General features: G+C 44.1%; 1 protein-coding gene across 1 annotated transcript; it reads right to left on the reverse strand.

Annotated features, from left to right (window-relative positions):
- Positions 1-10,492: 10,492 nt before the first annotated feature.
- Positions 10,493-38,006, reverse strand: DCTN6 (dynactin subunit 6). Its single transcript, XM_075352315.1, has 7 exons — positions 37,916-38,006; positions 37,127-37,191; positions 27,514-27,619; positions 18,064-18,152; positions 17,431-17,478; positions 13,641-13,783; positions 10,493-10,776 (listed from the first exon to the last, which is right to left on the reverse strand). Exons 1-7 carry the CDS (start codon positions 37,933-37,935, stop codon positions 10,678-10,680), a joined length of 570 nt encoding a protein of 189 aa, XP_075208430.1. The 5' UTR covers positions 37,936-38,006; the 3' UTR covers positions 10,493-10,677.
- Positions 38,007-72,089: the final 34,083 nt, after the last annotated feature.

Genomic DNA, 72,089 nt, shown 5'->3' on the forward strand with positions numbered 1-72,089 from the left:
CTTTGTCGCTCCATTGGGAGACCCAGACAATTGGGACGTCCAAAAGCAGTCCCTGGGTGGGTAAATAATACCTCATAATAGAGCCGTAACGGCTCCGTCCTACAGGTGGGCAACCGCCGCCTGAAGGACTTGCCTACCTAGGCTGGCATCTGCCGAAGCATAGGTATGCACCTGATAGTGTTTCGTGAAAGTGTGCAGGCTCGACCAGGTAGCTGCCTGACACACCTGCTGAGCCGTAGCCTGGTGTCGCAAGGCCCAGGACGCTCCCACGGCCCTGGTAGAATGGGCCTTCAGCCCTGAGGGAACCGGAAGCCCCGAGGAACGATAAGCTTCGAGAATTGGTTCCTTGATCCACCGAGCCAGGGTTGATTTGGAAGCTTGTGTCCCCTTTACGCTGGCCAGCGACAAGGACAAAGAGTGCATCCGAGCGGCGCAGGGGCGCCGTACGAGAAATGTAGACTCTGAGAGCTCTCACCAGATCTAACAAGTGCAAATCCTTTTCACACTGCTGAACTGGATGAGGGCAAAAAGAAGGTAAGGAGATATCCTGATTGAGATGAAAGGGGGATACCACCTTAGGGAGGAATTCCGGAACCGGACGCAGAACCACCTTGTCCTGGTGAAACACCAGGAAAGGAGCTTTGCAAGACAACGCCGCTAGCTCAGACACTCTCCGAAGTGAAGTGACTGCTACTAGGAAAACCACTTTCTGCGAAAGGCGTGCGAGAGAAATATCCCTCATTGGCTCGAACGGTGGTTTCTGAAGAACCATCAGCACCCTGTTCAGATCCCAGGGTTCTAACGGACGCTTGTAAGGAGGGACGATGTGACAAACCCCTTGCAGGAATGTGCGTACCTGTGGAAGTCTGGCCAGGCGCTTCTGAAAAAACACAGAGAGCGCAGAGACTTGTCCCTTAAGGGAGCCGAGCGACAAACCCTTTTCCAATCCGGATTGAAGAAAGGACAGAAAAGTGGGCAAGGCAAATGGCCAGGGAGAAAAACCCTGAGCAGAGCACCACGACAGGAATATTTTCCACGTCCTGTGGTAGATCTTGGCGGACGTTGGTTTCCTAGCCTGTCTCATAGTGGCAATGACCTCTTGAGATAATCCTGAAGACGCTAAGATCCAGGACTCAATGGCCACACAGTCAGGTTGAGGGCCGCAGAATTCAGATGGAAAAACGGCCCTTGAGACAGCAAGTCTGGTCGGTCTGGTAGTGCCCACGGTTGGCCGACCGTGAGATGCCACAGATCCGGGTACCACGACCTCCTCGGCCAGTCTGGAGCGACGAGGATGGCGCGGCGGCAGTCGGCCCTGATCTTGCGTAACACTCTGGGCAACAGTGCCAGAGGAGGAAACACATAAGGGAGTTGAAACTGCGACCAATCCTGAACTAAGGTGTCTGCCGCCAGAGCTCTGTGATCGTGAGATCGTGCCATGAATGCCGTGACCTTGTTGTTGTGCCGGGACGCCATTAGGTCGACGTCCGGCATCCCCCAGCGGCAACAGATCTCCTGAAACACATCCGGGTGAAGGGACCATTCCCCTGCGTCCATGCCCTGGCGACTGAGAAAGTCTGCTTCCCAGTTTTCCACGCCCGGGATGTGAACTGCGGAGATGGTGGAGGCCGTGGCTTCCACCCACATCAAAATCCGCCGGACTTCCTGGAAGGCTTGCCGACTGCGTGTTCCACCTTGGTGGTTGATGTAAGCCACCGCTGTGGAGTTGTCCGACTGAATTCGGATCTGCTTGCCTTCCAGCCACTGCTGGAACGCTTTTAGGGCAAGATACACTGCCCTGATCTCCAGAACATTGATCTGAAGTGAGGACTCTTGCTGAGTCCACGTACCCTGAGCTCTGTGGTGGAGGAAAACTGCTCCCCACCCTGACAGACTCGCGTCCGTCGTGACCACCACCCAGGATGGGGGTAGGAAGGATTTCCCCTTCGATAATGAAGTGGGAAGAAGCCACCACCGAAGGGAAGCTTTGGTTGCCTGAGAGAGGGAGACGTTCCTGTCTAGGGACGTCGGCTTCCTGTCCCATTTGCGTAGGATGTCCCATTGAAGAGGACGCAGGTGAAACTGCGCGAAAGGGACTGCCTCCATTGCTGCCACCATCTTCCCCAGGAAGTGCATGAGGCGCCTCAAGGGGTGTGACTGACCTTGAAGGAGAGATTGCAACCCTGTCTGCAGTGACCGCTGTTTGTTCAGCGGAAGCTTCACTATCGCTGAGAGAGTATGAAACTCCATGCCAAGATATGTCAGCGATTGGACCGGTGTCAGATTTGACTTTTGGAAAATTGATGATCCACCCGAAACTCTGGAGAGTCTCCAGAGTAACGTTGAGGCTGTGTTGGCATGCCTCTTGAGAGGGTGCCTTGACCAGCAGATCGTCTAAGTAAGGTATCACCGAGTGACCCTGAGAGTGGAGGACCGCAACTACTGTAGCCATGACCTTGGTGAAAACCCTTGGGGCTGTCGCCAGGCCGAACGGCAGTGCCGCGAACTGAAGGTGTTCGTCTCCCATGGTGAAGCGCAGGAAGCGCTGATGCTCTGGAGCAATCGGTACGTGGAGATAAGCATCTTTGATATCGATCGATGCAAGGAAATCTCCTTGGGACATTGAGGCGATGACGGAGCGGAGGGATTCCATCCGGAACTGCCTGGTCTTTACGTGTTTGTTGAGCAGTTTTAGGTCCAGAACAGGACGGAAAGATCCGTCCTTCTTTGGAACCACAAACAGGTTGGAGTAAAAACCGTGACCCTGTTGCTGATGAGGAACCGGGACCACCACTCCTTCTGCCTTCAGAGTGCCCACCGCCTGCAGAAGAGCATCGGCTCGCTCGGGAGGCGGAGATGTTCTGAAGAATCGAGTCGGAGGACGAGAGCTGAACTCTATCCTGTAACCGTGAGACAAAATGTCTCTCACCCAACGGTCTTTTACCTGTGGCAGCCAGGTGTCGCAAAAGCGGGAGAGCCTGCCACCGACCGAGGATGCGGTGTGAGGAGGCCGTAAGTCATGAGGAAGCCGCCTTGGTAGCGGCACCTCCGGCGGTCTTTTTAGGGCGTGACTTAGACCGCCATGAATCGGAGTTCCTCTGATCCTTCTGGGGCCTTTTGGACGAGGAGAATTGGGACCTGCCCGCACCCCGAAAGGACCGAAACCTCGACTGTCCCCTCCTCTGTTGGGATGTGTTTGGTTTGGCCTGGGGTAAGGATGTTTCCTTTCCCTTGGATTGTTTGATGATTTCATCCAATCTCTCACCAAACAAACGGTCGCCAGAAAATGGCAAACTGGTTAAGCACTTTTTGGAAGCAGAATCTGCCTTCCATTCCCGTAGCCACAAGGCCCTGCGTATTGCCACCGAATTGGCGGATGCTACCGCCGTACGGCTCGCAGAGTCCAAGACAGCATTAATAGCGTAGGACGCAAATGCCGACGTTTGAGAGGTTATGGACGCCACCTGCGGCGCAGACGTACGTGTGAGTGCGTCAATTTGCGCTTGACCCGCAGAGATAGCTTGGAGTGCCCATACGGCTGCGAATGCTGGAGCAAAAGACGCGCCGATAGCTTCATAGATGGATTTCAACCAGAGCTCCATCTGTCTGTCAGTGGCATCCTTGAGTGAAGCCCCATCTTCAACTGCAACTATGGATCTAGCCGCCAGTCTGGAGATTGGAGGATCCACCTTGGGACACTGAGTCCAGCCCTTGACCACGTCAGGGGGGAAGGGATAACGTGTATCCTTAAGGCGCTTGGAAAAACGCTTATCTGGACAAGCTCGGTGTTTCTGGACTGCCTCTCTGAAGTCAGAGTGGTCCAGAAACATACTCGTTGTACGCTTGGGAAACCTGAAACGGAATTTCTCCTGCTGAGAAGCTGACTCCTCTACTGGAGGAGCTGAGGGAGAAATATCCAACATTTGATTGATGGACGCGATAAGATCATTCACTATGGCGTCCCCATCAGGAGTATCAAGGTTGAGAGCGGCCTCAGGATCAGAATCCTGATCAGCTACCTCCGCTTCATCATACAGAGAGTCCTCCCGCTGAGACCCTGAACAATGTGATGATGTCGAGGGAAATTCCCAGCGAGCTCGCTTAGGCGGTCTGGGGCTGCGGTCCGTGTCAGAGACCTCACCCTGGGATCTATGAGACACCCCGGAAGAACATTGTTGTTCCGAATGAGGGGGACCAGGGAGCAATGATTCCACAGTGCCCATGGCCTGAGGTACTGGTCTGGACTGCAAAGCTTCTAATATCTTAGCCATAGTCTCAGAAAGTCTTTCAGTAAAAACTGCAAACTCTGTCCCTGTCACCTGGACAGTGTTAGCAGGTGGTTCCTCTTGGGCCACCCTTAGCAGAGGCTCCGGCTGAGTAAGTGCCACAGGGGCCGAGCATTGCACACAATGAGGGTCAGTTGAACCTGCCGGCAGTATAGCCGTACATGCGGCGCAGGCAGCATAGTAAGCCTGTGCTTTGGCACCCTTGCTTCTTGTGGACGACATGCTGTTGTCTCCTCTGAGCAATCCAGGAGGGTATATAGCCAAAAATCAACCGTGCACCATACAGTGTAAAGTATAGCCTATAATCATATAATCTATAAGTACACTTCTGCACTAGTGGGGCCAGCACCTCAGGTGCTGCTTACCGCCCGCTCAAAGCGGTTGTGTGGTCACCAGAATCCCTGCCTGGGTCTCCCTGAGCTTGTCTCCCCTCTCCAGCGTCAGAAGAGCTGACAGGAATGGCTGCCGGCGTCCTGAGGAGAGGAGGGGGCCGTGGGCGTGCCCTAGAAAGTGCGGGAATCTGGTGCCCCACTGTGCACAGTGAGGGGGGTGGAGTATGCTAAGCATGTTCCAGCCCCAGTGCTGACGTCCTGTACAGCGTCCCGCCCTTCCCCTGACTGGCAGGCCTGGGGGCGGGAAAAAAGTGAGACTAGGCCGCAAAAGCCGGGGACTAAAGTTATAAGCGCGGCCGGCGTATGAGCGCGGCCGGCGCGGTAGTCCCCGGCGTACTAACATTCACAGTCGCGCTGCAGTGTGAAATGGCAGCGCGCGGTCAGCGCGGTAGTCCCCAGTAACACTAACACACCCAGCCACGCTGCAGTGTGTGATGGCACAAGCGCGGTCAGCGCTGCGGTCCCCGGCGCACTAACACACCCAGCAATGCTGGAGTGTTTCTGTGCGCTGTCCCTACGGGGACACAGAGTACCTCAAAGTAGCAGGGCCTTGTCCCTGACGATACTCGGCTCCTCATCCAGCAGAGTCCCCAGGAGCTGTGGATGGAGCACGGCCTCAGTGCCTGGAGACCGATTAGGATCCCACTTCACCCAGAGCCCTAAGGGGATGGGGAAGGAAAACAGCATGTGGGCTCCAGCCTCCGTACCCGCAATGGGTACCTCAACCTTAACAACACCGCCGACAAGAGTGGGGTGAGAAGGGAGCATGCTGGGGGCCCTGTTATGGGCCCTCTTTTCTTCCATCCGACATAGTCAGCAGCTGCTGCTGACTAAGCTGTGGAGCTATGCGTGGATGTCTGCCTCCTTCGCACAAAGCATGAAAACTGAGGAGCCCGTGGGAGCACGGGGGGTGTATAGGCAGAAGGGGAGGGGCTTTACACTTTTAGTGTAATACTTTGTGTGGCCTCCGGAGGCATAGCTATACACCCCAATTGTCTGGGTCTCCCAATGGAGCGACAAAGAAAGATAATGTTTCCACCTCCATGCTTTACAGTGGGGACGGTGTTCTTTGGGTCATAGGCATAATTTCTCTTCCTCCAAACACGGCGAGTTAAAGCCAAAGAGCTCAATTTTTGTCTCAGCTGACCACAGCAACTTCTCCCATTCACTCTCAGAAGCATCCACTTGTTCACTGGCAAACTTCAGATGGGCCTGCACATGTGCCTTCTTAAGAAGTGGGAGTTTGAAGGCACTGCATGATTATAAGCCATTACGACGTAATGTGTTACCAATGGTTTTCTTTGTGAAAGTGGTCTGAGCTGCCTTGAGATCATTAACAAGTTTCCCCCGTGTAGTTTTAGGGCAATCTCTCATCTATCTCATGATCCTGGATATCTCACGAGGTGAGGTTTTGCATGGAGCCCCAGATCGATGTCGATTGACACTCATTTTGTATTTCTTCCATTTTCTTACTATTGCACCAACAGTTGTCTCCTTCTCATCCAGTGTCTTACTTATGGTTTTGTAACCCATTCCAGCCTTGTGCAGGTCTCTGATCTTGTCCCTGACCTCCTTAGAAAGCTCTTTGGTCTTGCTCATGTTGTAGAGGTTAGAGTTTGAGTCTCTGGCCAGAAGTCTTTTATATAGGTGACAATTTAAGACAGCTGTCTAATGCAGGTAACCAGTTGATTAGGAGTGTCTAAATGTTCTGTAGGAGCCAGAACTCTTAATCCCTTCACGCCCAGCCACTAAACACACTTATGACCGGGCTATTATTTGCAATTCTGACCAGTGTCACTTTGATAGGTTATAACTCTGGAACACTTCAACGGATCCTGGCGATTCTGACATTGTTTTTTCGTGACATATTGTACTTCATGTTAGTGGTAAATTTAGGCTGATATTTTTTGCGTTTGTGTGAAAATTTCAGAAATGTTGCGAAAATTGAGCAATTTTCAAACCTTGAAAATATATGGCTATAAATCCGAGAAATAGGTCATACATAATAGTTAGTAAATAACATTTCCCACTTGTCTACTTTACCTCTGTGCAATTTTTGAAACATTTTTTTTTTCGTTAAGAAGTTAGAAGGGGTCAAAGTTCATCAGCAATTTCTTATTTTTCCAACAAAATTTACAGTCATTTTTTAGGGACAACATCACATTTGAGGTGATTTTGAGAGGCCTAGGTGACAGAAAATACCCAAAAGTGACCCCATTCTAAAAACTGCACCCCTCACACTGCTCAAAACCACATCCAAGAAGTTTATTAACCCTTCAGGTGTTTCACAGGAACCAAAGCAATGTGGAAGGAAAAAATTGAAAATTTTACTCTTTAACACAATGTTTAAAAGAACTGAAGTCCTCAGTGGTTGATACCTTTTAATGGCTAACTGAAAAGATGGGAATAATAGCAAGCTTTCCAGACTACTCAGGTCTCTTCATCAGGCATGGTATAACACAAAATCTGAAGAGTCACATATTTATACACAACAGGACATAGAATAGTGCAGTAAAAAAAACCCAAAAAAAAACAAATAAAAACCAAACAGGTTATATGAAACGTTTCATATAACCTGTTTTTTTTTTTTTCCTTACTGCACTATTCTATGTCCTGTTGTGTATAAATATGCGACTCTTCAGATTTTGTGTTATACCATGCCTGATGAAGAGACCTGAGTAGTCTCGAAAGCTTGCTATTATTACCATCTTTTCAGTTAGCCATTAAAAGGTATCAACCACTGAGGACTTCAGTTCTTTTAAACATTTTTTTATCTCTACTGGCTAACACGGTACAAAGATATATTTTACCTGTACTCTTTAACACAAAAATGTTACTTTAACCATAAAATTTTGCATTTTCACAAAGGAGAAAAGAGAAAATGCACCATACAATTTATTCTGCAATTTCTCCTGAGTACGCCGATACCCCATATGTGGTAAAAATCAATTGTTTGGGTGCACGGCGGAGCTTGGAAGGGAACGCGCGACATTTGAATTTTTTAACGCAAAATTAGCTGCACTCATTAGCGGACGCTATGTCGGGTTTGGAGACCCCTTGAGGTGCCTAAACAATGGAGCTCCCCCACAAGTGACCCCATTTTGTAAACTAGAGCCCTCAAATCATTTTTCTAAATGTTTGGTGAGCACTTTGAACCCCTGGGGGCTTCACAGAAGTTTATAACATTGAGCAGTGAAAAGAAAAAAAAAAAATGTTTTACCACAAAACTGTTGCTTCAACTAGGTAAGCTTTTTTTCACAAGGGTATCCTGACAAAAAAATGCACCATAAAACGTATTGTGCAATTTCTCCTGAATACGCAGATACCTCATAATGTGGTGGAAAGTAAATTGTTTGGGCGCACAGCAGGGCTCAGAAGGGAAGGAGCACCATTTCACAGCAAAATTGGTTGGAATCATTAGCTGACGTGATGTTGCATCACCACAAAACTGTTACTTGAACCAAGTAGCTTTTTTTTTTTTCCACAAGGGTATCAGGAAAAAAATGCACCATAAAACGTATTGTGCAAATTTTCCTGAGTACGCAGATACCTCATATGTGGTGGAAAGTGATTGTTAGGGTGCACGGTGGGGCTCAGAAGAGTAAGAGCGCCATTTCACAGCAAAATTGGTTGGAATCATTAGCGGACGCCATGTCACGTTTGGAGACCCCCTATGGTGCCTAAACAGTAGAGCTCCCCTCAAGTGACGCCATTATGGAACTCGACCCCTCAAGGACTTTATCTTGATGTTTGGTGAGCCCCTTCTATCCCCAAGGGCTCCACAGACGTTGATACCGTTGAAAATTATTTTTGTTACCACAAATTTGCTTCAACCAGGTAGCTTTACTTTATTACAACGGTATCAGGAAAAACTGCACCATAAAACATATTGTGCAATTTTTCTTGAGTACGCAGATACCTCATATGTGGTGGAAATCAATTTTTTGGGTGCACAGCAGGGCTTGGAAGAAAAGGCTCGCAATTTAACTTTTCAAATGCACAGACGCCGTGTTTCACGGATCAGCCGCTGCAGGACGCACGGTCGGGTGACATACAAAAAGCGTCGGGGATACGGAAAAAAAAAAAATAAAAAAAAGCTACTCCGAAAACTGAACAAGGATGCCGATCAGTTACGCGCATCCCTGATCAGCGCTCAGCCACTGCAGGACGTACACACGGATGAGATGCAAAAAAATGACGCAAGATACGGACAAAAAAAAAGTCCAGCCGAAAATTGACCACGGATGCAGATACGTTATCTGCATCACTGATCAGCGCTTGGCGGGACGCACGGACGGATGAGGTGTAAAAACGGACAGGGGATTAAAAAAAATATATACTCACAGTACCCAGACGATTTGCAGGAGGATCACTGACCAGAGGAACTGCAGGAGGAATAGAAGGCAGAAAGTGCACAGCTTCTTACAGGAGCAGCAGGCATGAAGTTGGACAGCTCATCAGAAGACCCAGGAAGGACCCAGCGATGGAGGTAGATGTGATCGGGCCAGTGAAGACCTAGGATGACCCGGTGGAGGCAGGTAGGGGACATCGGAGAGGGAGAGCAGATGGAGAGGGGGAGACCGGAGAAGCAGAGGCAGGAGAATGGGAGCAGGGTAGAGATCGGGGCGGGGCAGATCGCGGCTGGGGTGCACATCAGCACAGGTAGGGGCCATTGCGGGAGCATGCAGAGGCTACAAGGCGAGCACGCAATACTTAGTGGGAGCAGGAGCGGTGGCATCAGCAGCGACGTCGGCGTGGTACTTCAAGTACCAGCCGGTGCACGCTGTAGACATGCTGGGGGAGGGCTTCCCAGACCAACACAGGCCTGGGGAAGGCGGTCACCTGCAGATCAGACAGCCCCACTGCACGCTGATTGGAGCGATTGCGCGTCATAGCACGATCGCTCCAGTCAGTGCTGCAGGGGCTGGGGAGCGCCATCCTTGCAGCACATCATAGCATGATTTCACAGGATCGTACTGGTTCAGGCATTGTTTCAGCCGAAACCAGTGCGAACGATGTGGTTGGCGATTCAGATTTGAACAGCCAATCACAACGATTGTCGATGGGGGGTTGCGATGCCACCCCCCTGGGGTCAAGCAAAGGTCCCATGCTGTAAGAAACAGCAGGGGACATCATTTGAAAGCTGTTGCTATAGCCACGATAATCAAATGAACTTTAGGCAGTAAAGTTACGTCCCTGGTCGTTAAGTCACGTAAAAATAGAACGTAACTATACTGCCCGTGGTCGTGAAGGGGTTAATGCTTGGTAGGGGATAAAATACTTATTTCTCTAGGCAAAATGCAAATAAATTTATATAATTTATACAATGTGATTTTCTGGATTTTATTTTGGATATTTTATATCTCACTGTTAAAATTAACCTGCCCTTAAAATTATAGACTGTTCATGTCTTTGTCAATGGGAAAACTTACAAAATCAGCAAATGATCAAATAATTATTTCCTTCACTGTATATGTTGTGTAGATTTCTAATTATGTACCTCCATATCCTTCATATTTCATATCATCGTATGTACACCTGACATGGTACAAAGTTATTCTGCTAGAGAAGAACCACTTCTAGGAAAGAAAAGTAAATGATGCCAAACCCACTGTGTTTGATAATGACTTCACCATCTCATGTTCTGTCGGTGTTTTGGAAATCATATGGCATAGATGTCACTGATCACCAGAATATCTCACTAAGAGCAGAAGACGTTTGATCAAGCTTGTAGAGGCGATCGGAGATCGTGGAGCTTTTCCTGCTCTTAGTATAAGCAGTGCATTATATGCAAATATAACTCACAACAAGTGATACGCCACAGATAAAGCAGGATTTTATTCAGAATGGAGAAAGTGATGTCCTAGAAAACATCCCTGTGCTATTATCCATCATTACAATTAAGCTTATATTACACCAGACTATAAATAGCATGGAAAATAATGGTACATATACAGTATAGGGTAAAAGAAACACTGGAGAATGGCTGAATGGAGGCACTAGTTTATCATTGGAGGATTGCTGATTTTTGTGGTCTTCTTGAGGTGGTGATAATTTGGAAGAATCTTCATCAGGAAGTCCAACTGCAAGGTCTGTGGCTGTAATTACGAGAAAACAACAATCAATTATCAATTCCTCAAGTCGTAAATCATGCGTCTTAAAACAATACAGCTAGATAGCTAAGACAGGTCTTTGGATAACAGGACTATCAACTTCTGAAATGATCAGGCCACGTCTCACTAAAGCCCCCGTCACATTTAGCGACTTACCAGCGATCCCGAAAACGATGCGACCTGATAAGGATCGCTGGTGAGTCGCTGGGAGGTCGCTGGTGAGATGCCACACAGTCAGACCTTACCAACAACTCAGTAACGATACAGGTCGCAGTAGCGACCTGTATAACGATCTCTGCTATCATTCGAACCCTGTCACACAGTGTCAAACATAGCGATGTGTCCTGCCCAGCAGGACATCGCCTTTGATGAAAATGGTCCAGGACATTCAGCAACGACCGGCGACCTCACAGCAGGGGGCCAGGTCGTTGCTGGATGTCACACACAACGAGATCGCTGTTGCGGCACGAAAACCATGACTTAGCAGTGATGTCGCTTAAGGCCACGTCTCACTGAGTCACGGTTTTTGTGATGCAACAGCGATCTTGCTAGTGTGACATCCAGCAACGACCTGGCCCCTGCTGTGAGGTCGCTGGTCGTTGCTGAATGTCCTGGACCATTTTTTGGTTGTTGCTCTCCCGCTGTGAAGCACACATCGCTGTGTTTGACAGCGAGAGAGCAACGATCTGAATGTGCAGGGAGACTGCTTCTGCGGACGCTGGTAACCAAGGTACACATCGGGTAAACAAGCAAAGGCTTTGCTTGGTATTTACCTTGGTTACCAGAGTCTGCAGCTTCTAAAAGCCGGCTCCCTGCACACGTAGCCAATGTACACATCGGGTAACTATAAGCAAAGCGCTTTGCTTAGTGACTCGATGTGTACTATGGTTACCAAGCACAGCGTCGTTACCTAGGTCACTGGTGGCTGATCTCTGATCGTTGTGGAGATCTGCCTGTTTGACAGCTCACCAGCGACCATGTAGCGACGCTCCAGCGATCCCTGCCAGATCAGATCGCTGGTGGATCGCTAAGTGTGACGGTACCTTTATACAGCCTGCCGCTTTGGAGCATTTCTTGTTAGAGTACAGCATTTAAAAGTCTATAAAGGCAGAGGCAATTTACTAACAGAAGGGGCAGAGTAAAAAAAAGGGTAATAGTTACATGAATCTTACTAGGATAAAATCATATACATTGTGCACAAAATCCAGTCGTAATAAAGATACATGAAAAATAGTGTGAAGAGTTAAAAATTGTATCCTCAAGAGGTGAGATGTATCAGTTTCACTTGGAAGTAACTGGCCTGGGCTATGGATTAACACATTACATATTCATAAATGTTCCATATGCTGAAAACAGGTATAACACAACCATCACATCAATAGAGGTGTCAAACAAGGAAAACAGATACGGTACCACACCACCAGGTCACCTGATTCAATACTGCAAGGGACAGGAAGAGAGACAATAACCACCAAGGCTCTGTACAGCAGTGCTCACCAGAAGGGAACCAGTCCAGCAAAGATCATCATAAGAGAAGGTAGAATCATGGCACACAATGTTGTATAAAAGTTCTTGCTCTATTATAAATGCATAAAAAATGAGCAGGTCCGAGACCAGATGCTGGCAACTCCAGAGGACGATGGCTATTTTGCGCATCTGCGCTTCTATGGGTTCCCAGGAGCCGTAGAAGCGCAGCAGCCCAACACGGCCGTCGTCCTCCAGAGTGCCAGCATCTGGTCTCTGACCCGCTCACCTTTTATGCATTTATAATAAAGCAAGGTCTTTTATACAACATTGTGTGCCACGACTCTACCTTCGCTTATGATAAATTACGGTTAGGTGTGCCTAGCAAACCCTGGACAGATATAGCCATAGATTTCATTAAGGATCTTCCCCCCATCTTCTGGCAAAATGGTTATTTTAGTGGTGGTAGATAGGTTCTCTAAAATGACCCACTTTGTTGCCCTACCGTCTCTGCCTAATGCTAAAATATTAGTCCAGGTTTTCACTCATGAGATAATCAGACTCCATGGAGTTTCATGTGACATCGTATCTGATAGGGGTACTCAGTTGATCGCAAACCTGCATTCTACTCTCTGTTGGGAATCAAATTGCCGCACACATCAGCTTTCCATCCACAGTCAGACTGAGTGCATGAATCAAAACCTAGAACAGTATTTGTGCCGTTTTGTATCCGATAATCAGGAGTGGTCAGCGTTCCTTCCCCTTCGCCCGCCTTTTTTCTGTGTCTATCATCTACAGCCTCAGTTTTCTTTTTTTCTAAATTCCTTATTCACTAGATCTAGTTCCCTCCGACTATCATCTGTTTCGAAACCTGAAAAAACACCAAGTGTACCAAATTTCACGCCATTTCTGATGCCATGGCTGCTACGGATGCCTGGTTTGAGGCACAACAGAAACCCTTCTTTTTACTAGGCTGACAAAACTTAGAATACTGATGTAAGAAGTGTGTTGACATTAGTGGAGAGTATGTGGAATAAATGTAAATTTCTTCATCCTATCTCGTTTCTTTTTGGCAAAAGCCAAAGACTTATCAGCAGCCCCTTGTATATCTATGCTATTTAAGGGAAAAGAAAAATAATAAAAAAAGTGACTGAAAAGTATCTGATGTGCCTGATTGTCTTTTTGTGGATTATATGGATGTGAACCGAGCGGGCACAGAATAGAGAAGATCCGAATTGCAAGTGAACCTTATACTGAAGTAATGGCATGACTCTACGCAGCACGTCCGAGCACGCTAGCAACTGACCAACATGTATAGATTGTATACCCACTGTATGCCCTCTCTAATCCAGTTACTAAATAAACAACATCTGCATTGTACCTACCTGTGGTCGCTCGGTCTGCACTCTGCGTAGACAATCAGAGCCATATATGACTGTATTCTCAGGAATAAGCTCACATGTGTCCACCTGGCAGCAAGCCCCGATGATGCAGCCACTGGTTAGGATGACATTTCTTCCTACATAAGCTAAGAAGAAACAGGGGCTTAAAAACCAACCAGGTCACAAAAGTATTGTTATAATTTCTATACAAAACATTGTGACTTTGCCTTTCCAGTGAAATGCCAGGTTTACATGTGGGAAAGAAAAGGCTTAGGCTTTTATGTTTAGGATGAAAAATTCAATCACTTCAATCATACCCATCATAAACAGAGATTCAAAGGGTTGTACCAAGTGTAAAAGTTATCCCATCTCTGTAGGATACAGGATAACTTTCCAACTGATAAGGGTCCAATTGTTGGGACACCATGAATCAGGACAACTGGGGCTCTGAAGATCCCCATGGTGGTCGATCATCAACTTATTCTCTATTGCAGACCTACTGTCTGTGACCGGCCCGCCCGTCTTAGCGCACAGTTGGAGGCGTGGCCTGATCTATGCCTCAGCCCCGCTCTCACTGCCGGGAGCTATGTATCCCGCAGTGCAGTGAGCCAACTGCCACACCTCCACACTCTGCCGGCCATGCCCCCTCTTGCTGCCAATCACGCCTCCTCTGGACCCTGGCCACACTCTCTGGATGCCTTCCATGGCATCTATGCTGCTGGCCACACCCCCTCTCAATGCTGGACACACACACTCCTTGATGCCTTCCTTGTCCCCTCCTGCTGCTCTCCCGATGCTGGCCATGCCCCCTCTGCCTGCCCCTTCTACCCAGGATCCTCACATGTGACCATCTCATCTCTAAAGCGGCTGCTTCAAAAAAGTTTGTTCTGCAACTGAGGTAATGTGAGGCGAGCCAGTAGCAGCTGGGAGAGTGCAGTGTGCCTGAACAGGGAGAGCAGTGTGTCTGCAGGAGGGGAGAGTCCAGCACTTGTCTTCTCAGGTCCCCTATGCCTGCAATAGAATAAGCAGATGATACAGGGGACTCAGAGAAGGCAGCCAGAGGAGCACTCAGGCTCTGCTGCTGCAATGCTGTCAGCCAGTGCCCCCAGCCTCTGCCACCAGCGTGCCGCCAGCCTGTGCCCTCGGCGTGTCGCCAGCCTGTGCCCACAGCATGCTGCCAGCCTGTGGCCCCAGCGTCCTGCCAGCCTATGCCCCTAGTGTGCTGCCAGCCTGTGCCCCCAGCGTCCTGCCAGCCTGTGCCCCCAGCGTCCTGCCAGCCTGTGCCCTCAGCATCCTGCCGTGCTGCCAGCCTGTGCCCTCAGCATCCTGCCATGCTGCCAGCCTGTGCCCTCAGCGTCTTGCCATGCTGCCAGCCTGTACCCTCAGCGTCCTGCCATGCTGCCAGCCTGTGCCCTCAGCGTCCTGCCATGCTGCCAGCCTGTGCCCTCAGCGTCCTGCCATGCTGCCAGCCTGTGCCCTCAGCATCTCCAGGGCCAGTATGTATGCCCCACAGGCCACCACTGTCAGTATGTTTGTCCGGAGGCCCCAGTAATGTGTATGCCCCCCACTGACCCCAGTAATGTCTATGCCACTTAGGCTATTTTCACACCTGGTTTTTGCTGTCGGGCACAATCCGGTTTGTTTCTGATGCAACGGATCCGTCGCAGATTGTGGTAAAACTGATGCGACGGATCTGGTAAAAAAAAACAAAAAACGGATCCGTTGTAGCAGTTTGTACAGAGAATCCAGCTGTGGTTGCGGGTAACCTGAGTGACATCACCGCTGACAGCACGACTCACTTCAGTTGCTCTTTGTAGCTCACAGCAAGCAGCGGTATTCTACGGCCGTTCCTATCAGCTTCCGATGTAGCAGAGTTGAATGCGTCGGGGAACCTAGTGTGGATTACGTCGGACCTGGAGGGGTATTTGGGGATTAATAAAGTGGTGAAAGAGGGTGTTTTTTATCTTTTATTTCAAATAAAGGTTTATTTACTTTCACTACAGTTTAGTTACGGGGGGCTGTGTCAGACGCCTGCCATCACTAAGCTAGGACTTAGTGTCAGCTATGGGCTGCCATTAACTCCTTATTACCCCGATTGCCACCGCACCAGGGCAATTCGGGATGAGCCGGGTAGAGTCCCGGGACTGTTGCATCTAATGGATATGGCATTTGCGGGCGGCTGCTGGCTATTTTTAGCCTGGGGGGCTCCCCATAACGTGGGGCTCCCCATGCTAAGAATACCAGCCTTCAGCCATGTGGCTTTACCTTGGCTGGTATGAAAAATGGGGAGGACCGCACACTTTTTTTTTTTTTTTTTAATTATTTATTTTACTGCAAGATTTAGACCCCCCCACCGGCGGCTGTGATTGGTTGAAGTGAGACAGCTGTCACTCAGTGTGGGGGCGCGTCTGACTGCAACCAATCATGGGCGCCGGTGGGCGGGGGAAGCAGTGAATACAAAATGGAATAATGAGCGGTTGGCATTTTCAAAAGCTGGAGAAGCCGCGGGAGCTTTGTGACAGCTGTGCAGCACCACGCTGGTGATCGGTGAGTATGAGAGAGGGGTGAGACTGACCAACCGATATCGACAGAGAGATTTTTTTCTAACCAGAAAGGAAGTTACATATCTGAGCATGCTCAGTTAAAAAAAAAACTGGATCCGTCGGTGGAATGCGTTTTTTGCCCTATTAAGAGAGATCTGGCGCCCATAGGCTTTCATTTTACAACACGCCGGTGACAAAAATCGTTTCCTTGTGTGTCCTGTGCAGCCGGACACAGAAATTTTGCCGGATCCGACACACGCCGGATGAAACGCAACGTCATCAGGCACAATCCGGCACTAATACAATTCAATGAGGATAAAAACGTATGTGTGAAAGCAGCCTTACTGACCCCAGTAATGTCTATGCCACTTACTGACCTCAGTAATGTGTATGCCCCCCCACTGACCCCAGTAATGTTTATGCCCATATTAACCACAGTAATGTCTATGCCACTTACTGACCTCCATATTTTCATTGAATCTTTGTATTGTTTAACTTACTGTTTGTGTATGAAGGGATAGTATATATACAGTATTGGGTAGAACTGAGTTAATTATATTAGTCCGGCCCTCTAAAACCATCCCAATTTCTCATGCGGCCCCATGGGAAAATTAATTGCCCACCCCTGCTCTATATGATTGCTGGAAATTGCCAAGCACAGAGCATGGCTGGTCTTTGGCACCCCCATTAAGAATGAATGGACTGGAGGACTGTATGATTAACTACCACTTCACTCATAAAGGGGTCTTCAGAACCATGGTTCTTGGGATTGGTGGGGGCTAAGGGGTTAAGAAGTTATTATTTATCGTATAAATAACTTCCAAATATAGTACGACCCCTTTAAATCAATATCTGATGGGCGAGATTCCAAAAGCAGAAATCCACAACAATAAACCACACATAATGAAAAATGTGAACATCAGATTTCAGAATTTCCAATCAGTAGAAAATATTAGCGATACACAGAGTGTGATAGTATTAAATGTACAATATGTCAGGGTATGCTATACTTACTGTACTATGAAAATGATGGAGGGAAATACCTGTTAGACATCACAAGATATTCAGGAGCAGCTTGTGGCATCATACACGGGTGGCAGTCTACTGATCCCCCCTATACACATACAAGGGTGGCCCAGATTTCTTTCCCCCACCCCCTGCTGTCAGGGGGGAGTGGGGACACCACCACATATATTTCAAGGTCAGTCTGTACCACCAGTGTGTTAGGATGACACTTGTGTACATCTTACCTTTGGATTCAATAACATTGTTATCTCCTATTTTCATTGCTTGAGAATCTAGATATTGGCATTAAGGTCTTTTACATGAGATATCATTGTTAAAAAAGCTATAAGGACTGCCTATATGGTAAAAATAAAGTTCAGTTCTCCATTGAAGCCCAGACAGAGGCTTGGATTTACTAGAGCCGTCATGGTAGACACAGCAGACCTCAAGCTATAATGGCAACTCATTGGCACATTGCAGGTGAAGGCTGATGGCACGTGGAATGGCAAGCCACAAGGGCCGCGTGTTGTGAATGTTGCTGTCAGAAATTAACGGCAGCATTTAACAGACTAACAGCTGTAGGCAGCGCTTCGCTCCACCTGCGGGTCTTACAAGCAGATCCTTCCGGTGCATCACAGCCGTTACCTGCAGACTATTAGGCAGGCCCGGCCTCTGAGCCCACACCATTCACCAGCTCCCGACTTACACCGTTCAATTATGGTGGATGTAGAGAAGGGGTTTAAGCTTAAAACCAAGAGACAATATTTTCTGGTTGAAATAAAGGCAGAGCGCTGATTGGTTTCTATGAACAACAAAAACCTTTAAAACAGGTGTTTTTTTTCAAAGTGTTACCACCTATTTACATAAGGGAAGGATACAGCATCCCACTTCAAAGACATTATTGGTGCCGATGATCATCGCCTTTGGCTCCACGTCTTCTGCGTCAGGTGCAATGTTTTCTGGAAAACTGTAAAAGCAATTCAGAAGACAGTTTAGAATTAAACCTCATTTGTGCATTTTGTTTGTTATTTTTATTCTTTGGTTGGTTATTTTTTTAGTGGTTCTGACTATCCACACTTCTCTAAAGATTGCTCTTATTTGGATTATTTCCCTATTAAATAAGTAGGAGATGGGCTCCTTCTGGGTAGGAGTCATTACTGTCATGTGATAGGGGCATGATAGAAATGCAGCCCATACAGTCTAACATCTGCAGAGGCCAGGGAAGCAGACAGGGGTGGGAATACATAGCAAAACACCACTCACGTATTAGCTCTTCGGCAGCTGCTGCCAATGAAAAAGCAGTGCAATTCTGTAATTTTACTTGCTTGTATTTCAGAAACCATATATCCAATCTGACACCTAAAGGTATGTACAGAATCAGCATGATAGTGCCAGTACAGCACTGGATTTAGTTTATATAGAAAACTCACGGTGATTTGTTCACTTTAAAGGATACTACATTAAAGTAGTCCTATGGCAGAGTCTGAGTTTCGTCTTCCGGCTTCTTCTTTGGGCCTTGCCTCCCTCCATTACCCGCTTCATCAATTAGGCCATTAATTTAACTCTTGTTATATTTACTATGGAAAAGCCACTTTTTATAAAATAAAAATATTCATGTTATTACACATATATACAAAGTAATCGAACATGAGCGGGGTTCGGGCACCACAGCGCCCAGCCAACATCTGGCACCACAGCGCCCAGCCAGCATCTGGCACCTTTAGTTTGGCTGCGGCTGGCTTGTACTTTTCTAAGAGGTTCTTGAAGGCATTACAGCATTGTTCTATTCACTTCAATGGTATAACACTGTTATACTGCAGGCACCGCTATATAGTCGGCCAATAGATGGATCTCCATGGATGTGATAATGGCCTCTCGTACGTATAAGGTGACAATGTAACGGTTGGTTAGCCCCTCTAAATGTATTACATGATTTGTGAGCACAGAGTGGAGGACACTGGTTTTGGGGGCTTCTGTGTGTGGCATATTTCTGGAGGGCTTTGTGTACATGGCACAGCAGGTATTGTATTAGGGACCCCACAACATTTTGCTTGCAATGTTAATCTCTATATTAATAGTGGTATTAGTATTAAAGGGGCTGATAAACATCATTTATCACCTATCTACAGGTACAGCTGTGGAGACCTATGATAAATATACTACCACTGGGGGTCTGGCTGCAGGGATCTCTCCACTGATCCCTAAAGGTTCCCTTGAAGTCCCCTAATGGACTCCCGCTGTTCAATGGGACTGTACCTCTGTCTCCTACTGATCTTCCCCATTCCTCTTCTGGTTAGAATTTCACAAGATCAGGGATCTAAAGACCCTCATGTGAGTAGAGTGGAGGTCGAGCATACGCATCCCAACAGATCTCACCTTCAGGGATTGAGGAGTTATCTCCTATCCCAGAGATAAGCTTAGCACAACCCATTTAAAGGGAACCTGTCAGGTGCAATATGCACCCAGAACCACGAGCAGTTCTGGGTGCATATTGCTAATCCCTGCCTAACCGTCCCTGTATACACTAACATAGATAAAGAGAGCTTTAGAAAAAGTATTTCTAAAGCTCTTTACCGTATGCTAATGAGCGAGGGGACTATCTCCCAGGGCGTTAGTTCCCCTTGCCAGTCGGCTCCATTAGCATGTTAGTGACGCCCCTGCTCATGGTTCTGGGTGCATATTGGACCTGACAAGTTCCCTTTAAAGGGAAAATGCACTTTGCAGCAGACTAGTCCAAAACTAAATTTTATTTTACTCCCAATTCTATATTTGAGGTCATAATCTAATCATTTTTCTAATATACTCCTTTTGCTTTTCCTTCCCTCACTACTGTAAATGCTTTATTTTTTTTATACTACTTCCTCTGTGATGACACTTTGTTTGAGAACCCCAGTGGATGCTGAGATAATAAAAGGTGTCATAATCATAGGGGCAGAAACTGTGGCCCCTGCTGCAACTTCTCTTCCTCCCTGAAAGAAGCATTATCAGTGTCCTTTCGTGTCAGGGAAAGTGCTAGTCTCTGCTCTTCTAAGTATATGCCAGTTGTTAATTCCAATGGGAGCGGCGCTGGTCTCTGTTCATTCTTTACTTACAATGTGCATTGACAGTGTGGTCTGCTGCCAGCTTGTCACTTTCTAATCAGAGCTGGTGAGGCAGTGCACTGTCATTGTGCACTGAGACAAGACTCTACTGAGCATCATTCGGAATTGACAATCGGCAGAGACTAGAGCAGCCACTGAAACGACAGTCACTGATGACGCTTCTTTCAGACTGGGAGAGAAGCTGCAGTAGTGACTGCAGCCTCTGCCCCTGATGGTGTTTGAGTATCCGAGCATGCACTGAAGATTTTCAAAGGATCATCAAAAAGGAAGGTAGTAGAGAAAAAAATTAAGCAGTTAGAGTAGTGAAAGAAGGAAAGGGAATTTTTAATTAGAGTTTATTAGAAAAAAGGTGAAATTACCATATTAGATAGATGGAGATTTAGGAATAAAATAAAATGTTGTTTTGGATCACCTCTTTAATGAATTAGAGCCAATAATTGTAGGCCGTCAGAGCCAATAAGTATATACTGCTAGTCACAGGCCACTGCTTTGTTTGCCCCCTCCCGGCCAAAATTTGCCAGCCAGCCCCTAGCCTTCACAAAGTTCTGAACTCAACATCATTGACTATGTCCGGTATTAAATGAAGAGTCAGAAGGATTTATTTAAGCCTAAATCCACAGATGATGTCTGGTTAGTTCTCCAAGATGTTTGACAACCTCCTCACCAAGAGTGCTCACATCAAATATTGATTTCATTTATATTTTTATTTTATTCATTTACTTTTCATTTTGTTAATGGACAAAAATAAACTATTAACACTTCTATGTTAGAACGCATTCTTAATGTTAAGTATTTTTTCCAAATCTTCCAAAAACGTTTGCACGGTACTGTATATATTTTTAAAAAAACAAACAAACATGGTAACCTATGGGCAACATACGGCATTGTATTCCTATCAAGTGGGACAGGTAGGGGCCATCTTTGGAGGAATATGTCAGGAATTCCTCCTTACAGCATACAGTAATGCCGCCCTGGGTTCACAAAAGTCTAATCAAACTCAGCAAACTGGCAATTCTCCAAGAAAAGTGGGATTAAAATAAGATTTTCCATCTCAATCCATAAGGGTGCTTTACATGCTGCGACATCGCTAGCGATGTCGAGCGTGACAGCACCCGCCCCTGTCGTTCGTGCGACATTTGGTGCTTACTGCCGTAGCCAACATTATGTCTACGGCAGCGTCACACGCACATACCTTGTCAGCGACGTTGCTGTGACCGCCGAACAATCCCTCTATCAAAGGGGAGGTGCGTTCGGCGTCATAGCGACGTCACTAAGCGGCCGGCCAATAGAAGCGGAGGGGCGGAGATGAGCAGGACGTAACATCCCGCCCACCTCCTTCCTTCCTCATTGCCGGTGGACGCAGGTCAGGAGATGTTCGTCGTTCCTGCAGTGTCACACATAGCAATGTGTGATGCCGCAGGAACGACGAACAACATCGTACCTGCAGCAGCAACGATATTAAGGAAAGGAGCGACGTGTCACCGATCAATGATTTTTGAACGATTTTGCCATCGTTAATCGTCGCTCCTTGGTGTCACACGCTGCGATGTCTTTACCGGCGCCGGATGTGCGTCACTAACGATGTGACCCCGACGATATAGTCTGTGCTTACTATTGTGAATAAAAAAAAAATCACAACCTCAATAGGAATTTCCTGCAATACCATCCCAATGACCACAGTGGTGCTCTATATGGAAAAATGCTCTGCTGCAGATTTTTATATCCTCAGATTTTCCTATTGTTTCAATAGAAATAAAGTAAAAAAAAACCTCTATGGAGGCTAAAATCAAACATATAATTCTATCTAAAAAGAGCAATCAATTTTCAGCACCTCCACTGACATATACAGTCATAGCTGAGAGTGTTGAAACCCATGAAATTAATCCAGAAAATGAAGAGTTTCTCCCAGAAAATTATACATGTTTTCTTATACACGTTTATTTCCTTTGTGTGTATTGAAACAACACGAAAAATCATTGCAATCATGCTAGCAGGTGACTCTAAAGTGCGTTTCGCGTATAATCCTTTTTCAAGGGAGTCCCTTGAGAAAGCTCTCTAAGCGAAACGAACATCGGGTTCATATGCTGACAAGCTACTCTGACTGAGAATGGGTAAATACTTAGATTAGCCCCTTATATGATATCAGTAGACAACGATATTGCTGCTTGTGCTCATACATTTAATGACGAATGTTCACAGACACATGTGAAAAACTCACTAAATATAGAAGCATAATCTCAATACTAATTGGATTTGCTGGTAAACTTTAAAAATCCACGTTCGCGTTATATGGATCATGCACTTTCTGTAGTAAATTTTATATATATTTTATATAATTAATACCTACACTGCCATCTGGTGGACACTTGTATAATTGTTTATGAAGTATTTACTAGTAGCTTATATAGGCATGTATAATTGAGATAAGAATCTATTATAGATAAAATATTTATTTAACCAGTTACGACCGACTGCTAATCTTAACGGCATATCAGCTTTTCTTGTGCTGGGATTATCTATGTAATATTTTTATGTATGCTTCAATAAAAGTTATTTTATTATAGCAATTATGACTCTTTATTCTCCATAATATAATTTATGGATTTGAGTCGCTATGTACTGATATTTTCAGAAAATACTGATAAAATGAATATCTGGAACTATTTAGCAATATGAAAATTAAACCTGAAACCAGATAAAATAGGAAGATGACTCAATCTGTGCATTGTGTGTGCCACACTAAGCATGGAGAACAGAAAGAGAAGGAAACTGAGGATTTGAGAACCAAAATTGTTGAAAAATATCAATATCTCAAGGTTATAAGTCCATCTCCAGAGATCTTGATGTTTCTTTGTCCACAATGTGCAACACAATCAAGTACAGTGGAACCTTGGATTAAGAGTAACTTGGTTTGAGAGCATTTTGCAAGACAAGCAAAACTTTATAAATATTTGTAACTTGGTTTAAGAGCAATGATTTGCAATAAGAGCAAATACTTTCCGTGCATGCTCCGGTTCTGTCCTTTCACCAATCTCTAATCCGCTCTGGAGGTAACTTCTGTATACAATATACCATTGTACAGTACAATATATACTATATAGCATATCTATCACTTTGCATTTGTGGATACAATATTGTGCTTTCTTATTGGTAACCAGTACAGCACATTGCTTATACTGTACCTCCCGCACAAAAAATTCTATTATAAGCTAATGTGCAGTTTGATTTGTTTTAAATGTTTTTTACTGTACAGTATTTTGTATTAGTGTACTGTAATAATTTTATATGAATACAGTACATTATTTTTTATTACTATAATAAGTTTGTATAAATACAGTAAATATTTTTGGGTTGTGGAACGACTTGTCTGCATTTCAATTATTTCCTATGGGAAAATTCGCTTTGATATAAGGCTAAGTTCACACACTGCGCCTTTTTGACGCTGCGTTTGTGTGCGTTTTTTGCTGTGTTTTTGCTCACTGCTTTTTTATGCGTTTTTTATCAGTTAACATTGCCATTAAAGATTGTTGAAAATAAAAAAAAAAAAAGTCTGATGTCATTTCCTTCTTCAATATGTTCCTCATTCTCCACTAGTGTATGCAGGAGAGCAGACAGCTGCAGAACTACAAGGCTCAGCATGCTCCATCCAGGACTGTATGTTGGAGGGAGAGTCAGGGGAAGCAGACATACAAGGCTCAGCATACTCCATCCACTAGTGTATGCAGGAGAGCAGACAGCAGCTGCAGAACTACAAAGCTCAGCATCCTCCATCCAATAGTGTATGCAGGAGAGCAGACAGCAGCTGCCGAACTACAAGGCTCAGCATCCTCCTTCCAGGACTGTATGCAGGATTTCTTTGCTCCTAAAACAAAACAAATGACGTGGGCTTTGCCATATTTCTGTATGCTAGCCAGGTACAGCAGGCAGGTACGGGCTGCCCCCAACCCCCAGCTGTCTATTTGTATCTGGCTGGGAACCAAAAATATAGGGAAGCCCTTTTTTTTAATTATTTCATGAATTTCATGAAGTAATTTAAAAAAAACACGTGGGCTTCGCCCAATTTTTGTGTCCAGCCAGGTACAACTAGGCAGCTGGGGATTGGAATCCGCAATGTAGGGTGCCCAAGCTTTCTGGGCACCCCCGCTGCGAATTGCAGTCCGCAGCCACCCCAGAAAATGGCGCTTTCATAGAAGCGCCATCTTCTGGCGCTGTATCCAACTCTTCCAGCTGCTCTGATGCCGGGTGGCTCGCTGGGTAATAATGGGGTTAGGGCTAGCTGTGTATTATCAGCTGGCCCTAAGCCCGAAATTCATGGTGTCACGCAAAGATTAGATATGGCCAGCATGAATTTCTAATAAAGATAAAAAAAAAAAAAAAACACAACACACAGAAAAATATTTTTATTAGAAATAACAACACAATACAATTAGTGACTCCATCTTTATTGAAATAAAGAACCCCCCTCAGCAGTAATCCTGGGTCAAGGGTCCCACGCCGTCCAATCCGGATCCAATATCATTTGATCGGTTTGCTGGAAGGCAAAGCGATCAGATGATGTGTCAGGTTCAAGGACTGAATCACATGACAGAGCAGCTGATTGTATAAACGGCTTTTATACAATCAGCTGATGCATCAGTGCAAAAAAAAAATAAAAAAACAAACAACCACACACTTCTGTGCAGCGTCGGACTGGCTACTGGAGGAATCTCCAGTAATGCCAGGCACTGCACTCCGGAGTTCTCACCTGAGCTCCGGCGTGCAGCCTGGACTTTACAGCGAGCACCGAGTGACTGATTCCCCGACACTTGCGATTCAGTTCATGACAGCTGCAGACATCCCGGGCTAATCTCCGGTGCTGTCACCTGAACACCGGAGATCACCCCTGCCTGTCTGCAGCTGTCATTAACTGACTGCAAGCGCCGGAGAATCTGTCACTCAGCGCTCGCTCGCTGTACAGTCTAGGCTGATGCATCAGTGCAAAAACAACCAACAAAAAAACAACTACACACATCCGTGCTGACTCCTGTCCCAGCTGCCGGTAATCAGCTGATAAAGTCTCCTGATGGCATCAGGTGATAGCCAGCCGGGCGATAAAATCCAGCGTCACCGCGAGACTTACAATCAGCTGATGCGTCAGGTGACCGCATCAGGTGATCACCGCCAGGTTCTCACCGCCAGGTCCTGCAGCTATTGTACGTGCCTGGAAGCCGGCACACAGCCGGAGCGGGGGTGGCGGTACCGGGAGAGGAGCTGGGAGCGGACATGGCACCGGGAGTCTGCAGACAGGTGAATGAGATTTTTCTACTGTTCACTTTTGATTTAACAGCCGCTTCACCTCCAGCACGGGAGCGGATATGGCACCGGGCGGGAGATTGAAGCAGTGGTGGCGGTACAGGGAGGATTCACGCTTCTGTGTTTACTGACAGAAGGAATCCTCTTCCTGTACATGTCACTTTTCTACCCACCCCTTGCGCTTATAGCTGCATTTTTAGTCATTAAAACGCAGCTATATTTGCAATTTGCGGTTTTCATTGCGTTTTTGAACATCTCATTGAACTCAATGGGTGGAAATGGCAGTGAAAAACACAAATAATTAACATGCTGCGTTTTTGTGGGCACCACAAAAATGCAGCTAAAAAAAATGCTGTGTGCAGACAGCAAAAATGAAAACTCATAGACTTTGCTGGGGAAGCAAAGTCATGCAGTTTTCTGAGCAAAAACGCACCCGAAAAATGCACTGTGTGAACTTACCCTAAGAGTAACTTTGCTTAAGAGCAGACTCCCAGAACCAATTATGCTCGTAATCCAAGGTTCCACTGTAGTTTCCAACTAGTGATGAGGGAAGCGTGGTTGACAAAGCTTGTTAATTGATCGAACATCCAAGTTTCAAAATGCTTGTGTCTCCCATTGACTTCCATTATACTCAGTACTTGAGTCACACTTGAAGACCTTGATGCTCAATCGAGTACCGAGCAGTGCAAGCACGCTCGCCCATCACCATTTACAACCAAATGGCACTGTAGCTAAGCTCCGTGGATGTGGACGGCAGAGAAAAATTGCTGAAAGGTTGTAACGCAGGATAGTGTGGATGGTGGATAAGCGGCACAATCAAGTTCCAAATAATCTCAAGCTATCCTGCAGGCTCAGGGTGTATCAGTGTCAGCGTGAACTATACATCAACATTTGAATGAAATGCTATTGCAGGCGACCCAGGAGGACCCCACTGCTAACACAGAGGCAGAAAAATGCTAGACAAAATGTACATGAGTAAGCCAAAATCCTTCTAGGAAAGTGTCTTGTGGACAGATGAGACCAAGATGGAGCTTTTTGATAAAGCACATCACTCCATTGTATAATAAAAACAGATATGAGGCCTACAAAGAATAGAACACAGTACCTACAGTTAAATATGGTGGAGATCAAAGATGTTTTGGGTGGTTTTGCTACCTATCGTACTTGGTGCTTTGTCGGTGTACAAGGCATCATGAAATCTGAAGATTACCAAAGGATTTTGGGTTGCAATATAGTGCCCAGTGTCAGGATTCAAACCCAGCTTTCTAAGTCATGAGTCTTGCAGCAGGACAATGACTCTAAACATACTAGAAGAAGCCCCCAGAAATGGATAGAAATAAAGCGCTGGAGAGTTCTGAAGTGGCCAATAAGAAGTATGGATCTAAATCCCATTGAACACCTGCGGAGAGATCTTAAAATGGCTGTTGGGAGCAGTCACCCTTCAAATATGATAGGCCTGGAGCAGTTTGTGAAAGAAGAGTGACCCAAAATTCCAGTTGAGAGGTGTAAGAAGCTCGTTGCTGGTTATAGGAAGTGAATGATTTCAAAGAGTGTGCAGCCAAATACTAAGTTGAGGGTGCCAATTGTTTTGTCTGGGTCATTTTTGGATGTTTTGTGTGAAAATTATGTCCAATTTGTCTTTTTTTCTGGGTTTTTTTTGTGTGTTTTTCCAATAGACATAAAGAAAATAAATGTGTATCACAAAACATGTGTAGCTGTAATAATTTTATGGGAGAAATACTTCATTTTCTAAAACAATTTCAAGGCTGCCAACACTTTCGGACATAACGGAATGTCATTATGTCCCAGGGTTTCCATATACAAAAATGCCGGCACAAGTATTGGACTGTATAATGGAACACATTTCTGTAATACTCCGTTCACTACAGTAGCATTACACAGTATGATGAACCTATACTGATCTCGAGGCATCACCTGTTTCTTATAAAAGCCTGCTCCTCAATCAAGTTGCCTTCGCCAATGACGATGGGACCTGCTTCAGCAAATATACGAGCTTTGGGATGAACAACTGTCCTCGGCCCTGAAAAGAAAAAAAATAATTCAATATACTGTACAAACACCAACAAAATTCCAACGGAGAGGGCAACAATATAGTAAAGGAGGTGCTAACCAAAAAAAAAAAAAAGAGGAAAGCACATAAAAGATTGTTCTCCATCTACACCTTCGGCCTGGGACAGCTCATAGAGTCCCACGGCTTTCAGTATCATCTCTATGCCGATGACACACAGATCTACCTCTCTGGGCCTGACATTACCTCTCTACTAACCAAAATTCCACAACGTCTGTCTGTTATTTCATCCTTCTTCTCTGTGCGATTCCTAAAGCTTAACATGGACAAAACAGAGTTCATTGTCTTTCCTCCTCACTCATCTCCTCCAACAAGCCTTTCCATCAAACTTGATGGTTGCTCACTTTCTCCAGTCTCACAAGCTCATTGCCTTGGAGTAACCCTCGACTCTGCTCTATCCTTCAAGCCACACATCCAAGCCCTCTTCACCTCATGCAGACTACAACTCAAAATATCTCCCGGATCCGTGCTTTCCTTAACCAAGAATCAGCAAAAACATTAGTGCATGCCCTCATCATCTCCCGCCTCGACTACTGCAACCTCCTGCTCTCTGGCCTCCCTTCCAACACTCTTGCACCCCTCCAATCTATCCTAAACTCTGCGGCTCGCTTAATCCACCTCTCCCCCCGCTATTCCCCAGCCTCGCCACTCTGCCAATCCCTTCACTGGCTTCCCATCGCCCAACGACTCCAGTTCAAAACATTAACCATACAAAGCCATCCACAACATGTCTCCTCACTACATCTGTGACTTATTCTCCCGGTACTTACCTGCACGCAACCTCAGATCCTCACAAGATCTCCTTCTCTGCTCCTCTCTTATCTCCTCTTCCATCGCGTACAAGATTTCTCCCGTGCCTCCCCCAGCATATCAGACTCTCCCCTACCGTGGAAAGCTTCAAGAGGAACCTGAAGACTCACCTCTTTCAACAAGCCTACAACCTACAATAGCCCTCAGTCCAGTACACCACTGCGAAACCAGCTCTGTCCTTACCTATTGTACCATCACCTATTCCCTGTAGACTGTGAGCCCTTGAGGGCAGAATCCTCTCTCCTCCTATACCAGTCTGTTTTGTACTGTTAATGATTGTTGTACGTATACCCTTTATCACTTGTAAAGCGCCATGGAATAAATGGCGCTATAATAATATTAATAATAATAATAATAATAATAATAAAAGATCGGTGGAACTTCCTAAATTTTAACAATATAAATCTTTAAATATGTAGCTATGATTCTCCAGGTCAGTACAATTATAGCTACACCAAACATAAGGTGTTTTTTGTTCAAACCTTCATGACATCCGCTCTACATGTACTGCCCAAGTCGGAAGCACATGTACGGAGCAGAGTCAAGGGGTGAGCCTGCCCCATACTCGGCAGGTGATGGCTGTGTGATACAGCCAGGACCTGACTAACAATTGAGGGTGGAACACCACATGCAATTGTTAACCTGTTAAATCCAGGTGTCAAACACTGACAGCGGGAGTTAACAAGCCAATTTGCACGCCCGTGAATTGATTGCGGGTCACTGATGGGTTGCGATGACAGCAAGGGATCTATGAGGACTTCTGTCCTTGTCATAACAGCGCTCCTTTGATACCTTCCTCTGGCTGGGCGTCAAAGGAGTCTATGATTTTTACTATATGTGTATAGCATAAGCGATCAGATGATCAAGTTCCCCTTGGGGGCTACTAAGAACAGTGAAATGTGTATATATAAAAAAAAAACCCTCATATACAAATTTTTAAAAATATGGAAAAAAAAAATAAACAAAAGATAACCACAAAAAGTTAAAATCACCCCCCTTTTGCCACGTTCAGAATAGTCTGATCTATCAAAATATAAAAATAATTAACATGATCGGGGCAAAAAAAAAATTTAAAGACGACAAAATTAAGTTGGTTGTTGCAATACCACGAAAAAAGTCCGGATCTAGCCCAGAATCCGGCCCCAATATATGTCTATGGGGATCAGAATCTGGAGATTAAAAATGGTGCTAGAAAGGAAAGAGGAATGGGAGCGCAAACGGTGGACTTACCAAGGATCCAGCATGGCTGTACGCTGCTCCCAGGCCTCGCATTCAGTTCCTGGGCTGCTAATTACAGTCAGAGGCGCCCCCACCCTGAGTGTAAGCTGACTGCATCCAATCACAGGCTAAAGGACAGCCGGTGGGCATCCACCGTGAGCCTAGAATATACGGGCTCCTTCCAGGTTAGTGGGCGTGACTGGCTTGGTTAGTGGGCGTAGTGATGTTTCCTCTCGTCTACCATAATCTTGCTACGCTTCCAGCTCTACTACATCTGAATATCACAGCGAGCGGCCATAGAGCAGCATAACTGCCCGCTGTGACTGCAGAATGAATGAGCTGCGCAATGAACGGTAATGTCACTCAGGTCATTTGCGGTCACAGCTGGAGGTTACCATGGTCCTTCACCTATGATTGCAGGTAACCTGACCTCAGGTGAGGTCACTGAGTTCACAGACCTGCATCTCCTGGCAGAAAACCATAGTTTTTTTGCCAAGAGAAGCAGATTTGGTGATGAAATTGTTACACCATATCCCTGCACCCAATCTATACCTCCTGGCAAAAAAAAAAAACGTGTCTTTTAAGCATTTTTTTTGCCACGGTATTCTGCCAGGAGGTGCACATTTGATGCTGAAATAGTCTGCACCAAATTTGTGCCTCCTGGCAGAATAAAAAAGTTTTTTAGCATTTGTTGGCCAAGAGATGCAAATTTCATGCTGAAATCTTTACACCATATTCCTGCACACAATCTACACCTCCTGGCAAAAAACACATCATTACCACATGCGGTATGATGCGTTTTGCCAGGAGGTGTAGATTGGGTGCATGAATATGGAATCTCTTGGCAAAAAGCCCCCAGTTGGTTTTCTGCCAGTAGGTTCAGGTCTCACACGGGGGAGGTCACCGACTTTACTAAGGTCACCTGAAGTCAGGTTACCTGCTGTTACAGGTGGAGGACTGTGGGAATCTCCAGCTGTGACCACAAATAACCTCATCGCAGTTCAGTCATTGTCTGCACTCACAGCAGGCAGTCATGTTCTATGGCACTCACCCTGAAATTCAGATGTAGCAGAGCTGAATTGCCATGGGATCTTGTGTGGATTACTTCGCACCTGCAGGTGTGTTTGGGGGTCAATAAAGGGGTGACAGAGGGTGTTTTTTGTCTTTTATTCGTAATAAAGGATTTTTTCAGTGTCTGTGTTTATTTACTTTCACTTACAGATTAGTGATGTGGGTGTCAGACGCCTGCCATCACTAATCTAGGGTTTAGTAGCAGCTATGGGCTGTTATTAACTCCTGCTATTACCCCGATACGAGGGCAACGGGAAGAGCCGGTAAAATACTGGGCTTGTCACTTCTAATTGATGTGACAATTCCGGGCGACTGGAGGCCGATATTTTTAGGCTGGGTCTCCCCATCCTGAAAATACCAGCCCCCAGCTGGCTTTATCATGGCTAAATATAAAAATTGGGGGACCGCACATCGTTTTGTTAGTTGTTTATTTAAATAATTGAAAAAAAAACCCCAAACCATAAAAAACGCATGCGGTACCTCTTTTGATACACAGACAAGCTAAGCACAGGACTCGGTTGGCAGCCTGTAGCCATGGACTTTATCTATGCTGGGTATCAGAATACTGGAGGGACCCTGCACCAATTGTTTTATTTATTTATTTTTATACCTCAATACTGACCCGCATACAGCATCTGTCAGTGATTGCAGTCAGACACTGTCACATGGACTGGTAAACAGGCTGGGGGCGCGTCTGACCGCAACCAAGCACAGAAGACTGAATGGCCATGGGCGGGGAAATCCGTGTGTATGCGATGAGCCTAATGCACCGCACAGGAAGTGAATGCGTGAACTGGAAGCAGTGTGCCATCGTGACACAGAGCCTTGATACTTAAGCAAGCATTGTTGACCTTAGGGAGATCAACATTTCCACTGCGGAGACACCATCACGTGTTTCTCAACGCAGTGATTCTAGAGCAAAGCCCCCTGGGAAGTATGCAAATGAGATAGGTGGTCTCCTTGACTGGAGACTGCCCTTCCCGTGGTTGTTCCTTCCCGGTGAAAGACCTGGCTAGTTTCCTGCCAGCGTTGAGAAACATGTGATGGTGTCTCCGCGGCTTTCTCATTTGCATACTTCCCAGGGGGCTTTGCTCTAGAATCACTGCGTTGAGAAACACGTGATGGTGTCTCCGCAGTGGAAATGTTGATCTCCCTAAGGTCAACAATGCTTGCTTAAGTAGTCTTTTACTAGGCATTGCCCCCACTAGCCAGATTCCTACTCCACACTGATGAGGGGCAAATACCCCGAAACGGCTGTCTGTGGATGGATACCATGTTTGGTATAGGTGGTCTCCTTGACTGGAGACTGCCCTTCCCGTGGTTGTTCCTTCCCAGTGAAAGACCTGGCTAGTTTCCTGCCAGCGTTGAGAAACATGTGATGGTGTCTCCGCGGCTTTCTCATTTACAGAGCCTTGATAAGTATGAAGTGCTCGCGTCATTCTTTTTTTTTTTTTTTAATTTCCCCAGTGCCGGATCAAACAGCCGGAATCCCAGGTCCAGCACCTGGACATCTTTGAAACCGCGCGGATCCGGATTTTTACAGTCAGTGCCCGTCCAGCCCTAATGGTGACACAACCCCCCCAAATTTTTTGTGTCCAAATATATCTTTTTTTTCACCACAAAAATAATAAAATTGAACATGTTTGGTATCACCGTGATCGTACTGATGAGGAGAATCATATTCCAATATAATTTGTGCCACAAAATATACACTGTGAAAAAATTCCCCCAAAAAACACGTCAGAATTGTGTTTGTTTCACAATTTCTCCCCATTTGGCTTTGTTTTCCTTTGTAACAGTACACTATGTTGCAGAACGAATGGTGTCATTCAAAGTACAACTCATCCTGCAAAAAACAAGCCCTCATATGGCTATAGTGACAGAAAAAGGAAAAAGTTATGGCTCTAGGAGAAAAACAGAAATTGGCAGCGTCATGAAGGGGTTAAATGTTTTTATTTTTGAGTGGGTAAGAGGATTAATCTAAAAGTCTAAATTTTTATTTTTTTTGCAATAATTTTTATTATTTTATCTTTTTATGGCACTTGAACCTGAGATAGTTTGATTGCTCATTCAATACACTGTAGTATTGCAGTATGTAGTAAAAATTACATTCTCCCGTGAAGGCCTTGGAGGCGATGGGAGCTGGCCTTTTAAATTCACGTGTAAATTATAGACAGCAGGAACCAGGTTTTCCCCACATAAAATACAGCCAGCTCCTGTGAGGCTATGTCCACACGCTGTGTTCTTGATTTGACCAAAAAAAAATAAAAAATGCACCCTCTGGTGGACTGGACAACGGTAAACACTGCGTTTGACAAAAAATTCCCCCATTTTTCTAAAACCAGCCAATGTGCAGCTGACAACTGGGGGCTAATATTATTAGGGTGAGAAGGCTCATTGTTATTTGGCCCTTTCCAGCCTAACAATAGCAGCCCACAGCCGCCGCAGAAGTGTCGTATCCATAAGATGTGCCAATTCTGGCGACTAACCCGGCTCTTCCCGTTGCCCTGGTGCGGTGGCAATTGGGGTAATAAGGAGTTAATGGCAGCCAACAGCAGCCACTAAGTCCTAGATTAGTGATGGCAGTCGTCTGAGACCCTGCCCCAATCACTAATCTGTAAGTGAAAGTAAACACATACACCCCCAAAATCCTTTATTTGAAATAAAATACAAAAAACACCCTCTTTCACCTCTTCATTAACCCCTAAACACAGCTGCAGGTCCGAAATAATTCACACGAGGTCCAAAGGCGATTCAGCTCCGCTACATCCCTGTCCTGTCACAGCAGCACTGTAGAGCATGACTGGCCGCTGACAGAGCCGCGTGATGAGAATGAACTCGGGTGAACCTCTGACGTTAAGTGCAGTGACACAATCAGTAGTGCGGGGTCCGCAGTTGTGACGTCAGAGGTTCATTCTCATTGCGCGGCTCTGTCGCGGCCTGATTTGCGGTCACAGGTGGAGGACTCCAGCTGTGACTGGAAATCACCTGAGTGACGGCATTACTGATCGCGCTGCTCACTTCAGTCACTCGGGTGATTTGCTGTCACAGGTGGAGGACTCCAGCTGTGGCAGCGGCTAACCTGAGTGACATCACCGTGCTGCGTGGAGCTCATAGCGGGAAGTCTTGTTCTATGGTGCTTGCTGTGAGTGTCAGATGTAGCAGAGCTAGATGCGTCATGGGACCTCGTGTGGTTTACGTCTCAGGAGGGCTGTTTGGGGGGTTAATAAAGTGGTGTAAGAGGGTGGATTTTTTGTCTTTTATTTCAAATAAAGAATTTTTCGGTGTTCGTGTTTATTTACTTTCACTTACAGATTAGTGATGAGGGGGTGTCTCATTGAGGCCTGCCAACACTAAGCTAGGACTTAGTGGCTGCTATGGGCTGCCACCGCACCAGGGCAATCGGGATGAGGTGGGTAAAGTCCCGAGACTGTCGTATCCATAATGGATGCAGCAATTCTGGGCAGCTGTTGGCTGATATTTTTAGGCTGGGGGGGCTCCCAATAACGTGTGTCTCCCCAGTCTGAGAATGCCAGCCCCCAGCTGTGAGGCTTTATCTTGGCAGGATATCAAAATTGGGAGGACTGCACGCCTTTTTTTAATTATTTATTGTACAACGGCGGCTGTGATCAGTTGCAGGCAGAGAGCTGTCACTCAGCGTAGGGGCGTGTCTGATTGCAACCAATCATAGGCGCCGGTGGACGGGGGAAGGAGTGAATAAGAGATGAGCCTAATGAGTCGGTGCAGTGAATATGAAATAAGCCTAATGAGCGGCAGGCACTTTCAGAAGTAGGAGAGGCCGCAGGAGCAATGTGACAGCCGCGCCGGTGAGTATGAAGCAAAGAGAGACAGAAAAGGAGAGACAGAGAGAGAGCGAGAATGGAGAAAAGTTGGTGAACTGCGTTTTTGTGGACAAAAATGCATCCAAAACACAGAGCAAACGCACAGCTAAACATTTTGGTTGCGTTTTGACACACCTCATTAATTTCAATGGGTGGAAAATGTTCACAAAATGCAATGAAGTGACGCTGTTTTTTTTTTAGGCAACGATTTTGACAAATATTTGTCAAACAAAACGCTGCCGAAAAAAAGCAACATGCTCATGGAATTTCTGATTTCTCATAGACTTTGCTGGGGAAGCAAAACGCATGCATTTTGTCATTGATACCGTGCAGTTTAAAACGTGACCAAAACGCAAGAAAAAAAACGCAACGTGCGCACATGGCCTAAGTCCTCATATACAGCATTCTAGAAAGCTCCAATACCGTCTGCAAGCTGAAGCGAGGAAAGAGGGTGGGGGGGGGGGGGATCGGGAAAGAGGATGGGGGTGTGGAATCGGGAAAGAGGATGGGGGTGTGGAATCGGGAAAGAGGATGGGGGTGTGGAATCGGGAAAGAGGATGGGGGGGTGGAGTCGGGAAAGAGGATGGGGGGGTGGAATCGGGAAAGAGGATGGGGGGGTGGAATCGGGAAAGAGGAGAGTGATGGGAAATCGGGAAAGATCATTGCTGACAGGCAGCAGTGGTCACCGCAGAGATCAGTGATTGGCTGCAGAGGTGAAGTACATTGTAGTCCTGACGTCACTGCAGGCTGTGTACACAAACTGGAGCAGCAGCAGAGAGGCAGCTCCGGACCCGCAGCTCCGGACCCACAGCTTTTTACCAATGGTCTAATACTTACTGTCCAATACATATAACATTGACTCCCTGACGAAGCAACAACACATATCTTGTGAAACGTACGTTGGAGGTAATTAAGGGATTACTCCCTCTTCACCTTTTGTTGACCTGTCTGTTTACAACTTTTGGACCTTTATACACTGTGTCTGCAGTAGGTGGGATCCTCTCTGCATATGCCCTGCACTGCTGGTGTAATTCCCACTCCATGGCTTACTGATCCCAGTGCTTGAATACTTGTATTGTAACTTAAGGAATCATTACTACACCTGGGACCATGTTTGTACACCCCATTGGGTTAGACTTAGTGGCGTTTTGGCATTTTGCTGAGGGGATCCTTGCTTAAAACGCTCCAGTGTAACAATACATGAAGGGCTTTCCCTCTGAAATGCTTACAGCAGTGATAATATTGTTACCCAAGGACAAAAAGTATGAACTTTTTAGGTAAGATCACTTGTTGGAACCATGTCTCCAGATTTACATCTATACTTTCTGTTACACACTTCTCATCTGTATGATTAGTCATACAGGAGGTCCTCCTAGGGATTAACCCCTTCTTTATTATATACGACTTGTTCATTGATCCTATAAAATAAAAAGGGATCTCTTTTTGACGGTGCACAACAGTGTTTTTTCTACCCTGGTGTAACAATTTTTTGAAGTCCCTAATGTAAGATCTCTTGAGGGGACCTTGGATCCACATTTATTTCTGTTTTTTCATATATATTGTTTACTTACAAGACAGGTCATGCAAGTGCCTTTTTAAGATCTCCCTCTTGGTCCGTGTTATTGTAATGAGGCAGCAGCTCTGACTGTTTTGTGATTAAAATGGACATGGAGACTGACATTACACAGGATGGTGCTGCCACCTTGTGGACAAGTGCTGAAACTGCTCGAGGGGTGGATGCTGTAAAATCTGATCCCCTCCCTCAGGCACTTGTTGTACAAGAAGTAAAAGTGCGGAAAAAGGACACTGAGCTACTGGAGCTGGACTTGAACAGACCTGCCTCGGACTGCCCTCATCGCTGAAGTGTGAGGGATTGCCAGAACTGCTGCAGACGGGATACTGGACTCAAGGGACCTCCGGACCGTCTCCTTCCTCCGTACCAAGAGACTGTAAGCTAGTCCTCTGTTGAGAGGGCTGAAGATCTTCCACTTCTCTCCCTTGGAGTCGCCGCCGGTTAACCGGAGTCCAGGCCTGCTACGTGGGAGCCCTTCCTCCTTGTGTTTTGGACTGGTAATATAACCTATAGGGCAAGTCAGGGACAGAATTCTTGTTTATCATTGCTGTTTTGTTTGTGTTCTGCGCCGCGCGTCTGAAGTTAGAGACTCGGATAGCAAACCCTGGTTATGTGTGCTGCTAAGCCAGCTGCGTGTGTCATTGAGATGTTTACCAGTAAAGAAATGTACCCTTACATAAAATCTGAGCGTGGGGATTTTGTTGGCGCAGATGATGGGAACTCAGCCGCGGTCAGACCTGCGGCCACTTCATCATTATCCTTGTACCTGATGTATTTATTACCTTTTCTAATATACAAAGCATTTATGCAAATATTTAAAATAAAATAAAGAATACTCTTTTGAAGCATATTACTCGTTTTCTCCTGTTTCTGTCCAATACATATGTAGGAGCCATGCTGGTATGTCAGGGGTCCAACAGGTCCTAGTACAATATATATACTCACCTATTGTGACATCCCCTTTAATTTCACTTTCCACACAGACAACTGCTCCTGGGGCAATTTTAACGCTGAAAAGAGAAAACATTTACAGATGGTGAAAGATTCAAAAGAATCAAGAAAATGAAGCAACGCAACCCCCTCCTCCCGCCGACAACTGGATGCGCCAGACTTATTATACAGGGACAGTTGTCAGAATACACACAAATCACAATACAGGCCGTATATGCGGTGCGGATCCGTGACATGGCCGGCTACCTGCAGAGCTAGGAGGCACCGTATGGATGGACACTGCACGTGTGCCCTCGCCCTATACGCACGGTCAGCCCCCGTCCTGAATAGGTGGGTGCCTGCGAGGACCCCTCTCATACCGCGGTGAATGTATGTCCACTCATATTTCCTGTTGTCATTTTCTGTCATAATTACACATCATGACTATTTTTGATTAAACTGTCCCCTGACGACATGCTGATAATGTCAGACCCCTGCTATTGCTTCACCATACAGGAGCCCACTAAAGTGCCTGGGATTAGTCCGTGACCACTTGGATCCAGCATCATGGTGAGCAGCCCCTGCATTGTGATAAAGGGGAGCTGGATAGGCAGCTCATAGCGTGTGCGGGCATCTTACATGGGGGCTACGGGTACAATGACAGCGATCACTACATCACGTGACATCATGTCACCCGGTCACAGGTGAGAAAACAGGTATAATAGAGGAGGCGCACACAACCCATGACATGACGGCTGAGCAACACCCCGCACACGGAGCTCCCGGTACCGGAGGACGCTGTACCTCTTCTGCAGCTGCGCCATCTTCCCCGACCGAAAGGACCTGCGATGACGTCACGACCAGTCACATGACAGGCAAGAGTCTGGCGTGGGCGTGTCCAGTGCCGGCTCATTACGGGATGGGATACGTGGATTGTGATTGTGTGCAGGCGCAGTGGATACGTGCTCACGTGATGCACTGTACGGTGTGTCGGGCCATGAACTGTATGTGGCTATGTTTACCGGGCCGTGTACTTTACGGGGCTGGGCTGTGTACTGTATGGGGGGACATACTAAAAAGAATGATGAAAAGGAATAAATAAAAAGAATGAGGGTAATAACTTATTAGATGTATATTATGTAGATGTATAAAAGGTTTCTTTGGCAAGTTACACATGGAATGAACATTATATATGAGCATTATAGGTGTGGAATGATCATGAAATATCTGTAGATAATAGGAAAATGAACGTATATGGCATATAACCAGGTGTATATTATGTTACCTGAGCATTATAGGTGTGGAATGATCATGAAATATCTGTAGATAATAGGAGAATGAACGTATATGGCATATAACCAGGTGTATATTATGTTACCTGAGCATTATAGGTGTGGAATGATCATGAAATATCTGTAGATAATAGGAGAATGAATGCATATGGCATATAACCAGGTGTATATTATGTTACCTGAGCATTATAGGTGTGGAATGATCAGGAAATATCTGTAGATAATAGGAGAATGAACGCATATGGCATATAACCAGGTGTATATTATGTTACCTGAGCATTATAGGTGTGGAATGATCAGGAAATATCTGTAGATAATAGGAGAATGAACACATATCCCATATAACCAGGTGTATATTATATTACCTGAGCATTATAGGTGTGCAATGATGAGGAAATATCTTTAGATAATAGGAAAATGAACGCATATGGCATATAACCAGGTGTATATTATATTACCTGAGCATTATAGGTGTGGAATGATCATGAAATATCTGTAGATAATAGGAGAATGAACGCATATGGCATATAACCAGGTGTATATTATATTACCTGAGCATTATAGGTGTGCAATGATGAGGAAATATCTGTAGATAATAGGAGAATGAACGCATATGGCATATAACCAGGTGTATATTATATTACCTGAGCATTATAGGTGTGGAATGATCATGAAATGTCTGTAGATAATAGGAGAATGAACGTATATGGCATATAACCAGGTGTATATTATGTTACCTGAGCATTATAGGTGTGGAATGATCAGGAAATATCTGTAGATAATAGGAGAATGAACGCATATGGCATATAACCAGGTGTATATTATGTTACCTGAGCATTATAGGTGTGGAATGATCATGAAATGTCTGTAGATAATAGGAGAATGAACGCATATGCCATAAAACCAGGTGTATATTATGTTACCTGAGCATTATAGGTGTGGAATGATCAGGAAATATCTGTAGATAATAGGAGAATGAACGTATATGGCATATAACCAGGTGTATATTATGTTACCTGAGCATTATAGGTGTGGAATGATCATGAAATGTCTGTAGATAATAGGAGAATGAACGTATATGGCATATAACCAGGTGTATATTATGTTACCTGAGCATTATAGGTGTGGAATGATCAGGAAATATCTGTAGATAATAGGAGAATGAACGCATATGGCATATAACCAGGTGTATATTATGTTACCTGAGCATTATAGGTGTGGAATGATCATGAAATGTCTGTAGATAATAGGAGAATGAACGCATATGCCATATAACCAGGTGTATATTATGTTACCTGAGCATTATAGGTGTGGAATGATCAGGAAATATCTGTAGATAATAGGAGAATGAACACATATCCCATATAACCAGGTGTATATTATATTACCTGAGCATTATAGGTGTGCAATGATGAGGAAATATCTTTAGATAATAGGAAAATGAACGCATATGGCATATAACCAGGTGTATATTATATTACCTGAGCATTATAGGTGTGGAATGATCATGAAATATCTGTAGATAATAGGAGAATGAACGCATATGGCATATAACCAGGTGTATATTATATTACCTGAGCATTATAGGTGTGCAATGATGAGGAAATATCTGTAGATAATAGGAGAATGAACGCATATGGCATATAACCAGGTGTATATTATATTACCTGAGCATTATAGGTGTGGAATGATCATGAAATGTCTGTAGATAATAGGAGAATGAACGTATATGGCATATAACCAGGTGTATATTATGTTACCTGAGCATTATAGGTGTGGAATGATCAGGAAATATCTGTAGATAATAGGAGAATGAACGCATATGGCATATAACCAGGTGTATATTATGTTACCTGAGCATTATAGGTGTGGAATGATCATGAAATGTCTGTAGATAATAGGAGAATGAACGCATATGCCATAAAACCAGGTGTATATTATGTTACCTGAGCATTATAGGTGTGGAATGATCAGGAAATATCTGTAGATAATAGGAGAATGAACGTATATGGCATATAACCAGGTGTATATTATGTTACCTGAGCATTATAGGTGTGGAATGATCAGGAAATATCTGTAGATAATAGGAGAATGAACGCATATGGCATATAACCAGGTGTATATTATGTTACCTGAGCATTATAGGTGTGGAATGATCATGAAATGTCTGTAGATAATAGGAGAATGAACGCATATGCCATAAAACCAGGTGTATATTATGTTACCTGAGCATTATAGGTGTGGAATGATCAGGAAATATCTGTAGATAATAGGAGAATGAACGTATATGGCATATAACCAGGTGTATATTATGTTACCTGAGCATTATAGGTGTGGAATGATCATGAAATATCTGTAGATAATAGGAGAATGAACGTATATGCCATATAACCAGGTGTATATTATGTTACCTGAGCATTATAGGTGTGGAATGATCAGGAAATATCTGTAGATAATAGGAGAATGAACGCATATGGCATATAACCAGGTGTATATTATGTTACCTGAGCATTATAGGTGTGGAATGATCATGAAATGTCTGTAGATAATAGGAGAATGAACGCATATGCCATATAACCAGGTGTATATTATGTTACCTGAGCATTATAGGTGTGGAATGATCAGGAAATATCTGTAGATAATAGGAGAATGAACGTATATGGCATATAACCAGGTGTATATTATGTTACCTGAGCATTATAGGTGTGGAATGATCATGAAATATCTGTAGATAATAGGAGAATGAACGTATATGCCATATAACCAGGTGTATATTATGTTACCTGAGCATTATAGGTGTGGAATGATCAGGAAATATCTGTAGATAATAGGAGAATGAACGCATATGGCATATAACCAGGTGTATATTATGTTACCTGAGCATTATAGGTGTGGAATGATCATGAAATGTCTGTAGATAATAGGAGAATGAACGCATATGGCATATAACCAGGTGTATATTATGTTACCTGAGCATTATAGGTGTGGAATGATCATGAAATATCTGTAGATAATAGGAGAATGAACGCATATGGCATATAACCAGGTGTATATTATGTTACCTGAGCATTATAGGTGTGGAATGATCATGAAATATCTGTAGATAATAGGAGAATGAACGTATATGGCATATAACCAGGTGTATATTATGTTACCTGAGCATTATAGGTGTGGAATGATCATGAAATATCTGTAGATAATAGGAGAATGAACGCATATGGCATATAACCAGGTGTATATTACGTTACCTCAGCATTATAGGTGTGGAATGATCATGAAATATCTGTAGATAATAGGAGAATGAATGCATACGGCATATAACCAGGTGTATATTATATTACCTGAGCATTATAGGTGTGGAATGATCATGAAATATCTGTAGATAATAGGAGAATGAACGTATATGGCATATAACCAGGTGTATATTATGTTACCTGAGCATTATAGGTGTGGAATGATCATGAAATATCTGTAGATAATAGGAGAATGAACGCATATGCCATATAACCAGGTGTATATTATGTTACCTGAGCATTATAGGTGTGGAATGATCAGGAAATATCTGTAGATAATAGGAGAATGAACGCATATGGCATATAACCAGGTGTATATTATGTTACCTGAGCATTATAGGTGTGGAATGATCATGAAATGTCTGTAGATAATAGGAGAATGAACGCATATGCCATATAACCAGGTGTATATTATGTTACCTGAGCATTATAGGTGTGGAATGATCAGGAAATATCTGTAGATAATAGGAGAATGAACGTATATGGCATATAACCAGGTGTATATTATGTTACCTGAGCATTATAGGTGTGGAATGATCAGGAAATATCTGTAGATAATAGGAGAATGAACGTATATGGCATATAACCAGGTGTATATTATGTTACCTGAGCATTATAGGTGTGGAATGATCATGAAATATCTGTAGATAATAGGAGAATGAACGTATATGGCATATAACCAGGTGTATATTATGTTACCTGAGCATTATAGGTGTGGAATGATCATGAAATATCTGTAGATAATAGGAGAATGAACGCATATGGCATATAACCAGGTGTATATTACGTTACCTCAGCATTATAGGTGTGGAATGATCATGAAATATCTGTAGATAATAGGAGAATGAATGCATACGGCATATAACCAGGTGTATATTATATTACCTGAGCATTATAGGTGTGGAATGATCATGAAATATCTGTAGATAATAGGAGAATGAACGTATATGGCATATAACCAGGTGTATATTATGTTACCTGAGCATTATAGGTGTGGAATGATCATGAAATATCTGTAGATAATAGGAGAATGAATGCATATGGCATATAACCAGGTGTATATTATGTTACCTGAGCATTATAGGTGTGGAATGATCATGAAATATCTGTAGATTACAGGAGAATGAACACATATCCCATATAACCAGGTGTATATTATGTTACCTGAGCATTATAGGTGTGGAATGATCATGAAATATCTGTAGCTAATAGGAGAATGAACGCATATGCCATATAACCAGGTGTATATTACGTTACCTCAGCATTATAGGTGTGGAATGATCATGAAATATCTGTAGATAATAGGAGAATGAACGCATATGCCATATAACCAGGTGTATATTATGTTACCTGAGCATTATAGGTGTGGAATGATCATGAAATATCTGTAGATAATAGGAGAATGAATGCATATGGCATATAACCAGGGGTATATTATGTTACCTGAGCATTATAGGTGTGGAATGATCATGAAATATCTGTAGATAATAGGAGAATGAATGCATATGGCATATAACCAGGTGTATATTATGTTACCTGAGCATTATAGGTGTGGAATGATCATGAAATATCTGTAGATAATAGGAGAATGAACGTATATGGCATATAACCAGGTGTATATTATGTTACCTCAGCATTATAGGTGTGGAATGATCATGAAATATCTGTAGATAATAGGAGAATGAACGTATATGGCATATAACCAGGTGTATATTATGTTACCTCAGCATTATAGGTGTGGAATGATCATGAAATATCTGTAGATAATAGGAGAATGAACGTATATGGCATATAACCAGGTGTATATTATGTTACCTGAGCATTATAGGTGTGGAATGATCATGAAATATCTGTAGATAATAGGAGAATGAACGTATATGGCATATAACCAGGTGTATATTATGTTACCTGAGCATTATAGGTGTGGAATGATCATGAAATATCTGTAGATAATAGGAGAATGAACGCATATGCCATATAACCAGGTGTATATTACGTTACCTCAGCATTATAGGTGTGGAATGATCATGAAATATCTGTAGATAATAGGAGAATGAACGTATATGGCATATAACCAGGTGTATATTACGTTACCTGAGCATTATAGGTGTGGAATGATCATGAAATATCTGTAGCTAATAGGAGAATGAACGTATATGGCATATAACCAGGTGTATATTACGTTACCTGAGCATTATAGGTGTGGAATGATCATGAAATATCTGTAGATAATAGGAGAATGAACGTATATGGCATATAACCAGGTGTATATTATGTTACCTGAGCATTATAGGTGTGGAATGATCATGAAATATCTGTAGATAATAGGAAAATGAACGTATATGGCATATAACCAGGTGTATATTATGTTACCTGAGCATTATAGGTGTGGAATGATCATGAAATATCTGTAGATAATAGGAGAATGAACGTATATGGCATATAACCAGGTGTATATTATGTTACCTGAGCATTATAGGTGTGGAATGATCATGAAATATCTGTAGATAATAGGAGAATGAACGTATATGGCATATAACCAGGTGTATATTATGTTACCTGAGCATTATAGGTGTGGAATGATCATGAAATATCTGTAGATAATAGGAGAATGAACATATATGGCATATAACCAGGTGTATATTATGTTACCTGAGCATTATAGGTGTGGAATGATCATGAAATATCTGTAGATAATAGGAGAATGAATGCATATGGCATATAACCAGGTGTATATTATGTTACCTGAGCATTATAGGTGTGGAATGATCATGAAATATCTGTAGATAATAGGAAAATGAACGTATATGGCATATAACCAGGTGTATATTATGTTACCTGAGCATTATAGGTGTGGAATGATCATGAAATATCTGTAGATAATAGGAGAATGAATGCATATGGCATATAACCAGGTGTATATTATGTTACCTGAGCATTATAGGTGTGGAATGATCATGAAATATCTGTAGATAATAGGAGAATGAACGTATATGGCATATAACCAGGTGTATATTATGTTACCTGAGCATTATAGGTGTGGAATGATCATGAAATATCTGTAGATAATAGGAAAATGAACGTATATGGCATATAACCAGGTGTATATTATGTTACCTGAGCATTATAGGTGTGGAATGATCATGAAATATCTGTAGATAATAGGAGAATGAATGCATATGGCATATAACCAGGTGTATATTATGTTACCTGAGCATTATAGGTGTGGAATGATCATGAAATATCTGTAGATAATAGGAGAATGAACGTATATGGCATATAACCAGGTGTATATTATGTTACCTGAGCATTATAGGTGTGGAATGATCATGAAATATCTGTAGATAATAGGAGAATGAACGCATATGGCATATAACCAGGTGTATATTATGTTACCTGAGCATTATAGGTGTGGAATGATCATGAAATATCTGTAGATAATAGGAGAATGAACGTATATGGCATATAACCAGGTGTATATTATGTTACCTGAGCATTATAGGTGTGGAATGAGCAGGAAATATCTGTAGATAATAGGAGAATGAACGTATATGGCATATAACCAGGTGTATATTATGTTACCTGAGCATTATAGGTGTGGAATGATCATGAAATATCTGTAGATAATAGGAGAATGAATGCATATGGCATATAACCAGGTGTATATTGTGTTACCTGAGCATTATAGGTGTGGAATGATCATGAAATATCTGTAGACAATAGGAGAATGAATGCATATGGCATATAACCAGGTGTATATTACGTTACCTGAGCATTATAGGTGTGGAATGATCATGAAATATCTGTAGATAATAGGAGAATGAATGCATATGGCATATAACCAGGTGTATATTACGTTACCTGAGCATTATAGGTGTGGAATCATCATGAAATATCTGTAGATGATAGGAGAATGAATGCATATGGCATATAACCAGGTGTATATTATGTTACCTGAGCATTATAGGTGTGGAATGATCATGAAATATCTGTAGATAATAGGAGAATGAATGCATATGGCATATAACCAGGTGTATATTATGTTACCTGAGCATTATAGGTGTGGAATGATCATGAAATATCTGTAGATAATAGGAGAATGAATGCATATGGCATATAACCAGGTGTATATTATGTTACCTGAGCATTATAGGTGTGGAATGATCATGAAATATCTGTAGATAATAGGAAAATTAACACATATGCCATATAACCAGGTGTATATTATGTTACCTGAGCATTATAGGTGTGGAATGATCAGGAAATATCTGTAGATAATAGGAGAATGAACGCATATGGCATATAACCAGGTGTATATTATGTTACCTGAGCATTATAGGTGTGGAATGATCAGGAAATACCTATAGATAATAGGAGAATGAACACATATGGCATATAACCAGGTGTGTATTATGTTACCTGAGCATTATAGGTGTGGAATGATCATGAAATATCTGTAGATTACAGAAGAATAAACGCATATGGCATATAACCAGGTGTATATTACGTTACCTGAGCATTATAGGTGTGGAATGATCATGAAATATCTGTAGATAATAGGAGAATGAACGTATATGGCATATAACCAGGTGTATATTATGTTACCTGAGCATTATAGGTGTGGAATGATAATGAAATATCTGTAGATAATAGGAAAATGAATGCATATGGCATATAACCAGGTGTATATTATGTTACCTGAGCATTATAGGTGTGGAATGATCATGAAATATCTGTAGATAATAGGAAAATGAACACATATGGCATATAACCAGGTGTATATTCTGTTACCTTAGCATTATAGGTGTGGAATGATCAGGAAATATCTGTAGATTACAGGAGAATGAACGCATATGGCATATAACCAGGTGTATATTACGTTACCTGAGCATTATAGGTGTGGAATGATCATGAAATATCTGTAGATAATAGGAAAGTGAACGTATATGGCATATAACCAGGTGTATATTATGTTACCTGAGCATTATAGGTGTGGAATTATCATGAAATATCTATTAACAAGATCAAAGACAAAGGGAAAAATTGCAATATCATTGTAGTAATTTCATATACTTCCCTTATGTATGGATAAATAAATGGAATAACTCCATCAACAGACTACAAATGATATATGAGTCCCAAAAAGAACCACATACACATAGGAGTATAAATTTCCAAAAAACATCGATTTTTATTAAACATATGAATGGACACAAATATAAAATCACAGGATTCATTTATCAAAAGGTATAAGGAGGACCTCTACCAAATATCCACGCCCCACAAAAGTAGATCTGTGTGTCTAGCTAGCGTAGAAATAAAGGACAAATAACATAATGAGTCCCATATCCTAGTTACAGCTACCAAAAATGTTCGCTGTCACCAGACATAATGCAGCTCCCAGCTAATCCAGGGAAAATGCCATCTAAAAAGATCATAGAGTTGGTATAAGGCTAAATTCAAGGCTTACCCATAAATTGGACAATAGTAGGAGCTCCAAACACACAGCAGTGGGGGGAAGGAATGCAGCTCCCAGTCCTGGACGCGTGTCGCTTAATGCTTCTTCAGCAGGATGGAGGCAGGGGCGGAAGTGCGCTCATTCCCCAGATGTCCGTACTAAATACCCATGTGTCATTTAATTAAACACCAGGTGATATGTGCGTGCCAGCGTGGCGCACGCGCAGTTAACAGCCTCAAGTGTTCATGTGAAACAAGCCACAGCATTCCAACTCCAACGCGCAGACTCAGGGAGAATTCTCCCACTGACGTCACCGAGCATGCGCATTGGATCAACGGAGGCCGTGAAGTGTCTTACCTACAGAGGACTGTCAGAGAGCGTGCGCCCAGAGACGCACACATCACCAGGAGGTAACCAGGGGCTAATGCAACCAAGATTACATCGTACCTATGTCCCAGATCGCCCAATATGTACTAATCAGCAAATTTTGAAACATAAACATAGCATAAAGAATGCGCAATATACTAAAGTCATACCACATACCCACTGTGACGGAACCGCATCAACCAGATAGAAATAATATCACTAGGTCATAATTAAGTCCCTACAATACAGTTCAATCCTTCAATAGTCCCAGATATAACTATCATAGAAAAACAGCCCAGCATAATATGTACAATATTTCACTATCATAATTGCCAGGAGGTTTCAAAAAGTCTCAATTAACGACCATAAATTTTATTTTAGTCTTTCACCAGGGTTTAGAAATACAAGAAGATTAAAGAACAACTCTGCATTTCCTATATATATATATATTGTGAGGTAGCGTGGTCGGCTGCGCAGCAGAAGACACGGGATCCAGGCATCAAGGTTCACAGCATCCGGTTTAATAGTCAAACAAAAGTCCATAACATTACACATGGGCCTCTCCGGCAGAGAACTCAGGGAGTTGTGTTCACTCCCTCACACACTAAGCTTCCACGCCCATCTTTCTGTTTCCTTTTAACCCTGTAGGGAAACAGCATTAACCCCGGAGTGGAGTTACTTTCTATCATGGAGTGAGCACAACCGGGGCGAGACGTACCGGCCGTCATAGATAACCCCGGTCACAGTCTCACAATATATATATATATATATATATATATATATATATATATATATATATATATATATATATATATATATATAAAAAACCCCGGGCAATTATTCTCTTATTAACCGTCAATACACAGCTATAGCAGTAATTCCATGAGAGCTAGTCTCCAGACTCTTCCAAATCCTGAAACAGTTTTCCACATGGTAGACTTTATATCAATGGTCAGATGGTATGCTTGAGGTCAAGGTTCACGACGAGCCGCAGAAAACCACCGATCACGAAGAAACACATGGGTACAGATTCATAAGATGAATAAATCACTATTAAAACAAGGAGAACAAACAAACACAATTAAAAAAGAATCAAAAAACACAATAAAAAACACCATAATAACACAAAGGGAATGAGATTAGATACTGCCTGAAAAGACACTGGGCGATTCTTAAGACAGATAAGATCTTGTCCCAGAATGTCTCTGAGAATCCCTTGATGACACCTCGGCGAGGGAAAAATCTCAGGGACATTCTGGTTGACAGCCATTATGTGGCACCTGTGTCTAATCCATTCCTTGTAAATGAAAACACTAACAAAGTCCCTCATCACCAATATATTAACCCCGACAAAGCCCTCCATGTCCGGCATAATCCACGGACCTCCAGCGTCGCATCCAGCTCTTCTGCATGAAGGTGACAGGAGCAGCAGAAGACACTGCCGCTCCTGTCACCTCCACGCAGCTAATGAAGGCAATAGCGCGATCAGCTGAGCTGTCACTGAGGTTACCTGGATCCAGCGGTGGATGCAGCGGTGGCCGCGGATAACCTCAGTGACAGCTCAGCTGATCGCGCTACTCACCGCCGCTCCTGTCAGCTCCACGCAGCAACTGAGATGAGTAGCGCGATCAGCTGAGCTGTCACTGAGGTTACCCGCGGCCACCGCTGGATCCAGCGGTGGCCGCGAGTTACCTGACTGACAGCAGCTGATCGCGCTACTCACCTCATTTGTTGCGTGGAGCTGACAGGAGCGGCGGTGTATTCTGCAGCTCCTGTCACCTGCATGTAGCAGAGCTGGAAGCGACGCTGGAGGTCCGTGGATTACGCCGGACATGGAGGGCTTTGTCGGGGTTAATAAATTGGTGATGAGGGACTTTGTTAGTGTTTTTTATTTCTAATAAATTATTTTTTCGGGTGTGTGTGTTTTTGAAATGTCACTTACAGATTAATCATGGAAGGAATCTCCGGGAGACGCCTGATATGATTAATCTAGGACTTATTGGCAGCTATGGGCTGCCAATAACTCCTTATTACCCCGATTTGCTAACGCACCAGGGCAAATCGGGAAGAGCCGGGTACAGTCCCAGAACTGTCGCATATAATGTATGCGGCAATTCTGGGCGGCTGCTGACTGATATTGTTAGGCTGGGGGGCTCCCCATAACGTGGAGCTCCCCATCCTGAGAATACCAGCCTTCAGCCGTATGGCTTTATCTGGCTGGTATTAAAATGGGGGGGACCGCACGCCGGTTTTTTTAATTATTTATTTATTTATTTTACTGCACAGTATAGACATGCCCACTGGCTGCTGTGATTGGGTGCAGTGAGACAGCTGTCACTCAGCGTGGTGGGCGTGTGTGACTGCAACCAATCACAGGCGCCGGTGGGCGGGGAAAGCAGGGAATACGAGATTGATTAATAGGCGGCCGGCTTTTTCAAAATAGTAAAAGCCGCCGAAGTTTTTATAACAGCAGTGCAGCGCCGCGCCGGAGATCGGGGAACGGTAAGTATGAGAGAGGGGGGGGAACTGACCGACAGACAGCTAGAGGGACAGATAAGACAGAGAGACCGACCGACAGACATAGAGACCGACCGACGGACTGAGGGAGAGAACGAAACAGAAAAAGAAAAAAGACCGACATCACATGAAAAAAGCACAAAACGTACAGGGAGCAAACAGAGATGCGTCCGTGTCACTCGGACGTGCGCACAGACCCATTGACTTTCATTGGGTCCGTGCTGCGTGTTGCGTGCAGAAAACGGACATGCTGCCGTGCAAAACGCACACAGGTACGGACCACGGACACGGACAAACGGACATGCATCAAAAACGCACGTGGACCTTTTATCATACAATAACATTGGTGCACGTTTGGCCGTGTCTCCAGTATACACGGAAACGGACCAAACACGCACTTGTTTCACGGATGTGTGTTTCAGGCCTCACATAACATGCATTTAGCATGGTATACCAGGCATTCTCCAGCTGAGTGACTGAGAAGTTGTCATGACTGGTCATCATGGCAGCGGTCGCATCCACCTAAATGCCGAGAATGCTATTTATTACAGCATTTAGGGGGTTATTCCCCTCACCCCCTGGCGATTTTTGCTTTGAATTTTCGTTTTTCGGTCACCTTCTTCAATGATTTTTTTATTTTTTATGTCAATATAGATATATAAGGCTTCTTTTTTTGTGGGATAAGTTGTACTTTTAAATGAAATGATTCATTTTACCACAGGGTCTGAAAGATTACCGCACCCGCGGTAAAAAACCTATAATGCTCAGGTAACGTAATATACACCTGGTTATATGCCATATGCATTCATTCTCCTATTATCTACAGATATTTCATAATCATTCCACACCTATAATGCTCAGGTAACATAATATACACCTGGTTATATGCCATATGCATTCATTCTCCTATTATCTACAGATATTTCATAATCATTCCACACCTATAATGCTCAGGTAACATAATATACACCTGGTTATATGCCATATGCATTCATTCTCCTATTATCTACAGATATTTCATAATCATTCCACACCTATAATGCTCAGGTAACATAATATACACCTGGTTATATGCCATATGCATTCATTCTCCTATTATCTACAGATATTTCATGATCATTCCACACCTATAATGCTCAGGTAACATAACATATACCTGGTTATATGCCATATGCATTCATTCTCCTATTATCTACAGATATTTCATGATCATTCCACACCTATAATGCTCAGGTAACATAATATACACCTGGTTATATGCCATATGCGTTCATTCTCCTATTATCTACAGATATTTTATAATCATTCCACACCTATAATGCTCAGGTAACGTAATATACACCTGGTTATATGCCATATGCGTTTATTCTTCTGTAATCTACAGATATTTCATGATCATTCCACACCTATAATGCTCAGGTAACATAATATACACCTGGTTATATGCCATATGCGTTCATTCTTCTATTATCTACAGATATTTCATGATCATTCCACACCTATAATGCTCAGGTAACGTAATATACACCTGGTTATATGCCATATGCGTTTATTCTTCTGTAATCTACAGATATTTCATGATCATTCCACACCTATAATGCTCAGGTAACGTAATATACACCTGGTTATATGCCATATGCGTTCATTCTCCTGTAATCTACAGATATTTCATGATCATTAAACACCTATAATGCTCAGGTAACGTAATATACACCTGGTTATATGCCATATGCGTTCATTCTCCTGTAATCTACAGATATTTCATGATCATTAAACACCTATAATGCTCAGGTAACATAATATACACCTGGTTATATGCCATATGCATTCATTCTCCTATTATACACAGATATTTCATGATCATTCCACACCTATAATGCTGAGGTAACGTAATATACACCTGGTTATATGCCATATGCATTCATTCTCCTATTATACACAGATATTTCATGATCATTCCACACCTATAATGCTGAGGTAACGTAATATACACCTGGTTATATGCCATATGCGTTCATTCTCCTATTATCTACAGATATTTCATGATCATTCCACACCTATAATGCTGAGGTAACATAATATACACCTGGTTATATGCCGTATGCGTTCATTCTCCTGTAATCTACAGATATTTCATGATCATTAAACACCTATAATGCTCAGGTAACGTAATATACACCTGGTTATATGGCATATGCGTTCATTCTTCTATTATCTACAGATATTTCATGATCATTCCACACCTATAATGCTCAGGTAACATAATATACACCTGGTTATATGCCATATACGTTCATTCTCCTATTATCTACAGATATTTCATGATCATTCCACACCTATAATGGTCAGGTAACGTAATATACTCCTGGTTATATACCATATGCATTCATTTTCCTATTATCTACAGATATTTCATGATCATTCCACACCTATAATGCTGAGGTAACGTAATATACACCTGGTTATATGCCATATGTGTTCATTTTCCTGTTATCTACAGATATTTCATGATCATTCCACACCTATAATGCTCAGGTAACATAATATACACCTGGTTATATGCCATATGCGTTCATTCTCCTATTATCTACAGATATTTCATGATCATTCCACACCTATAATGCTCAGGTAACATAATATACACCTAATTATATGCCATATACGTTCATTCTATTATCTACAGATATTTCATGATCATTCCACACCTATAATGCTCAGGTAACGTAATATACACCTGGTTATATGGGATATGTGTTTATTCTATTATTATCTACAGATATTTCATGTTCATTCCATGTCTAACTTGCCCAAGAAACCTTTTATACATCTACATAATATACACCTAATAAGTTATTATCTTCATTCTTTTTATTTATTCCTTTTCATCATTCTTTTTAGTATGTCCCCTGTATGGGGCCATGTGTGTTGTAAGGGGCTGGGCTACACTGGTGGACACAGACAGAAAAGGGCCCCTGTGCAAGAACGATATATGGACCCTTTTTTTAGCCCAAGAGCTCATAAAAATGCAAAAGTGCACCTCCTTTAGAGGTAGAAATGGCTCCCCCAACTTCTTGGGCACCTGTGCGGCTGCACCAGTGGTATGTCCGCCCCTGCTGGGCCGTGCGCTGTACGGGACCGGTCTTTGTACTGTATGTGGCTATGTGTACTGTATAAGGCAGTATGTACTGTATGAGGCCATGTGTACTGTATGATTCCAGGCAATGTGCTGTTTGTTGTCATCTGTACTGTATGGGGCCTGTCCATGTGTACTGTCTGGGCCATGTGTGTTGTATGGAGGCGGGTTGTGTGTACTGTATGGAGCCATGCGTACTGTATGTGGCCTTGGCGCTTTTCCAGAGCCTTTGTGTTAGGCTAGATTCACATTTCTGTTGTTTTGCATCAGTCACATGCGTTGCTTGACGCATGTGACCGATGCGTTGTACAACAGATGACAAGAATTAGAATTCATTATCGGACTCCGTTGTAAAAGAGAGATCAATCAGCTGATCGTTCACATTAGCCGGACGGCTTTTGAGAGCGAACAGATGATTTCCCGGCGGCCAGCTAATGAGAGCAACCAGCCGATCGCTCACAGCAGCCGGCCGCCGGGTGATCAGCTGATCGTTCGGCCGCCGAGAATGTGTGCGGAGGGCAGAGTGCGGGGTGGGTGGAGCCAAGCGGGGCCATGGCACTGAGGACGTCGGTGCTGGGGACAGGTGAGTGTGTGTGTGTGTGTACATCCTGAGTGCGGGAGGGGGAGAAGCCGAGCGGGGAAGTGTCGGCCTCCCTGCACACGTAGCCAGGGTAAATATCGGGTAACTAAGCAAAGCACTTTGCTTGGTTACCAGATATTTACCTTGGTTACCAGCGTACACTGCTTAGCGCTGACTCCTTGCACACGTAGCAAGGGTAAATATCAGGTAACTAAGCAAAGCACATTGCTTAGTAACCCGTTGTGTACCCTGGTTACGTGTGCAGGGAGCCAAAGAGAGCATGTGCAGCGAAATTCTACGGATTGCGCTGCTCAAAAAACGTTACAAGCTGCGTTCCTGCCGCCCGGCGGTCAGTCGTTCCACGACTGATCAGTCGGGCAGAGGATGCAACGCAAGAGCATCAGTCACAATCTGCCGCTCATACAAGTCTATGGGAACAACGGAATCCACCAAATGGATTCCGTTGTTTACCAGAGCCGCGGATTGTGACTGATACAAATTGACGGAAATGTGAACCTAGCCTTACCAGTAACGAGGAAGCCCCTATCGTTCCATTGACAGATGATGGACCTCAGTGGAGGCTTGCCTTTTTCTTTTTTTGTGGAATGAGTTGAAGCTTTTACTGGGAACATTTTGGATCACATTTATTCTGTGCTCTACGCTGAGCACTTTGGGGTTTACATCTAAATCGATGATTGGTGTGATTCAGATGAAACCCCCATGGGACCCATTCACTATATTGAGGTAGCAGAGTTACACTGGACAACATCTGGCCTCTGTTCAGCGGTATCTGTCTTTTCAGACGTGCACAAAACTGTGGCTGACCGCGCTTTATGAATACTTAAAAAAACAGACACAACTGGATTACAGGCCATAGAAAGTCCAAGGTGTCACCAAGTGCGTCATTATAGTGAATCTTCTGTCAGTGGTTCCATCTGAATTATGTATTTCAGAGATTTACATGGCAACCCCGATGTAATCGCTCAGTGTAGAGTGCAGGATAAACGTGAGCCAAGATTTACTGCAAAACTTGTGAGGCAGAATAAACAAATTAAACAGCAGGTCAAGAATATATTTTATTCATTTTTTATGCATTAATCAGGCAGAATAAGTATTAAAACTGTTGGTGCGATTCTAGCAATATTAGGTTTATATGGGGTTGTTATGTTTGGCTACTATCACACACTATAACGACTCTTTTAAAAAGTTTTTGCATAACCGTATTTCGAGAGCTATATATTTTTTATTTTTTTTCCGACAGTCATTTTAGGGCTTGTTTTATGAGGGATGAGTTTACAGTTTTATTGGGCACATTATAGTTTCAGGCAACATTTTTTGATCACTTTTTTTTTCCAATTTTTGGGCAGGATAAACAAAAACCTGCAATTCAGAAACTTTTTTTTTAAGTTCACTTTATTCCTCATATCAGTACAATATACCACATTTATATGGTTTACTTATGTATTGCTTCTTTCCCACAATAAAAACTATTTTATAGAAAAAAAAAAAGATTGATTTTGTATTGCTATATTCTGACACCGATAGCTTTTTTTATTTTTCCACTAAAGGAGCTGTATGGCAGCTTGTTTTTTGCGGGGCGAGATCATATTTTCAGCTATACTATTTTTGTATGATTTACTTTTTGACCACGTTTTATTCCACTTTTTTTTGGTAGTTTGATGAAAAAAGCCTAATTTTTGCTGTGTTTTTATTTATTTGTTTACGACGTTCATTGAAGGGCTTAACTAGTGTAACAGAGAAAAAGAAGCCAGCACGATCTGAAAATGGCATGCATCATATAAAAAGTGCAAATACACAGATTTATTCCAACTGTACTACAATAAAAAAAGAGATTTTTTTAGCAAATAATTGATCAATTCTTTGAGCCACCCCTGCCAATGTCACGGCAAATCTCAATAGGGGGGTCCTACACTATATTCTGTATTTCATGTCCCATGCGGCCTCCTACATAAAGTTAAAAGCAGAACCATAATGGAGCACACATACCTGTAACCTGTATATAGCCGCTTCCATGTTGCAAAAGAGACAATTATGGATAGAGACCAGCCCAGGTCCCAGCATGTGGAGCAAGCTCTACACATACCAGAACTATATCAGAACTGACCCTCCCAGTGCCAAACAGCAACCATTGATAAAGGCGGACCAGATCCAAGTATGGTGCTTAATTAGCAATGCCTGTGGAAAGGGGTGAGGCAACTGAATGTGAACAGCTACCAACAGGAGGAATACATTGCAAACCAAAATCAGGTGTGCATAGCATGGTGGTAGTCAGACACCAGAATATGTAGCATAACTACAGTCATAACAGAGAAAAAGAAGCCAGCACCATCTGAAATTGGCATGCATCATATAAAAAGTGCAAATACACAGATTTATTCCAACTGTACTACAATAAAAAAAAATGAGATTTTTAGCAAATAATTGATCAATTCTTTGAGCCACCCCTGCCAACGTCACGGCAAATCTCAATAGGGGGGTCCTACACTATATTCTGTATTTCATGTGCCATGCGGCCTCCTAGATAAAGTTAAAAGCAGAACCATAATGGAGCACACATACCTGTAACCTGTATATAGCCGCTTCCATGTTGCAAAAGAGGCAATTATGGATAGAGGCCAGTCCAGGTCCCAGCATGTGGAGCAAACTCTACACATACCAGGTTTGTATATCGAGTCAATCGGGATGCAGCGATACCAAGTATGTGTGCTCTTTTTGTTTATTTTTGTTTTTACAAAAATATACGTGTTAATTGGTATAATAATTTTTTAACATTTATTTATGTATGAGAGGAGTTCTTTAAAAACCTTTTTACAATTTTTTTTAAACTTTTTTTAACTTGGTTACTTGGTCCCCCTATGAGACATGAAAGGGAATGTGTCACCAGATTTGGTGACTATGAACTGCAGCCACCACCACTGAGCTCTTACACTCTAGAATACTGTATATAAGTGCCCAGGCCACTGTATAACGTAAAAATTACTTTTATAATACTTAAGGGGCAGTCAAGTCTGATGAGTGTCGCTGCTCTCTGGTCCGGTTCCTCCTCTCTCCAGGCTGGTGCCTCCTCTCTGCTGTTATCTCCATCCTCCTTATATCAAGTCCAGTGTGGATGATGCGTCTACGTCATTCACACAAGCTAACATTGTGGTCCTGCGCAGGCGCACTTTGATCTGCCCTCCTGAGGGCAGATCAGAGTACTGTAATGCACAGGAGCGAGGAAAGGTTAAAGACCACCCACGAATGCACACTACAATAATTTGGTATGCCATGAGCAGGGCAGATCAAAGTGCGCCTGCGCAGGACCTCAATGACGGCTAGTGTGCATGACGTAGGACTCGTCATGCACACGGGCCTCAGAGGAAAGAGGACAGCGATTGTCTCAGAGGAGGTCCTGGATCGGAGAGAGGAGGCACGCGCCACATCGGAAAGCAGCGAGATCCATCGAACCGGACCGCCCCTTAGGTGAGTATAAAAGTGTTTTTTTTACATTCTACATAGCGGTCTGGGCTTTTATATACAGCATTCTGGAATAGCATTGACTTTTGGAGAGCAAAATTAACTGAAATCATTAATGTACACCATGTTGCGTTTGGAGAGACCATGATGTGCCTAAACAGTGGAAATCCCCCAACAATAACCCCATTTTGTAAACTAGACCCCTCAAGAAATTTAGCTAGATGTTGGGTAAGCACTTTGAAGCTCCAGGTGATTCACAGAAATGTTTATAACATTGAGCCGTGAAAATAAAAAATACATTTTTTTTCCCACAAAAATGTTGTTTTAGCCTCAATTTTTTTATTTTCACAAGGATAACAGGAAGAGTTGCACCATATAAATTTTTGTGCTATTTTTTCTGAGTACACTGATACCCCATATGTGATGGGAAACTAGTATTTGGACACACTGTGGAGCTCTGAAAGGCAGTAGTGACATTTTGGAATGAAAACTTTGAAGGAATGGTCTGCGGGCAACATGTCACGCTTGGAGAGCTCCTAAGGTGCCTAAACAGTCGTAACCTGCCACAAATGACCCCATTTTTGAAACTAGACCCCTCAAGAAATTTATCTACACATGTGGTTAGCACCTTGAAGCCTCAGGTACTTCACAGAATTTCAAAACATTGACCTGTGAAAATTAAACATTTTATTTTTCCCACAAAAATGTTGTTTTAGCCTCAAATTTTCTTATTTTCACAAAGATAGCAGGAGAAAAATCTTTTATACACAGGCAAGGTGTAAGGGCAGGTGGCACACTGAAAAATTGTGTCCTTTCTTATCCTCCTTCTGTAACACACTGTAGACCTTTTTTGTGACCTTCATTTCTTTCCAGTTTGGAGGACCTCATCGTGGAAATGTTGCCCTTGTACTATCTGGTCACCTTCAGTTCCAGAAGTACTGTGGTCTGACTTCCAAATATTAGCACCTTGATCACTACCTCCTGGAACTGAAGGAATGTGCCGGTCTGACCTGCACATTGTGATAGCATGTAAGCGTTTTACATTGCCATCTGTACAATGTGCACGGCCAGCTTTTTGTGCCACATCTTAGCTTTTCGTGTGGCACTGTAGGGCTGGAAGACTTGATTAGAGAGTTCAGCTCCTACCATTTTCTTATTGTACTCCAGGACACATTCTGGTTTGTGGACCTGTGTGTAGAGGTATTTCGTACAGTGGTGGGGGTGTTTTCATTACCATGTATTGTGGTCAAGAACTGGGGTGTTATATAAAATACCACCATTGGTGATGAACGAGCGTCTGGGTGCTCAGGCGTGAACCTAGTACCGAGTATAATGGAAGTCAATGGGAAACGCAAGCATTTTTAAACTTGAGCGTATCACACCACCCCAATGCTCGATCGAGTAGCAATCAGTGGTGAGTGTGCTCGCTCATCACTAATCATCACTCCAATATTGCCAAACTTCTGGCTTTTTCACTATTCCTATGTGAAGAACAAGGCCCCAAAACATCATAATTTCTACTGCGCAATGGGAGTCCAGTTAACAAATAATGAAGTGGGGTTTTGGGCCAAAATTATTGGGTGTATAAATTTGTCTCTTCCACCACGAGATGTACAAAATTCTCAGAGAAAAAGACTTTAAAAAAGTCGATGTTTGTGACGCTGGCAGTGTCAAATTTGATTCCTGATTGGGCCACAAAGGCTCATAATTTTAGGGAGGTGAGGTCCATAGGGTGTCACTTACAGTGGACGCTGGCTCATTACTGTCCTGGGGCGACTGCATGGGGGTTCATTGGTGGAAGAAGAGGAGGAAAAATAGGGGAAGGTGGGATCCTCTCCCTCACTATAAGGCTATGTGCACACAGTGCGATTTTTTTTTTTTTTTTTGCGGCGTTTTTTAGCGTTTTTCGGGTGCGTTTTTGTTCAGAAAACTGCATGAATTTGCTTCACTAGCAAAGTCTACGAGTTTTCATTTTTGCTGTCTGCGCACAGCGTTTTTTTTTAGCTGAGTTTTTGTGGTGCCCACAAAAACACAGCATGTCAATTATTCGTGCGTTTTTCACCCATTGAGTTCAATGAGATGTTCAAAAACGCAATGAAAACCACAAATTGCAAAAATAGCTGCGTTTCTATGACTAAAAACGCAGCTATAAAACGCAAGGGGTGGGTAGTACAGTGACGTGTCCAGGAAGAGGATTCCTTCTGTTGGTAAACACAGAAGCGTGAATCCTCCCGATACCGCCACCACTGCTTCCACCTCCCATCCGGCGCCATGTCCGCTCCCGTCCTGCGCAATGTCCGGACGGGAGGTGGAAGCAGCTGCGAAATCAAACGTGAACAGTAGAAAAAAATAAAAATCTCATACTCACCTGTCTGCAGACTCCCGGGAAACGTCCGATGGCTGCAGGACCTGCCGGTGATCAGCTGATGCGGTCACCTGATGCGGTCACCTGACCGCATCAGCTGATCGTATAAGTCTCGTGGTGAGCACGGCTTTTTACCGCCCGGGCAGCTTAAACTATCAGCTGAGGCCATCAGGTGACCGCATCATCTGATTACCGCCGGGTCCTGCAGCGATTGAACGAGAGTCTGCACAGAGGTGTGTAGTTTTTCTACTGATGCATCAGCTGATTGGATAAACGGCGTTTATACAATCAGCTGATGTGTCATGTGATTCACATCCTTGAACCTGACACATCATCTGATCGCTTTGCCTTTTTTCTGGCAAACCGATCAGATGATATTGGATCTGGATTGGATGGCGTGGGACCCTTGACTACTGCGGAGGGAGGGAGGGTCTTTATTTCAATAAAGCTGGAGACACTAATTGTGTTGTGTTTTATTTCTAATAATATCAGCAATCCTCAATTGGAGGGAGGCCACTTATCAAATAATTTAGTGAAAACAGCAATAAGAGGCTAAAATTTAACTTTTAATTCTATTACATTAAAAGCCCAAGAAGGGTACATGTAACCATAAAACTCCCCAGTGACCTGAAGTCTCAGATAGGACCTGTCGTGGCAACTAGGGAGTCAGTGGTGTATAACAAACATAACAAAACAAACACAATATACATAAATAATAATTTGAGTAGATTGTGTCCACCCAAAGGGACAGTGGTCCACTTAGTAGGGAAAAAAACAACAATCAAACAAACTCAATATACATAAATAAAGAGCTATGTGTTGGTCCTCAATGGAGAAACCAACAATATATCCTATTGCTCAGTATACTAATAAATGGGTACAATCTCACCCATATTCAGTAATCTGGGGCACCTCAGGATTTCCTCCGTGTGGGTCCTCCTTATGTTGTCAGGTTGTCACTGACCCTACACAGTCCTAGGAGATTAACTTAACCTGTTGCCCACAGCTTCTGCCCTAACAAGGACAGACCACAGCTAGCCCTCTCTATATACCCCTACACCGTTCCTAGCCACGTCCCGACGCGTTTCATCATACAAGACTCATCAGGGGACTCCGGTGTTTAGATAGAGGCCAGAGGTCCTAAGCCCACGCTCCCAGAATAACACAAGGGAACCAGAGCCACAGTAGTAGAGGGTACAAAAGCAATATCAGTCCAATAGGATTTGAAAAACAAATAAGGGACTCACCAGTGGTGATTCAGATGCACAGGTGAATCCACATCCAGTATATTAAAAAAGTGACACTTCAATGATACCGCCCCTTCATACACCGATCTCATGGTCACGTGGGACGCAAACAGCGTACCTTCCACATTAAGTTCCCACCAGGAAAAGAAGCACATCCGGGTCTCACATAGCGATAAGCCGGAAGTGCGTCACATCAAAGGCGGGGCGCTTACTTCGCACTACCGCGCAGACTCCATTCGTGGAGCGCAGATCAGCGTTCCATTCATAGATCGGAAGTGAGGTGAAGGGGATGATACGGCGGTGGGAGTGGCAAGTGCGTCACGCATCCATCAAGCCACCCACCGCCCAGCCAGTAAGATCACAACTTATGGCAGCGCGCTTCACATCCCAGTGCCTAGACATGCACACAGGGAAACGGACCCCCGCCGACCTCACATCTCATTCACTGGATCAAGCCCCAGCCCCACATACCAGGCGAAGAACGGCACAATCAACACCATCAAAAATGGGGGCATTGTGCAAAACCACAACACACACGTCCCACAGGCAAAGCTCACCAGTGCCTCACAGGGCCGTTTAACTATTTCACTAAAGAACTCATAAATACCATGAGGGGCATTCCATTATCACAAAGAGGGGAAAGAAATCATGAAGCAGGATTCTGTTACTGGATGCATCCGATTACAATATCACCACAAATCTTACTGAGAACCATCTTAATAATATTGTTCAATGTATTCAGATTTCATTACACATAATAAAAATATAGTCATGTTACCCGGATATTACAGAGGTATACATATCCCAGGGTTCCACATATATAGAGGGATTACTTTGTGTATTCCCTATCCCTCTAAGACTATATAGGTTACATTTTCTTCAAGTATAAGGTCAAGGTTATCATTGGCTGGTAGTTTTCCTCCCCGTCTAAATAACCTTATACGTGACCTTATACTTGAAGAAAATGTAACCTAAATAGTCTTAGAGGGATAGGGAATACACAAAGTAATCCCTCTATATATGTGGAACCCTGGGATATGTATACCTCTGTAATATCCGGGTAACATGACTATATTTTTATTATGTGTAATGAAATCTGAATACATTGAACAATATTATTAAGATGGTTCTCAGTAAGATTTGTGGTGATATTGTAATCGGATGCATCCAGTAACAGAATCCTGCTTCATGATTTCTTTCCCCTCTTTGTGATAATGGAATGCCCCTCATGGTATTTATGAGTTCTTTAGTGAAATAGTTAAACGGCCCTGTGAGGCACTGGTGAGCTTTGCCTGTGGGACGTGTGTGTTGTGGTTTTGCACAATGCCCCCATTTTTGATGGTGTTGATTGTGCCGTTCTTCGCCTGGTATGTGGGGCTGGGGCTTGATCCAGTGAATGAGATGTGAGGTCGGCGGGGGTCCGTTTCCCTGTGTGCATGTCTAGGCACTGGGATGTGAAGCGCGCTGCCATAAGTTGTGATCTTACTGGCTGGGCGGTGGGTGGCTTGATGGATGCGTGACGCACTTGCCACTCCCACCGCCGTATCATCCCCTTCACCTCACTTCCGATCTATGAATGGAACGCTGATCTGCGCTCTACGAATGGAGTCTGCGCGGTAGTGCGAAGTAAGCGCCCCGCCTTTGATGTGACGCACTTCCGGCTTATCGCTATGCGAGACCCGGATGTGCTTCTTTTCCTGGTGGGAACTTAATGTGGAAGGTACGCTGTTTGCGTCCCACGTGACCATGAGATCGGTGTATGAAGGGGCGGTATCATTGAAGTGTCACTTTTTTAATATATTGGATGTGGATTCACCTGTGCATCTGAATCACCACTGGTGAGTCCCTTAATTGTTTTTCAAATCCTATTGGACTGATATTGCTTTTATACCCTCTACTACTGTGGCTCTGGTTCCCTTGTGTTATTCTGGGAGCGTGGGCTTAGGACCTCTGGCCTCTATCTAAACACCGGAGTCCCCTGATGAGTCTTGTATGATGAAACGCGTCGGGACGTGGCTAGGAACGGTGTAGGGGTATATAGAGAGGGCTAGCTGTGGTCTGTCCTTGTTAGGGCAGAAGCTGTGGGCAACAGGTTAAGTTAATCTCCTAGGACTGTGTAGGGTCAGTGACAACCTGACAACGTAAGGAGGACCCACATGGAGGAAATCCTGAGGTGCCCCAGATTACTGAATATGGGTGAGATTGTACCCATTTATTAGTATACTGAGCAATAGGATATATTGTTGGTTTCTCCATTGAGGACCAACACATAGCTCTTTATTTATGTATATTGAGTTTGTTTGGTTTTTTTTTTCCCTACTAAGTGGACCACTGTCCCTTTTGGGTGGACACAATCTACTCAATTTATTATTTATGTATATTGTGTTTGTTTTGTTATGTTTGTTATACATCACTGACTCCCTAGTTGCCACGACAGGTCCTATCTGAGACTTCAGGTCACTGGGGAGTTTTATGGTTACATGTACCCTTCTTGGGCTTTTAGTGTTTTATTTCTAATAAAAATATTTTTCTCTGTGTATTTTTTTTTTTTATCTTTGCTAGAAATTCATGGTGACCATGTCTGATATTGGCGTGACACCATGAATTTCCAGTTGATAATACACAGCTAGCTCTAGCCCCATTTTTACCCAGTGAGCCACCCGGCATCAGGGCCGCTGGAAGAGTTGGATACAGCGCCAGAAGATGGCGCTTCTATGAAAGCGCCATTTTCTGGGGCGGCTGCAGACTGCAATTCGCAGCAGGGGTGCCCAGAAAGCATAGGCACCCTGCGCTACAGATTCCAATCCCCAGCTGCCTATTTGTACCTGGCTGGACACAAAAATTGGGCGAAGCCCATGTCATTTTTTTTTTTAAATTTCATGAAATTCATGAAATAAAAAAAAAAAAAGGGCTTCCCTATATTTTTGGTTCCTAGCCAAATCCAAATAATCAGCTGGGGATTGGGGCAGGCGTACCTGCCTGCTGTACCTGGCTAGCATACAAACATATGGCGAAGCCAACGTTGTTTTGTTTTACATTTTTGGGCAAAAAACTCCTGCATACAGTCCTGGATGGAGCATGCTGAGCCTTGTAGTTCTGCAGCTGTTGTCTGCTCTCCTACATACACTAGTGGAGAATGAAGGAGAACAGATTGAAGCAGGAAATGAGATCAGATCTTTTTTTTTTCTTCACCAATCTTTAATGCCATTGTTCATTGATAAAAAAACCGCATAAAAACGCAGTGAACAAAAACGCAGCAAAATGCAGCCAAAAACACACCAAATCGCGGTAAAAACGCATGCGGTTTTTATGCGTCTTTCGTTTATTTGCGTTTTTTAGCGGCCAGAAACGCAGCGTTTTTGATGCCACAAAAAAACGCCTAGTGCGCACATACCCTTAAGGCCACTTTACACACAGAGATAAATCTTTGGCAGATCTGTGGTTGCAGTGAAATCATGGACATATTGTTCCATTTGTAAACAGCCACAAACCTGGCACTGATTGTCCACAATTTCACTGCAACCACAGATCTGCCAAAGATTTATCTCTGTGTGTAAAGTGTCCTTTAGGCTATGTGCCTAAACACACAGTGCGTTTTTCGCGGCGTTTTTGCGCGTTTTTCGGGTGCGTTTTTGGCCTCAAAACTGCATGACTTTGCTTCCCCAGCAAAGTCTATGAGTTTTCATTTTTGCTGTCCGCACACAACTGTTTTTTTAAGCTGTGTTTTTGAGCTTGAAAAAAAAATGGACATGTCAATTCTTTCCTGCGTTTTTCTGCGTTTTCCGCCCATGCAATGCATTGGAAAAACGCAGCAAAACGCAGAGATCAAAAACGCAGCCAAAAACGCACCAAATCGCGGTAAAAACACACGCTTTTTTATGCGTTTTTTCGACGCAGGTGCGTTTTTGTGCGTTTTTAGCTGCCAAAAACGCACAAAAACGCAGCGTCAAAAAAACGCAGCGTGCGCATATAGCCTTAGTGTTGGAGGCCTGGAAGTGTATGCTTCCTCAACTGAATACCATCTTTGGGATGAGCGTGACATTTTATTTTTCACATATGTGTGTGTGAGTGTGTCTGCGTAAAATAACAAAATTTATTTCAGGTGTGTGTGTGTTTGTTGTAAACTTTTATTTATTAGAATAGAAAACGACCCGCAACAATCAGACACTTATCCTAACTTTGTTCAGTAAAAAATACTGTAGAAGTTGATTACTACTGTATATTTTTAGGCTATGTGCGCACGTTGCGTACAGTACACTGCAGAAATTTCTGCAGCGATCTGAAGAGCACATGTGCGCTTTAAATCGCTGCAGAAATGTCCGTAGTGAAGCCGATTCCATGCACTCTGCCTGCAGCTCCTCCCATAGACAGAGCAGGAGCTGCCGGCAAAGCGCAGGAAAGAAGTGACATGTCACTTCTTTTTACGCAGCGCTTCGGCAGTAGCCGAAGCGCTGCGCTCTAAAACGCCACGTGCGCACGGCCCCTGCACAATCTCCATAGACTGTGCAGGGGATGCAGGACGCATGCAGTTACACTGCGCTACAAAGCGCAGCGTAACTGCATGTATTTACGCAACGTGCGCACATAGCCTAACTGTCCCTAATCTTGCCCTATCAATTTAATCTAAATTATTTTTTTATTCTTTTTTACTTTAATATCTAACACTAATCCTTACTATCAGTAGTAGAAGCTGATTACTACAGTATATTTTTACAGTCTATAACCTAGCCTATCAACTAAGCTAATTATAATTATTTGAATATTTCTTTACTCTTGTTTGGAAAAAAAAAAAACACTTAATGCCAATCAGTGATATGTGTCACTGATCAGTGCTCAGTGACTGCAGGAAGTCCGCATGGAGGTGGTGCAAAAGGGAGTAAAAAAAATGACAGGAACAAGAAAATCCTGGCCAAAAGCAAGCACGGATGACTGACGATCATTGATTTGTGTCACTAATCAGCAATCGGCGGCTGCAGGACGCAGGCACGGAGGTGGTGAAGAAGAAAAAACCTGAAAAAAATCGAGCGATTAAATACTGCTCAGCACTTGGTGACAGGGGTGGGGAAGGGGAGAGGGGAAGTGGGAAAGGGGTGAGACAGCAAATTGGGGTGGATTAGAAAATAGCAAGGGACAGGAACATCTTCATTGTTCTTGATTTCAATCAGAAGTGGTGGCATAGGCTAAAGTAGTCTGTGGCACCACAAAGGCCAAGCAGATCTGCAGCAGAATATCACAATGACCGCTCTCCTCAGGTATCCAAGCTGGAATGAGCAGAGCGATCACTGTGAGGTTACACCACGTCACTGCTCACTGATTAGCATGATCGGACCATGCTGGGACTGGTGACACTACTACCGTTGCCTGGCTTCAGCCTATGGTCAATGCTGTTCTAGCACTGATCATAGCTGGACCTCAATGTTTCAGGCAATTTTATTTGCCGAAACATTGAAATTGCAGTGACTGGCTGTTCAGAATTGAACAGCAGATCATCAAAATCATAGTTGCGGGGGTGCGGCGAACCCCCCACCCCATGGCGATGAGTCCTGAGTGCCCTTCTTCTGATCACTGTGTATAAAGACACGGTGACCGGAGGTTCCCATGACATACATTTACGTCAATTTGCGGGAATCCCCTTCCCCACCATGACGTAAACTTATGTCAGATGTTATGAATGGGTTAAATGGGCCTGATGCCAACTCGGTTGGGTCAAGGAATAGCAGGCACAGTCATGCAGCACGCGTGTACGCAGAAGCCATTGTGCCATCATATTGTTTATATGGTCCAATGGGGTCATCATACTGTGTATAGGGGGTCTATGGGGCTTTCATATTGTGTTTAGAGGAGTTATGGGGGCATCATATTGTAGGGAGCTGTCTAGCCATTTACTGCTTATAAGGAGATTTTACTTGTATGACACCGTGATGTAGCATCTCTATGTGGCGCCCTGGACAAGCCAGGATGTCACAGGTACTGCAACAACACACCCCACACCCCGGTTAGGAACATCAAAGTCAGACACAAATCCTTGTTGCCTCCCTCCAGGGGCTGATGTCCACACCAGGTGGGGCGGAGCCAGGTGGTTGACTCCACCCACCAAGGAGTTCACAGTCCTGGAGGCGGGAAAAGGAAGGCAGTTGAGAGTTGAGAAAGGAAGGAGGGAAGTGGTAGTTGAGGAGCAGACTGACCGTGTCCGGGTACGTGGCCAGGGCACCAGAGAGCAAGGTTGGCAGACGGTGGTGACCGTCTGCAGGAGAGGCCGATTGACGCACAGCCGTAAGGCCCGGGGACGGGCAGTGGCCCGCCGGTACCGGATCGGGGAGCGAAGAGAAGCCAGCACCATCCGGCAGGGCCTACGGACCCCGACCAGGCTTGGAGTCGCCGTTAAACCGGTCAAATCCGTCAGCGACGGGAACCTCCGAGGTTTCCCAGCAGTAAAGACCCGACTGAAGGCAACCGTTCAACCGTGAAGGGAAATACAGCTACCGCCACAGCTAGGGTTCCCAGGGCCAGCGCCTGCGGGCAAAAGGGGCTCCTCCGGCAAATATACCGCTGGGGAGCGGGTTACCGGTGGGAAGCCATCGGGGCCGAGAACATAACACCGGTGCAGGGAGAGACAGTTACCGCCAACCTACCGGGAGTGACCGTCGCAGCCGTCTGTGGGACTCGTCCATCCAGCCGTTTGTTTTACCAGAGACTCCGTGTGTGTTACTGGCTGAGTAAGTACCACAGTGCCGTCTGGCACTGCGCTGCCCCGCGACCCTGCACCTGGCCAAGCCCCACAATCCACCTGACAGACAACAACTCTGGGCCCCGGGACTACCAAAATCCCCCTACCCACGGAGGGGAGGAAAACATCCCAGCTGCTCCCTGTCATCGCTCCCGGGATCCCCGTACAGAGCAGCGGTGGTGCCCCAACCTCACCACACACCGTGGGTGGCGTCACAAACCGACATTCCAAACACCAACAAACCACCCCTTTCACTCACGGGCGAGGAGCGCCGCTCGAGTCCCCGGATCCGGCCCACCACTCGAGCCACCGAGCAGCAGTAGCAGCAGCGCCGGACCCGAGCGTGGTGAGCAAGAGCAAGCATTGACCGCGTGACTTCTGTTGTGGCCCAAATCGCTATAAACGCTAGCCTAAATTTAAGAAACGGCCCTAACAGAATTTTTCTAGGTGACCCTGGACACCCCTTTAGTTTGAGACTCCTGGGCTAAGGCCTCATTCAATGACAGATCAAAGTTGTACCCATTATCGTATATGATATGAAGAAACAAATCACATTAACCCGCAAATCTTCATCCTCTGCTCCTCTGTGCCAGGAGCAAAGGCAGTAAATCCACTGAAAAAAAGAGAAATCGACCCTCGATCTTCCATGTAAAAACAATCCAATGTACAGTATTTCTTAAATGAATTGTAAAAAACACACACAATGACACATTTGCAGTCACTGCCGCGTTTCGGAAGTTACATCTTCATTTTACAGCTTATAGTACATAGTGCTGTCCACAAGTCTGTTTTTTTCTGGACTAATTGTGTGCACTATAAAATAATAGAGATTTAGGTATCTTTGATCCAATTTGCAGAACAAACTTATCTTGTGAATGGGTCAGAGAAAAAAACTGGTTAGCACTCCGATGTCATGTGTGTCATCCGAGCAATGTCTCCTTTTTTTAATGAGCAGTTGGTAGGAGAAGCCTGGAAAAAAATATTCTTCATCAGAGAAAAACAGAAGACGCATGGATTTTAAAAACTGACACAAACCAAAACATATTCAGCACACTAGAGAAAGAAAGTACATCTGAATGAAGCCCAAGTTTAGGGCACTTTTTGTTGTAGTTCACTAGTCTTGACATTAGGGGGCTGTAAAGTAACACCGTGCTGATTTTCTGTACAGAACTGTGTGGAAAATCTGCGGTGTCCATTTCAATTACACATTAGGCCCCGTGCACACTTTGAGTATTTGGTGATTTCTTACGTCAGTTTTTGTAAGCCAAAATCAGGAGTGAGTATGAAATACAGAAGTGGAGTCGTTTTTCTATTGTACTTTTCCTCTGATTGTTTCACTCCTGGTTTTGGCTTACAAATTCTGAGGTAAAAAGCTGATCAAATACTCAACCTGTGCACGTGGCCTTACAAATACTGAGGTAAAATAATAACCAAATACTCAACATGGGCACATGGCCTTACAAATACTGAGGTAAAATAATCATCAAATACTCAACATGTCCTCAAGGTCTTACAAATACTGAGGTAAAGATCTCACCAAATACTCAACTTGTGCCCAGGACCTTACAAATACTGAGGTAAAATAATCACTAGGGATGATTGAATACCTCAAATTTTCGGCTTCGTGAATATCCGACGAATATATCGCCGCTATGCGAATATTCGATGCGCAATGTAACGCTATGGAAAGCCTGAATAGTTCCGAATAGTTGTTATTCGGGTTTCCCATAGACTTACATTGCGCATCAAATATTCGCAAATAGTCGAATAGCGGCGCCCTATTCGGCAAATATTTGCGAAGCCGAATATTTGAGGTATTCCATCATCCCTAATAATCACCAAATACTCAACATGTCCTCAAGGCCTTACAAATACTGAGGTAAAATCTCACCAGATTAGGTCGTCACAGAATACTGCACAAGCTGCCCTTCCGTGCAGTATTCCAAGTCCCTCATGGTTCTGGGTCCCTATCTTATGGTGTTGCCTGCAACAGCAAATCAAATTCTAGATACACACTGCACCACACCCACCAGGCACACCAGTGGACGGCTTGAGTGGAATAGAGTCGCCCACCTGGGGGGTCAGGGAGGGGAGATGAGTAGTGTAGTCAGTGACGTGAGAGAGTGAGTGAGAGGAGGTTGGGAGTGGTGGCTCCCAAGAGAAGCTGTCTAGGTTGCAGACGGTGGTCTGGACCTAGAAGAGTCGGACCCCCGGTCGCAGGGGATTGCGGCTAGGTGCCTGGACCTGTCAAGGAGGACGGTCAGCAGCCTGGCACTGTCACCGGTCTGGGACCGAAGGCTCGGCGGTATACACGGACCCTAGGTCAGGGAGAAGCTTCAGGCAACCCGGCAATTAACCTGAGGAGAACGGAGACTTTATAATCTGTTCCCACCCGCTCCAGAATCGGGGCACTAGCGCAACGAGGGGGATAGGGCCTTCCAAACAAACAGTCCAAGAAAATCCCAAGCATGAGCCCTGAGAGCAGTCTCTCACACTTAGCCACAGTGGGGAGCGGGGCCCGGCAAGTTTTAGACTACTGGGCCACTACGTTGAAGTTAAACTTAGTGCTAGGAGGCAGGTCACGGATCACCAGGCAACACTGTAAGGGACGGGAACTGGACGAGCTCCCCTCAAGCGGCAGCGATACACCAAGATTTGGTTTACCCGGTTGTCTTCGTCTGCTTATTGACTGAGTGAGTACCTGAGTGATCCCTGCACCCTACAGCATCCCACCGAGTCCTGGGGCCTTCCCCTACCCGTGTAGGGCAACGACACCGTGCTGCCCCACTCCATCATCCCGGGTACTCCCATCGGCAGCGGCAGTATCCCTTCATTACCGTACACCACGGGTGGTGTCACGGACTATACCTCCCCTGTAAATAACCTCCCCCCTTTTTACGTTTAGAAGTGGCCCCAACCACCGGATCCGGAGACCATCGAGCCACAAGTCATCACATGGATCTGAGCGGTTCAATCCGCTGCAGGGGTGGCACATATATCCACAGCAAATCCATGGTAAAATTTGCTGCTTTTACTGAGGAAATACTTTAGAGTTTAGATAATTTAGCAGTCAGCAGAAAATTGACATCACTAAGATATACTCGTGTACGTGAGCCATCTTCTGAACTTACGGTCATGCGCACTGCGCCTAATGAAGCCATGAAACGTACATCAGGCTTCAAAGGCACACTGGTGCAGCCAAAATTAGCTATGCGCATGCGTGAGATGTCTGTTTAATGTTGCACTATTTAACGTTGCATGTCCCAGTGACAGGGAGAACAATGAGGAAATAGAATGACAGCAAGAGGTGCGTAAAGGCAAACCTCTGCATGGATGGATTATCAGATTAGAAGAATGGTGCATAATGATCCATTCTGAACTGCAAGTGAAATTAAATGGTAGCCGGACCCTCTAGTCTCCATTCCATGTACACTAACAGCTCAGCGGTACATTGATTTGGTGGGGAAACGGTGGACATTTCTCCAAAGTGTCCAAAGCTCCAAAGGAGCCATTTTTCAACATGACAATACTAGGATGCATATTGATCTTGTTACCGTGAGCAGCGTGTGTGGCCTAAACATTGCTGTCTCTGGAGTTGTCTCCCAATCAGCACTTCAGGAACCTCATTGGTCAGCAATGGCAGAGAGAGCTGCCTGCAGTGGATCTTGATGACTTGTGTGCCCGAGTGCATTCGGCATGGTAGAACATTTCTCATACATCCATTAATAACCTCATTGATAGCAGCTAAGTGCATGTATTTCTGCACTTGGCCTCATACTCGATACTGAATAAAGATGTTTTGAAAATGTATTTCTATTTTTTCATCATATGCGTATTATCATGTCTATCCATCCTGTGATTTCCATAATTCCACAACCTTTCCTTCTTGGTGTTACAATTTTAATGACTAGTGTATTTATGGAAAAGCTATCAAGTTCCATTGCCCTTTGTCCTCTAAACAGAACTCTCTTTTCATCCTTCACTACTGAGATTGACCATTTTTCCATTAGTCTTTCAGTAGACTGTATCCACCTGATAAAAAGATTAAGGCATATCTAATTTCTCCTTCATTATCTGCCCACTTGATCTGCAGCATGGGGGATTTTTGGTAAACCTAGCACACTTAACATTTCACAGAATTTTCCTGCATCTGCTTTCTTCTTCAAGACAAAGCAAATTGCTGGATAGTGCTCTTAGGAAAACAAATACTCATTGCCTTGTATTGATGTAGACAAATAAATGGCCTTGGAATACCTTGGTTATCAGGCCCAGTCCCTGCATGGTGTGTTTGTTTTTACTAGTGCCCCTTATATATAAGGATGAGAAGTGACAGCTACTTTACACTGGCGATGAAGATCACTGGTCAGACGGGCGACCTGTTATATAGCTAAATACAGGCCTTTTAATGGATTATATTGGGATTGCGTTTCATCCTGTCACTCTCTACCAGCTGGCTGCCTTCCCATGGGCTGGGCTGTACTGTTATCTCTGCTCCTATGGCCATTTGCCCACCATAGTCAGGT

The sequence above is a fragment of the Anomaloglossus baeobatrachus genome, chromosome 1, assembly GCF_048569485.1.
Source record: "Anomaloglossus baeobatrachus isolate aAnoBae1 chromosome 1, aAnoBae1.hap1, whole genome shotgun sequence".
Lineage (NCBI taxonomy): Eukaryota > Metazoa > Chordata > Amphibia > Anura > Aromobatidae > Anomaloglossus > Anomaloglossus baeobatrachus.

Excerpts from the sequence above, each read along its gene's own strand:
- DCTN6 (XM_075352315.1), bottom strand. The coding sequence starts at position 37,935 with ATGGCGCAGCTGCAGAAGAG. Across the intron at positions 37,192-37,915 it reads ATGGCGCAGCTGCAGAAGAG|CGTTAAAATTGCCCCAGGAG; the intron begins GTACAGCGTCCT and ends TTCTCTTTTCAG. Across the intron at positions 13,784-17,430 it reads CAATGTTATTGAATCCAAAG|CTTATGTAGGAAGAAATGTC; the intron begins GTAAGATGTACA and ends GTTTCTTCTTAG.